Source organism: Diadema antillarum, unplaced genomic scaffold (genome assembly GCF_040938485.1).
Source record: "Diadema antillarum isolate AM-2024a unplaced genomic scaffold, OU_Dant_1.0 scf00000022, whole genome shotgun sequence".
NCBI classification, from domain to species: Eukaryota; Metazoa; Echinodermata; class Echinoidea; order Diadematoida; family Diadematidae; genus Diadema; species Diadema antillarum.
The window spans coordinates 5788887-5860000 of NW_027270911.1; the positions used below are offsets into that span (position 1 = coordinate 5788887).

A 71114-nucleotide genomic window follows, 5' to 3' on the forward strand; every position below is an offset into this window, starting at 1 on the left:
TGCAAAATACAGGGTATATGCAGAATACAAATGCGCTTTGATTATTATGCTTAATCTGTCAATAATTTCATACAAATTAGTATAAATTTTGTCTAAATACTCCCTATATACAACTTCATAATTTTATACACCATCACCTCGGATTCTGTGCATTGGAAAGAGCTCGCATTGTTCCCGTTGGTTGAGAATTACATTGTGGATTACTTAATTTTCTTTTTAAGAAGAAAACGGGTCTTTATTTGGGTCTTTATATTCCCGATTCCATAATACATGTGGTTACAAAAAGCCCTTTATCTCACTCTAATCTCACTCTATTCCTTATGATTATGGTGTATAGACCTATACTTCAGAAATGCAACGTTGGATGGGTTTGTAACCCTCTTCACAACAAAACTAAAGATGTAATTTCATTAGGATTTAATTTACGTTGCTGCTTGATAATGCAATTAATAGGTAAGTTATGATCATACCCAGGGGCGGATCCAGGAATTCCGTAAAGAGGGGGCGCCTTTACAAAATTAAAGGGGAGGGGGCACCCGGCACGCCCCCGCCTGGATCCGCCACTGATACCGACTGTTTTAAGTCCCCTCCGGAAGCTTCTTAAACATGATCAAATTTAATTATTCATCGACGTCGTAAACTTCATCGTCATATTTCTCTTTTGAGTATCCTCGCATCAATAATCGCATATCAATAATTATGACGATGATGATGATGATAACAATACTAATGATACTAATGCTAATAATAGCAATAATGATAATAGCAATAGCAATAATGATGATGATGATGATAATGATAATAATAATAATAGCAACAACTAAACGCATTTTTATACCTGGTCCAATGCGCGAGCTAGACACTATATATTAGCATTGTTAAGCTCCTTGCTTGTCAAACAGCCCACTTTATCGATGTCCATCTATAGCTTTAAAAACGTAAATCGCAACAAATCAATCACACAATTATATACAAGCAGAATTGAGAATTTCCAATCGGGCCGTTGCTCAGGCCCGCGTCATTAAACCCCTTCCATCCATGAAAAAAAAAAAAAAACTACTCCTATATAAAGCTTATTCTATATCCATGTGTACCATATCCCCCTTATAGGAACTAAAAAAGTTTAATGAAATAAATATGATAATCTTGTGCGCCATCCTCAACTCAATAGTGCTCGCTTGCCAACCGATATTCGTAATTTTGAATGCAATAATGATCTATGCGTGGTCGGTAAAACTGGACGCGAAAATAAGAGGCGAGCTCAAATTTTCATACACTTTGTGCCGATAACTTTTTAAGACCTCCCACGCTACATTGGAAATTAAATTTACAACTTGATTCTGGGTCGACGCCATGCATAAGGTTATTTTCAGCCACCGGTAACTATACGTACTGCAATGAGGCATCGTACCCGCTCGATCACAATTTGCGCGCATCGTGCTATACCTGTTCACAATAATTTTATGTGCACGTGTTCTGAAAGTCAATATGCTGTGTCAGTCATAGTCCCTTTCTCTCTATCTGTTTACTTTCACAGTCGTGTATCTTCGTCATCCCTTGATTATTTCTATACGCTTGGCATGTACGACCATTGTGATGCCATTTCATTAACTCTTTGGCAACAATTTCATACACATTACTTCATTGTTGAGGATGAGAGGATTAAACCTATCCTCCCACGCAGTCCTCCACGTTAGCCTTGCAATGTTCATCGTAATTCTCCTTCCCCAGCAGCACCTCCATGTCACGTGTATTCAAGTTTCCAATACTATAGTACATAAGAGTCTATTAAACAGGAAATCGACCCCAAAAATAAATAAAATCTAAAAGAAAGAGAGGAAAAAAATTCTTCACAGAACGCTCCAAAAATGACAAAAGTCGGATAAGAAAGGAAGATACTACTTTTTGAAATTTCACCTTTTTTTCGGAGAAGATTTCTTCACCAGTTCTTATGAGTATTCATTGAGCGAGTTGATGCCTTCACAATTTTTCATGTACGTTTGTTGTATGAAATTCGGGATGTTTCTTTCTTTTTTAGCTACATCATTTATATAGTTTATTACAGGTAAAAGCATATTCCCATACCAAAATGTATCGGAGTTAGCATTTGTTCTTTTTTTTTATTTTTGGGTGGTGTTATAGGCATAGTTTTGTATTCATACAGCTGAAATGTGAGATTTTTGTCATTTCTGTAAAATGAAATGAATAACAAATTGTGAGAGCATGACATCATCAATTTGCTGATTTGAATATTCATAACGACTGGTCAAGAAGTGTTTTCAGAAAAAAAAATGAAATTTCAGAATGTCATGACTTCCTTTTTTCTTATCCGATTTTATGATAATAATCATAACAATCAACACCATCATCACTGTCGTCAGCATCATCGTCATCATCATCATCATCATCATCATCATCGACGTCGTCGCCGTCACCATTTCAAGCACAGCAATATACGCGCAGGTTTATCCAACGATTATGAAAATCATTTTCATTATGAGAATAACAATCACAATATTAATCAATATCACTATTTAAAAAAAAAATTATATATGATTTTTTTTTTTTAGCAGAGAACATAAAAAGCCGCCGTCATATTACTGAAATAAAAAAAAAGATAATATTTTATAATACGGATTAGAGGTAAGGAAATTAGCGTTAATGAGGGGAACTTTAATTATTCATGCAGTTTATTAATTCGAATTAATTGATTTCACGGGTTGTGATTAATTCAACGTGTCATTATTTCCTTGAATCGTGCATGCAATGCAGATGTTTCTGCTGTAGTTGTTTTTCTATTCTTTATTTATATTTTGTTTTTGGGAGATAGGGTGCATGAGGTGTTGGTTGTTGGCTGTCGTTTATTGAGTGTTTTTACTTGTTCCCTTTGTCATTCTCTATTAATATCTTATATCTTATAAAATTTAAGCTTTTTCATATTCATCTGTCTATCTCATTATTTTGTTTGTGCCGAGCTCTCAGTCCTTCCTCTCCAATTCTTTTTTCTTTTTTTCTCTCACTCCCTATAGTCTCTCTATCTCTCTCCCTATCGTTATTGCTTGATATAACACTCAAAGTGCTGCCACGAGGCAAGGTCTAGCGTGGTAAATGCTCGCCCCAATAATGATCATTAGAGGGGTGTCTCATTAGGGCCGCCTCTGATGTAGCAAGATGAGAAAACAACGTGTTGAAATTACACCGTCTGCGCTAAGATATAGCGTCGCACGCAACCTCGGCGATACGAAACAACACAGTCATTTTGGTTAACATATCACAAGCATGATATTCGCATCGTTGTGAAAACCACGCATGTTTAGGCGGAGGGGCCAATATTTTTTTTTTCGATAATCTTTTATTGATTTCGTATTCAATTTAAATACATGAGAAATCAAAATACTTATACCAAAATAAACAGCATTACATAATCTTAATCGATGAAAGAACAAATCCAGCTGTACTTTCAGCGAACAATACATTCAATAAAAAAATACCTTTAACACATATAGATAAAAGACGTAGAATCTATTTGCCTTTTGTCTCTCCCATCCATTGTTAAAACCAATGCCCCCCCACCCATTCTCTCTACCCCTCCACTCTCATCCCCACCCTTCCCGCCATATCTTTCTCTTCCTCTCCCACCCCACCTCCCTGTGGACACGTGGCTCCTGGTTCTTCCAAACTAATTTTTATATGCTTCAAAATTTTCCCATATGTAATTACAGTTCCTAATGCGATGGCAATCTCTTTTATCCCGTCTTCGCCTTTTGCGGAAGAAGCATATCAAGAGATCATAGTATAACACACGGGAAAGAGGACTATACAATGCGTCATCATTTCTATTTTCATGCCATTTTTCGCGATGTTATCTTTTCTGTGTTTGTCTTCAGACTAAGTCAGATAAACCTAGGAGGTACTATAATAGGCTATTATACCTCTTTGGATCCTGGACCTATACAACTGGGTCCATGGTTGGATAAACTGACCAATAGCGTTTGGCATTCCAACTCCAATAAACGCCTCACTCAACTACTACAAGTCATGTGGCGGCAAAGCCGCCTCTCCGTCCATTACTAGTATGTTATTAGAAGTTGTCGTAACTGATTTATATTGCACATACAACTTTATTACGGTAGTATTATATCCGGGTCAAAAGAAATACATTATTTCTTAGGATGTGAATGTAGTTCAACATAATACTAGGGCCACACAAGAATAATTATAGAGTATACGAGTCATCCACAATGAAGTAATGATTGGTTCATTCATGCGATGTTATTATGTATGGGAGCAGATCAAAGAATCGTGTATGGTATACAGGATTAAATAATGCCCTTTATAAATCGTAACATCTATATTGACAGACGGATTAGAGAGGTACTGTAGTTGGCGTTCGTGGGTGCAACTTTATCATACGTCGATGCGATTAAGGGGGAGGATTAAAATCCAACACGAACATTAAGGGATTAAAGTTTCAGTCTGGAAGGTGTAAATATTTGAGCGGCAAATATCAAATTTGCTCAGGCCAATGTGTCGCTGTGTACACCGACGCTTGAATTTTTGTATCCTATGTGACGAGTGTAGATGCATGATTGTATCTTATTCAATAAAGAGCGAAAAAAGAAAGAAAACCATACAGATCAAGCTTCAGTGATAGATGTTAGCATGCAGGAATCTTGCCCGCAAATCGCTCAAAATCAAGCACACTCTTTTATATATAGTATTTTTTTAAAATAAAGTCTCATTCAATTCATATAATTTTACAACAATAGCACAATTCAATACTACTCTATAACACAGCGTCAAAAGCACACCATTTGATAGCAATTATTGGAAATAAATCACACACATACATTGTATACACGCTCAGATTTACAGATTAATCGACCAAATCTTTTTTCATCGTACAATCACAGTTCATGGTCAGATGAATTGGCGTCCGGTTGTTATGTCATGGCCTAATAATTGCGCCAATATGTGTATTTTTCTCTCTCTGTTAATCTGTCTCTACTATATAATGTGGTATACAATTCTGGGTATTTTGTCAAGATATTACTCTCATATCAATTCAGCTTTCTCTCTCATATCGTATACAGTATATTCAGCTTTTTTTCTGACTTATCTATCAATTTATTTTACAAATTATGCATCTGTCCGTCTGTGGAAAAATGTCTATAAACACAACTTTCTCTCTCGCTCTCTCCCTCTCATTACAGAGCAATAACTCTCTCTGTCTTTTTTTAACTTTATCGAGCAGTTATTTATCCACATAATTATCAATCAATCTATCTATCTATCTATCTATCTATACTACCTATCTTTCTATCTATCTATATCTTTATTTCTTCCTGTATTCCTTTTGTATTTGCCTCATGTGTAGTAAATATTGTCTGTCTATCTTATCAATCATAATATCTCCGTTTGTCGATATTTTGTCTGTCTGCACACATACAACCACAACCCTTTCTCTCTCCCCCTACTATACATCTATAGCATTATTTTGTCTAAGTCTCTTTTTCTGTCTCTTATCTTTCTTTCCATCTATCTCTTTATATATTTCTTTTTTATCACTCTATGTATCTATATATCTACAATAATGCATCTGTCATGCTGTCAAGAGTCTGTCTACGTACAACCACTTTCCTCCGCATTGCTTTATATCCACTTCCCCTCTGTTAACCTATCTAATTGCTTTTCCACAATTTTTTTCCTATTTCTTTTTTCTTCCTAGCTAAATCTAATCTTTAAAAGGCATCGAAAGCATTTTCAGTCAGCGTCTATGCACGCAATAGAAATATATACTTTATTCAGAGAAACTGAATATTCTTTATGATTTCTGTCTGTTTCTCTGTCCTATAAATTTACCTCTTGGTCTCTCTCTCTCTCTCTCTCTCTCTCTCTCTCTCTCTCATATCTATGTATCCATCTATATCAGCTATCTCTATCTGTATATTATTATGTATTTCAACACACACACACAAATATTTTGTAGTTGGAATATCATATATATATATATTTATATATATATTCATGTGTGTGTGTGTGTGTGTATGTGTGTGTGTATATATGTTTAAGACTGATTTACTGTTATTATCGATGTTGAAGGGAGATTTTTTTGCAGTACATTTTATGAAAATAATTTGTTTTTGTTTTTGAATTGCATTTGTAAAGTATATTTTTTATACGATTTGTAATATTAATAGATTAATTCACGTATGATTTGAATGAAATCGATAAAGATCAAGTAAAAAAAAAACACACACACACACACAAATGTATATCTAACAATATATCTGTTGCGTCTCAATCAGGAAAGATTGGCTTATTTCTTTTCGTTGGATATGTTATGTGATAATAAATCTACTATAATATGTCTTATCTAACAAATTCTGAAAATGGAGTACAGTCATAATAATGTTTGTTTTGATTCAAGCTTCCATGTTCCATGCAAAAGGCGGCACGAAATACTGTGCCAAACGTTAAATCAAAAGAGCAACGGATGCTTTCCAAGAAATCTTCCTCGTCAAGTCTACAATAGAATGCTTTTCAAGAAAAGTGTAGAAAATATTTGTTCAGCAATCCGACGAAATATTCTTTGATAGATTACCAATAACCGGATGATTCTGCATGGTTTTAAGGCCATACGAGTTTGAATCTACAGATGGGGTGACTTCGGATTTTGGTTGCTCTGTCTTATGTGGACTGATACCTAACCATGCATGTTCATCAATAATGCAATTTCAATTTACCCTAAACCCAGCAGAAAAGACGTTCTTCCGTTGGAGTATATGATAAGCGTTTACCTATCGAATTACGAGGTGTCAATAATGTCCAATTTGATATCCAGTTCATTTTGAGTTTTAGGGGCATCATCCGGAATGATTCAAGAATCAAATTGACTATATCGTGAAGCGAGAGAAGGGCATGATTGCGCCCCAGCCGTTTTCGTATTAGACACCCATCAATGCATTAGCTGAGCAGTTCGTACTCGGTGAACTTTAAAGGGATGGTATAGTTTTGGTTGAGATGGGGATTCGGGTTTCTTTTTTTTTTTTTTACTTTTTGCAAAATGATTAGAAACCGCTTGTATAAAATATCAAGGAGCATGCATATTAGAAGAGGAATTAAAAGTTTATTCGATGAAATCAATTTTGAAAAGGCTGAGATATCCAACAACAAAGTAAAGCAAAGTGGTCCTAAGAGGATGGGTCCCGCCATTTATTTGTTTTACTTTGGTTTTAGATATCTCAGCCATTTTAAAACTAATTTTCTTGAAATAAACTTTAATTCCTCTTAGAATTACATGCTTATTGATATTTCATATAAATGGTTTCTACTTTATCTCGCACAAAGTTAAAACCTGAAACCCTATCTAAACCAAAACTATCCGCGTTGTGCCATCTATTACGAACTTGGTTTTAGCGGCGTATACCTGCTGCCTTTTACAACCATGCATATTTAATCTTACCTTCATTTCGCAAGAGGATTCGATTTTCCTGTATGAAGTATACACCTTTGAATTTAAGATGAAAAGTACCCTAAGAGGATAGGAACGACAATAACATTCTTCCGAGCCCGCTGAATAATTTATTTTCTTTGTTCTTCTCATTTTCACGCCATCTCATTTTCTGCAAAGATGTAATTCGCATAAAGATCAAGTAAAATGCTCATTGTACAGTATGATACGAAATGATGACAACACCAGCGAGAAGTAACTCCAATGTATCTCCGGACATCCTTTGCGATGACCTTTGGTGTCAACGAAAAATTACTTCCGAAATGTGTTATATTTCTTCCATAATTTCTGCATTTTTTCGTCATAGCATGCAGCCAATTAACAAGAGCATGCGGTAGCTGCTGATGTTCAAGAGAGTGAAACGTGACACATGTAAATCCCACCTGTTTCTACGAAAACCTTCAAACATCCCAGTATCCCTTCACCCACCGGTCCTGTTATTCTTGGAATCGACCTATTACATTAATTTAATACGAATTATTTCATCACTATTTTCCATGATGGTTTATCGTGATGGCAGCATTCAATCTCATATAGCACGCCATCTCTAGTTGCATCTTGACAGCAGCGTGTCAAATCATGATATTATTTGTTACGTAAGACGACCAGTAGTAGTTGCCCTAGTCGTAAATGATGACAAAGTTCAGTTATGAAAAGGTACAGGCCATTGGACTGGCAAGTATAGAGTATTTATAGTATGCACTTTGTTTCCCCTCCTATATGGTATTTTCCCGCGGTTTGCTATAGCGCTGTAAAAGGGCTTAATTTCTAAACACAGTGTCTTGTTGCTTTATGATGAGAATGACGTTACTCTTACCTCCAAAAGACCATCTAATGTATAGCTATACGAGAATTGAGTTCTGTAAGAGACACTTTAACTCTGTCTGTGCCATGCAGTGAGTCGAATGTGCACAAAATCTATACACACCAAACCTATAACAGGTAATTCAATTTGGCATGCAGAGAGTTAAAAGGTATTTTGCGAATAAGCTCTTATACCAAGGAAGTGATCGAGTGTTCTCTCACCTCCGTGGACTATCTTTAAATGTGCTTCAAGTAGGAACAACTTGAGATAACCTGATATATGTCTTGTCTGATTAATACAGCCTTGACGAAGGTTCGTCGATAAAATACCTCTGTTACCCCACTCCCCCGCAATGCAACTCGTCAGCTTGTTTGGTTCTATACTTCAACGTCAAAAGCGCTGCCGTGGGCATTCCTCCATTCAATTATTCCGTTCAATTGTGTTGCTACGTTCTTTCGAACAACTATACACACGGACAGCTCGCGAGGATTACAAGCAGCTGGTATTGTTGTTAAAACATTGTCTTGGAGCCTATCTTCGATGATTGACCAGATCTCGATACCTGTTCGCCAATAAATGGATGGAATCATAAAGGATTAAAACAAACAAACAGACAAACAGAAACCATATTATGTTTATGGATTTTTAACACTCTATATTAGGTTCAGGCTTGCGTTTATAAAGATATATAGTTGCCTCGGTATTGCAATGGGTTTCATTGAAGAGCTGCTCGATTAAGTTCACCAAATCTCTTAAGCAGTCTGCGTGCGCTATTATACTTCATGGGTAACAACATCATGGCTATGATAAGGCAGCTCTTTCTTGATTAACGCTTACATTGCGCCACGAAATGTCGTGTAGCTATACCATTCTATAACCAGTTCTCAAATTATATACGTTGGTATCCTGGTGAGATTTTTACAGGAGTATACGTATCACGTAAACTATGGACGATGGATTTAACTTAGTCACAGCTTTTTGTGTCAAAAGTTTGATTTAACCTGTAACTATACCCACCAGCCTTTCTTCAAACATTTTTGTTTTCTTCTTTTTTTTTATTAGCCTTGCAGTCAAGATGCATTTTTTTTCCTGAACAGCAGCGAACCAGTAGTCTAATTTGGAACTCTCTTAGGCAGTCAGATGTTATGGTGATACTTAACAGAAATGTACAATATTGCTAGTTTATATTCAAAGCATTATTCTTGTTTTCGACGAGACCTAAAATAACGATATTACCCTGGCAATAATTATGAATGTGTGCATGAAATATGTGTACCTATTGATATAAGATTACAGAGCAAACTTAAAGATGACAGTCGATTGTGTTTTCGTTTCCCTTCACTGTTCACACGGATAGGCCCATTGGCATCACCTCATTTACTTTCAGACAACAAAACCACTAATTATCAATGAGGCCGGGCGCCACCTATCGGTTGGCTACCAGCTGCTCAGAAAACATGGTCTCCTTTGGCACTCACACCTGTTGCTCGTGGCTAATTACCTGACGAATAGGCTAACATTGCATCCATGTACTGTACCCCTGACATGTGGTACAGTTTACTTGTTGAGAAATCACGTACTTACTAAGATCCCACGAACTGTTAATATTTCTATTAACCACTGTGGTCGACATATCACAGTATGTTTCGTGTCTGACATAATATTTGTGTTATTCACGTTCACAGCGTGATTGTAAGACATTAATGAAGTTATTCTACAATACGTCTGTTATAGTTGAAAGTGAGAAGGGCGTTAAGTTGTCTTGAACACTGTGGGTTTAGTGGCTGCTTGACGCCCTTGTCATTCTCAACTGACGAATAGTAAATATACGCATTGCTCTCAAAATGCACTGATAATTTGAGGAATATTTGAAAAGCTGTCTCACTGAGAAAAAGAAATACTAGTAGCTCTTGAAGCGTCGATATTAAGGGTTTTACTAAACGATTGTATAAAACATGTCTGTGCAAAACACACACACTAAGAATGCCTTTTTTCCTCTATACGTGTATAGATCAATAATCGCTTTTAATCGAGAAATGATGTTTGAAATAGAATTTATTCCAAGAAAAAGAAATATTAAGAAAGTTAAAATACGTATAGGCCCTATATCGACAAGGCAGGACTGATAGCAGCTCAATCACGACGCACACAGCTTGTCGAGGACGGCGTATAACGATTATTTATTTCCCCCACCTTTTTCACCCGTATAGGTTAGTCTCGTAAATGTCACATAGCTAAATCACTGTAAATGGCGAGGAACCGATTCGCCGTCCATATGGTAACGATTCTCGCCCTCTTTGAAATCGCGCTGAAAAGGATGAATTTCCCCGCCTTCGAAACCAACGAAATTATTGTAATTTCATGCGTTTTTATCAAAACGCTAAGACGTGACGTAAAAGAATCTTAAGAATGTACTCACACGAACAATTTCAAGTGATTTTTGTTGTTTATTGTGTTTTTTTTTTCTTTTTTGCTGTTGAACGACCCTGGTGAATACTTGTTGAAAACGAGATAAGATTGACGTCATATCTCTGGTTACCATGGCAACGAGAGAATTCCGTCATCTCTCCATGGCTGGTCCCTTAAAAGGGACAATACGGTGCTTGGTGATTCGCCTCGAATGCAAACACACTCACGAACACACAGACCACAGAGACAGCGAGACTGAGAGTTTAGTTTGTGTTTTCCCCCCTGAAATGATGAAAATAATATGAGGATCATTTTGCCGCATGAAGATGTCTTTCTCTTGCATGTCAATAAGAATTGGACTGAATTGGCACTCAGCCAATTTAGTGCTTTTTGTGGTTTTTTTTCTCTCTCTCTTGTTTGACAGGTGATGACGGGTTTTAGTATCTCTGTCACGTGGACATGACATCTTCACCAACGAACAATCTTAAAACATTAGCAATTATCACAAAGAAATGTCATGATAGTAATGACAGGAAAAGAATAATGTTAATCAGCAATGCATTATTTTGCCTTTGGGTATAACAATTTAATATCTACTCACACTATACTATAAAGCATGGTATCAAGAATTACAAAGGTAAGCGTATAATAGGGCTAACACTAAGGCCTTTAAACATGGGACATGGGAATAAGTATAATGGTAGCATTCCATTGATTTTAGGAATAGGAATAGATAAGTGCCACATTGATAATGATTCCAAACAAACGCCCAATTAAGTTGGGCTTTATGCTTTAATTTTCGATTTCAGTGCACCCTATTTATGGAGGATTGATTGATGCTCTCTATACATCGGCAAATTAGAAGTGAATGAATTACTGAATATAGATAACGAATAAAGGCATGAGCAAAATAATTATTAAATATACATACCTGCTGATGTAGGGCCTACATAGTAGGGCCTACATACATACATACATACATACATACATGTTATTGTATACACACATGCATACATACACACATGATATTTTGAGATGATACGTGACATTCCTTCGATTGTTAGTGGTTCATCTCTTTTTATATCACTTCGATCGATTGCCCAGCTCTCTCTGTCTTCCATCAGTTTAGCTTTCGTAATGAACAGTACGCCAATAAAATAGGAGTAATGTTGATCTATAGAAACTTAATTGCCACCGTCGCTGACCGTATAGATATCTTTGCAAAGTATAGCCTAGCAATGATGTATAGGAGCTTTCATTTTCTGTTGCTTTTTAACAATTCATATTTCCCACACAGTTCTTCTTCCTCTTCTTCTGATTAAGTCTGCCTCCTTCAATAGACTGAAGATTCTTGCAGACTGGTGCTATTTACATTATAATACAATTTATTTACAGATATTTACAAGCACATAGAAGTACACAAAAATATAAGATTATAATGTCTATCCCACTACTTTATTTAAAACTCATTTTCCGCCATTGTACGATTTGCCTTTTATGATTACCAATACCCCCCCCCCCCCCCCCCGGAAAAGGTAGTAGGCCTATTCTACTGCAAAGAGTTGCATTCCAAAAGCGAGATATTCACCATTTTATGTTTTTGCCAAAGCCACTCGAAAATGTTTTCTTTTTACAAATTGCTTCATTATAGAATTATAGTCTATCTTTAATAATCTAGCTATCAATTTTCCTGGATATATATCATTTGTATTTGTTCTTGTTGTTTTAACATAATTATTACCTTTTTAAAAAGGTAAAGGCGTTTTGGTTATTGTTTTTATTAACACAGATCATTCTTGCGTTTGATTAAATTAGGTTGTGAATAATACGCCGGGCACCCACGACGTGTGTAGTTATGCTGTGCTCAATTTTGTATAGCACTCCCACGCACAAGCACATAGCATTACTAGTGATAGTACAACTACTGTGTGGTCGGAGTTCTGCGGAGTGGAACGATAAGGAAGTCAGATGAAAGGAGTTGAACTTTAAGATAAGTGCTTTCTAGGAAGGTCTTTCATCATGCGAATTCCGGCCATTTTAGATTCGTAAGTAGATAAACTGACGACTATTACACATTCATGTTGAAATAATTCAATGGAAAGAATGTTTGCGAACACCACTACCACTTCGTTGTGCTTTCGCGTTCGATACAGGCCTGGCGCTGGTGTCAGCGAAACTTTTTACGTAGCACCAACCTACGTGTACGGGGGACCGTGGGGCTAGCTACTACGGTTGGTAGAGGCAGGGAGGTGCACCTCCCTGGTAGAGGCGAGCTCCTGCGTTGGAGGTGGGGTTAGGCCGGCTCGGCAGAGGGCTTTCATAGCAGCTGCTGATATTATGATGTGTGCCGTGGCGATGGGTGGTATTGTAAACTGCATGCAACAATTGACGCAAACAACAATACAATAGAACTTGTCCTAGTCTATGTAGTTTTAAACTTATGATTTTTAAATTTAGACACTAGTACTGCGGTCTGTCCGGTGCAGTGTAGGCTAAGCCTAATTTAGGCTAGCCCCGGAGACCGCGCCGCCAGGCGCGGTCCTGGCGGCTTCCCCGCAGTTTCGCTTATGTGAGAATAACGAATAGCTCCCCTATTCTGTGTGCTTGTGCAAGTGATTGTGAATTCCGTGAACATCGGTGAGCTGCTTAGTAGACATCATTTTGTGCATCACAAGCAATGAAATGCCTCAAACAGTCGCCGATGATAGTCATTTAGGTTTCATCGACCCATGTAAGTATTCCTAGTAGTTTCTGTTGCAAAATTAAGGAAATATAGCGCCGCAAAGGCACCCGTTTGTTCAACATGAAGATCTGATATGGGAGCACGGCGCAGCCGCCACACTGCGTGTGGCGGCTGTCGCAGTTAAATTTAGGCCTGCCCTAAGCCACAAGTACAAGGCTAAATAGAAATAGATCTAACATTAGCTATCTATGCTTTGTAATGTAGATGTCTATGCTTTAATTTATTGCTTGTGGATTTTCATATTATTAATTTTCTTCATAGTTAGGCCCTATACAAGTTCCTATAGAGTAAAATATCCCGTTTGCGGCAGTTTAAGCATTGTTAAGGGTTTTTCCAACTTGTAAACAAATCAGGCAAATTATTTCAACCATTTCATATATCATAGACAAGATTATTCATTAACGCAATTGTTTTCATGAAAGAAATTTACCATTGACCAACGCAGTTTTCATGATTTACGAGGGCAAAACCCGGCACAATTTCCGCCGATAAGGGCGATATGCGACGTAGTATTTCTGCTTGCGGCACGATGTACAATCCCTATGCAATACGCGCGTGCTCCGCAATCTTTAGCTGAACGCCTTCACATGTCTCGCGAACATTGCGTAAGCGCCAATTCCCATTGCGAAAGCACGTGAAAATAGCGTGCGCACATGCATTGGCCGCAAACAAGATCGCAATTCTGGCGGTGTTGTTGATGTCTTTCTCGTGTTTTTCTCATTTTTTTTCGATGGTAACATCCACTTTCCGAAAAAAATGGCGGCCCACATCGGCTCACGAAAATTCTATTTTACGTGAGGATATGTTTTCAAAATCCATGAACATCGAGAAAATGACAAAAAATCCAGTTTCTTGGACCATTGTTTCTTAAGTGTTATGTTAAGAAGTACCGAAAATTTCATTTTGGATGCGATATGTTGTCATTTAGGTGAGAAAATTTCACTTTCGTCAGAAATCGTGCCCATTTTATCGGTTGGTTTTTGTTGATTGCTAGTGTGTTAGTATATGTGTAGTGTGCATGTAACAGTGCAATGCTGTGTTTAGCTGTATATTACCGTGTATGTTGTATCTGCCGCGAACGGCTGCACGGCCGCTTACTGACGCAGTTACTCTATTCCGCGTACCATACAAGTACTGGAACATGGATAGACCGTCTAACAGAGATGGGCTCTGCCTCTAGTACCACCCGACATCCGGAGCTTAAATTAATCAACATGCAACAATGCGCAACAACACTCTGAGTCTTATTTCAGATCAAGCAACTAACTTTTTCCGTACCCTTCCTCCTTGTTTGGTTCCACATGTAACATTGAGGAGTAATTAGAAGAAGAAGCAGAACTATTTGAAAGTAGAAACTTCAGCAATTTAGGTTTTTTTCTTCTTCTTTTTTTTTTTTTTTTTTTGGGGGGGGGGGGGCGTCTTGGAACAGCGTTTTGACCTTAAATTACTCCAACGTTTGATGTTCTTAGCTAAGTTTATCAAAGGGAGTCTAGTGCAAGCCGCCCGTATTAGTCAACCACAACGCCGTCCAAAATTTGACCACCTGCTACATACAGTGTACAACAGGGTGGTCCACAACTTAAAATTTGAGCATGTTGCAAGCTCAGAATCTGAGAATATTGCAGAAATTGAATATGCGCGGAGCGCACACAGTGAGTATGTAGTACGCAATATTTTATTGCTGCTTATCTCTCTTTGTGCTGCTTACATTCAATGTTCTCTCTCATGTTTTGCACACAAAAGTACCAGGTAGTTTGATGTTTCTTATGTTACTGTATGCACATGTTTTGCACATTTTTGAATACTTTTACTTTGAGCTTGTTGCAAATTCTTGAGGATGTTGCATAGCAATAGCATGTTGCTGGCTTTTGAGGATGTTGCACAAGAATTTTAGCATGTTGCAGCGACATGCTAAAACCCCTCGTGGACCACCCTGTTTAACAATGTACATTCCTAGAGCCTATTCTATGTGCTTTTGCGTACAGTCGAACCTTGGCATGGGAGCTTGAACCTTTCTGCAGGTGCTGATATATTGTCACATGTTTCAGCTTCACTATGATGTCATTACTATGCAACTTTGGCTATGAATCATGAAATTATTGCAATAGACATTGCCAAGTGCATGCAGAAATAACAAATGCTCATCGTACTGTATGCATACAGCTGTAACTAGAGCATTTGGAGGTGTGTACAGGCTCAGGAGGCTAGGCTCAGGAGCGCTCTTGACGCGCTCTGAAGTCTAAACACTGTATTATACGTGTCACCATTGTTTAGAGCACTCTGAATGTGGAATGCGGTGCGCACTGTGCAAACATGATACAGTTTGCAAAATGTTACTGAAGTTCCTGTGCACACGAAGGTCACCATGACAGTTCAGTTCAAATGGCCTTCTCAGCCACTTCGTTTGTGGTCTCAGTGAGGGGTGATTCTCTGTGTGAACAGACTCAGAAGGGCTTATGAGCCCTTTATTTATTTATGCAAGATTGCAGAATATTGGAATGATGCTAAGATGCACCAAGCATCCACCAGAATTGCAGAAGGAAGTGGGTATTACGAATATATTAAACACAATGGACAGATATTTCTTAAAATCTATCAAACACAATCCTTTCAAGTCATACACAATAGCAAAGATCTTGACCATTTTCCCTAATGTTACCAACGTGGGTATGTTTTACATTTGTCGCAGTTATCGACACTCAGCTCTGCACTTACTCTCTTACACTCAGACAGTACGGTAAGAGTCCAAATTTGTCTCTTGAAGAGACCACACAGTTCTATACAAGTAGGTAATCAATACAGAGACAGTGTGCTATAAAGGTCAGCAGTTAACCTCTCTTATTCATTCTCATCTGATTTCACACCAACGCCTCTTCACACATGCCAAAGACTTGAACCCCAAGCATCACAAAAAAGCGGAGATTCTCCTGCCTTGACCCCTTGCAAACTGGAGAATGATCGCACACACATGGCGCATATCAAGTGTGAATGCGATGTCCCTTGCGGCTGGGTGAAGAACCTGCCCAAGCACCCTGGAAGCTGAAGAGTTATGTTCTCTAGTGTTGTCTTAAGTTTTTTTTTTCTTTCTTTCTTCTTAATCACGTGATAAAACTAAAGTTACATTGTAGGTAGGAGAAAGCTAAATTTTAAGCAAGGGAATATACATGTTCATCTTAAAGCAGGAAACAGCCAGCTACTAGCAGGCCTTGAAATAGGATTTTGGAGGGGCAAGGCCATTTAGAAAAGGGCACTTTTACCATGAGGCCAGCCATGATAGGGCACTTAGGTCAGTCAGAGGGGCACCAAGGCCACATTGAAAAGGGCATGATGGGTGTTTTTTTAAAGGGTGATTTTTGCGTCGTTGCAAGAATTTTATGGTTTTTTTTTTCATATTCTAACAACCCCCCCCCCCCCCAAATACATAATAGTATACAGTAGACCTCGCCTAAGTCGACTTCGCATAAGTCGACAACTCGCTTAAGTCGACACAATAAAAAAGTCCCGATTTTTGCCTTTGTTATTCCTTGAAAATTTCCTCATCTTAGTCGACATTTATAAGTCGACAACTCGCGTAAGTCGACCTGATTTTTCAGTGCCAACTGAGCTGAAATACGTATTAATTCCCTCGTCTAAGTCGACATAATTTTTCGCTCAAAATCTTATCGCCATTCTCTGAAAAAGAATTGTTTTCCCGGTCCGATTCGCTGCGTTTCTACTCGGTAATTCGCTAGTGTACGGCACGGTGGCGTTCGCGCCATGCGTCCATTGTCTTGTATGCCAGAATATAGAAAGGACATACACTCATTTACACTGGAGCATTACATGTAGTACCCAAGACAGTTCACTTTACCCCTTTTCTCCCTCTCGTTTTTCTCAAAACGCACAAATTTTGCACACTTATATGTCCCAGTAGGTACATGTATTCACTATCCGAACATGAAATAGGTGTTTTTGTAAATCCGAATAGAAACGTTGATTATTCCGAAGCGGTATCAAAACCAGGGCCCTTTCTAAAAAGATTTATTACAATGCAACTAATGATGCAACTAAAAAAAAAATCAAATGCAGGTGATATCAAATCACACGCAACTTTTGCATTTAAACGCAATTGCGTTGCTGAAAAGACTTGCGTTTGATAATCATATGAAACTAGAAAATAATTGTTACGAACCTGAAACTCAATTGCGTTTAAACGCAACTCTAAAAATCAAATGCAAGTCCATCAAATCACACGCAACGATGTACTTAAACGCAAGAGCGTTTCAGAGAAGACTTGCGGTTTTTGTACGAAATTAGAAACTGCGTTTAAATAAATCTCTATACATCTACGGAAATGACGGAAGTGCGTTATTGTTGCATTACTTTTTTCATTTCGTAAGCAAAATTAAAAATTAAACGCAACTCTGAAAATCAAATGCAAGTCCATCAAAACACATGGCACGCTGAAAAGACTTGCGTTTGATAATTACACGAAACTAGAAAATTGTAGGAAACTTAAACTCAATTACGTTTAAACGCAACACTAAAAATCAAATGCAAGTCCATCAAATCGCACGGAACGCTGAAAGACTTGCGTTTGATAATCATACGAAAGTAGAAAATTGTAGTGAACTTTTTTTAACTCAATTGCGTTTAAACGCAACTCTAAAAATCAAATGCAAGTCCATCATATCACACGTAACGCTGTATTTAAACGCAAGTGTGTTGCAGAGAAGACTTGCGTTTTTTGTACGAAACTATAAGAAACTGTGTTTAAACGCATCTCTAACTCTACGGAAGTGTGTTATTGTTTAAAAGACTTGCATTATTTTTTATTTCGTAAACAAAATTACAAATTAAATGCAACTGTATGCAAATTGTAGGGAACTTTTTTTAAACTCGCGTTTAAACGTAACTCTGAAAATCAAATGCAAGTCCATCAAAACACATGGCACACTGAAAAGACTTGCGTTTAATAATCACACGAAACTAGAAAATTGTAGGAAACTTAAACTCAGTTGCGTTTAAACGCAACACTAAAAATCAAATGCAAGTCCATCAAATCACACGGAACGCTGAAAGACTTGCGTTTGATTATCACACAATACTAGAAAATTGTAGGGAACTTTTTTTAACTCAATTGCGTTTAAACGCAACTCTAAAAATCAAATGTAAGTCCATCAAATCACGTAACGCTGTATTCAAACGTAAGAGCGTTGCAGAGAAGAGTCTTGCGGTTTTTGTACGAAACTATATAGAAATTGCGTTTAAACGCATCTCTAAACATCTACGGAAGTGTGTTATTGTTTAAAAGACTTATCGTAAGCAAAATTAAAAATTAAACGCAATTCTGAAAATCAAATACAAGTCCATCAAATCACACGGAACGCTGAAAAGACTTGCGTTTGATAATAACACAAAACTAGAAAATTGTATGAAATTTAAACTCAATTGCATTTAAACGCAACTCTAAAAATCAAATGCAAATCTGTTTTTAAAACGCAAGAGCGTCGCAGAAAAGACTTGCGGTTCTTGTCCGAAACTAGAAACTGCGTTCAAATGCATAACAATGTACGGAAGTGCGTTATTGTTGAAAAGGCTCGCATTATTTTTTATTTCGTAACGGAACTTTCGCCGTGACCGAACTTAGTCCGCACTTGCAGGGGAAAGACATCGCAACATTTACACGTTTCAAACTACCGAAACGCATGCTGCTTCACAAAATGTCAATGAAAAAAAAAAAAAATGATTACGAATTATTGTTAAAGTTCGCTATGCCGAAGTTTTAAATCTCAGTCCAAAGTTAAATTAGTCCGACAATGGTATAAAAAGGGCCTGGAAGGAGCACAGGGGCAGCTCTCGGTGGGGGGGGGGGGGGGGGGGGGGGGGCAGGGGTACACAGTGCCCCTCCACCTTTTGGAGGATCAACTAAATGTGCCCTTTTTTCTTTGAAGGTGCCCCTCTTATCCTGTAAAGGGGGCACACTTTTTCCTAAGGGGCAGTTTTAAGAACGAAAAGGGCACTTTGAGGAACAAAAAAGGCACTTTGAGGAACAAAAAGGGCACTTTGAGGAACAAAAAGGGCACTTTGAGGAACAAAAAGGGCACTTTGAGGAACGAAAAGGACACTTTGAGGAACAAAAAGGGCACTTTGAGGAACAAAAAGGGCACTTTGAGGAACAAAAAGGGCACTTTGAGGAACAAAAAGGGCACTTTGAGGAACAAAAGGGCACTTTGAGGAACAAAAAGGGCACTTTGAGGAACGAAAAGGGCACTTTGAGGAACAAAAAGGGCACTTTGAGGAACAAAAGGGCACTTTGAGGAACAAAAAGGGCACTTTGAGGAACAAAAAGGGCACTTTGAGGAACAAAAGGGCACTTTTAACTTTCAACTAACCAGCCAACCCGTAATCACATACAGTGTTACGGGGGTGGGGGATCTGCACAATTTTTTTTAAACATTTTATTTCACTTTTTTTCGCATGCGTGCCCTCGATCAAAATTACTTTGAGCATGCGGGCATGAATGCAGAGCGAGAGAGATGGCAACGCTCGCAGCCGTCCGACATGCCTGGCACATGGCTTACGACCACTTGCTCCAGACGATTTTAATCTTCCGCATTCCCCACAGTAACACACGCATGCACATAGCACCCACCCAACGCGCTCAACCGCTGATTGCGACACTCGACGTACAGACACCATCAACGTACTTCCGTACGTACGCGCGGGCACACTACGAATACAGTCCGCGTCCGGGAAGTGGACTACATATACTACCTAGCTAGTAACTCTATGGCCGCTGCGCTGCGGAGGCAGTCGACGGAACGGTCAAAGCCGGTCGGCCGTACGAACATGAGTACAATTGTCCGTCGTCTCGTTGAGTTTGAATCAGATACGGGACACGAGTGAACTGAACAGAAGGTATGATATTTGAGATGAGGAAATTTGTTCAAGCTTATTGAAGTGTAGACTTTGAGAAAGGGCATACAATGTATTATACGTCATAAACAAGAACTTTCATTCTAAAAGGGCACCACGGCCACAAGAAAAAGGGCACTTTTTTTTTGGCCGTAACTTTGATCACGGAAGAAAGGGCATTGCGGCCAACGAGAGGGGCACCGATGGCCATGGCCGTCGGTGGCCGTCGGTTAATTCGAGGCCTGTAACTAGTAGAGTGAGAGGAATTCTAACTCAAGCGGGAGAACAGGAGATTTTGCAATAATAGCCTCAAAGCAGGAGATGGATCTCCAAGTAAAGTTGGAGATTTTGAGTCTTCTGACACGCCTGCTTGACTTTCTGAACTTAATTCTCAGATCTCTCCTATCCTGTGTTGTGTATCACAGTGCTGGGACCATGCTACAAGGCATTATTCATGTGTCATGCACTGTGCAACTCCAAGCACCGCTTTGCCTTTGGGGTCATGCACCGTGTGCACCCTGTTCGGCCTAGCAAAACTAATCTCTTGAAAGTTTTTGTACATCTTTAGCCAGCTGCCACTCTGGTACTAAGGCTACAAGTTGTATGTGAAGATGGCACATATTTAATAACAAAGAAGATGCCAGGCTTTTGCCAAATGCAAAGGGATATATATTTTGCAGAGACTTGTATGTTGTATTTACATAATGTACAGTGTATTTTTCAAAGTCACTTTACAATAGATTGCTTGAGAAAGAGTGTGTTAGCGCTGCAGTGTGAAAATGCTTTTGCCCTGCCAGATTCCTGTAAGCCAGAAATGACACAGAAAACTTTTGTTGCAAAAATTAGCATTCACATGCGTGAAAAGTGTTACTCAAAAATAGCTTTCTAAATGATGAGATAGTGTGTCCATCATTGAGGCTGTTTGACAGAAACACCATAGGAGGTGAAAATTAAAGATGGGTATCGGAAAGGCGTGTTTGTACATGTACTTGTAGTCTAGCAAAATACATTATGTTCACCTCAGTCAAAGCAAAATCTAGTTTGTACAGTATACACTTCTATAAAAGTACTGCAACTGTTCATAGAATTCTTCGTTATTGTCCACAAATCAAAGGAAAATGTATGATTGCTATGAATTGAAGAATGATGACCGGTAAAACTTCACCACTTGACCTTTCATGGAATATGTTTAAGACTTTTTTTAAATTTATTTGTCAATGAATAGTGTGTGCACTGTAACTGAAAGACAATCTTTAAAGGGACTGTACAGTACTGGTTGAGGTAGGGATTCATGTTTTGAACATTCCTAAGTGAGATAATGATAAGATTCTTATGAATTATGAAAGAGCATGTAATTTTAAGAAGGATTCAACGTTTATTTGATGAAAATTGGTTTTCAAATGGCTGAGATATCCCAAAAAGTGATAGTGATAAAAGGCGACAGGCCACGCCTTTTATTAGGATCTCTTTATTTCACCTTGTTTTTGGATATCTCGGCCATTTCGAAATCGATTTTCATCAAGTAAACTTTTGATACCCCTTAGAATTGCATGCTCTTTGACATCTCATAGAGTGGTTTCTGAATACACTGTATCTCGCAAAACGTTAAAAGCTAAATCCTCTCCTCGACCAGAACTGTACACATCCTTTAATAGCAACATTTTGCTTCTGACTGCATGATATCTGTGAAAAATATCTCATAAATACCAAGTTAATTGCATGCATTCATTTACGTTTATTTCTCAACTTCCTGCTACAGGTCAGTACAGATGAGGCTGTACACACTGAGTAAGCGGCAGTTTGTCCTGGTCTTCATCTGCTTCTTCATGGCGTTTGGTATCTCAGTGCTCATTGGAATTGCAGGTTGGTGTCTTTTCAAATGGTTTTTTGTTAAAGTACAGTTCAGAGCCAATAATCCAATAATCCCCACCAGCACCTTGCGCCTCAATTCATTACGTGAAGAGTGCTACAAGTGTAGGCCCTGTTGCTTTGTGAAATTTACATTGAAATTAATGAAACAGGGTTCTGCATTTCATTAGGTCCTACAGTTGTACAATGCACAAGAATGTGCAAAGTAAGACTTACATAAAAAGAATTACCAGTATCTTTGTACAAAGTTAGAACTATCTGCCTGGTTTGAGAATGTCTACATTTTAGATGTCAATATACCCCAACTCTGGATCCCCCTTTCCAAAAAAAGCCAATCAAGCAAACTAAAATGTGACTTGGGTAATGGCTGAAATAACTTTGCATTTATAATATAGAAAAGACAAGCATGATTTCTCATTTAAAAACTTCTAATTTTTCCATGAATATATTTGGAAAGAGATTAACTATAGATATCAGACCAACTATAGTTTAATATCTGACCTGTGAGCTTATTCCTTGATTTGTCATTGTTGTGGCAGCTTGTATAGGTTTCCTTTTCTTCCTCTTTAAAGCTAATCGAGAACATACAATGCACTTACCTACACTGATGATAGAAGTACCTGATATTCCTCTAGCAATTACACAATCACACAGTGCCACCAAGGCTCAAGCACGCTTTGCAGAGATTGTTTCGTACATCTCCACAAGAAATTAATCTGCTTTGATTTTTTGGCTGCCATATTAATTTTTTTCTTAAACAATAAAAAGGCAAAATTTCGATTTGTTCTTGCAGTTTCCAGCCGTTGAGACTCGCACATGCACAGCCTATAGACTACCCAAATAGCATTGTTCTGTGGATGGCCATTAAAAAACAAACAAACAAACAAACGAACAAAACCAAAACAAGTACCCTTAACCTCTTTTTTTTTTTTAAAGTTTGGATGAGAAACTGATACTGTTTTTCTTTAACCTGCAAGGCCTTAGACTGTGTGAGTAAGTGCTCAGAATACATTACAAATGTAAAAAAAAAAAATCTTATGGAAGTTCTTATCCGAGGCAAAATTGTGCCTTGGCTTTATTTTTACACTGTAAAGGGAAGGTACAATGTTGTACAATGTTGTGTTCAAAGTTTATTCGTGTGGTAATGATGGAGTTTGGTTGAAGCGGGGAGGTGGCTTCCGCCTCCCTGGTTGAAGTACCTTCTACACACAAACAGGCATTATTGATTCGATACTAATGTGTGATGCACTGACTTGGAAAAAAATATGCTTAAAGGGATGGTACAGTACTGGTAGAGATGAGAATTGGGCTTTTAACTTTTTGCGAGATACCAAGAAAACACTTATGAAATAGTACAGAGCATACCATTTTAAGAGGAATTCAAAGTTTTTTTTTGATGAAAATTGGGTTTGGACTGACTGAAACATCAAAGAACAAAGTAAAACAAATCGATCGTAATAAAATGTGGCTCTCACACTTTATTAGAATCGCTCTATTTTGGATATCTTGGCCATTTCAAAACCATTTTCATCAAATAAACATCAAATTCCTCATGGAATTACATGCTCTTTCATATATCATAAGAGGTTTCTCTTTATCTCTCCCCCCCCAAAAAAAAAAAAAAAAAAATGTTAGAAACCTGAAATTAGGTCTCAACCAAAACTATACGATCCCTTTAATGTGTAGCAGTGCAGCAGTACTAAAATGGTGCACATGTATGAATTGCCTGGAGTCATTGCCCTTGTAATGCTGGAATTTTATGACCTACATGTACACTGTACGTACCTCAGGAACTGCCCCTTTGTGATAGGTTGATGATATGGCCTCCATTGTGAATTCAACATAAAAGAGAAGATGTGTACAGTGTATCTCTCATTATGTAAGTGTTCTTTGTGTTTGGAAGGTCACATTGCTGCATGGGGAAGGTTTTAAACCCTACAGTACCACCAGCTCTAAATACAGTACCATTAATATTGCGCACAAATAGGTTGCCTATGGCAGTGATTGAGTTTAATGCAGACTATAGAAGTTTGCTGTGTGCAACATGGAATGCATGATGGTCACATTGCTATTAAAGGGAAGGTTTTAAACCCTTCAGTACCACCAGCTCAAAATGCCATTAATATTGCATACAAAGAGGTTGCATATATACAATTGTATGACAGTGATTGAGTTTATGCAGTTACGTACGTGTAGAAGTTTGTTGTGTGCAACATGGAATGCATGATGGTCGCGTTGCCAAGGGGAAGGCTTTAAACCTTTCAGTACCACAAACTCTACATGTCATTAATATTGCATACAGAGAGGTTGCCTATGGCAGGGATGGAATTAATGCAGTCAGAAGTTTACAGTGTGCAACATGAAAATGCATGTGCGTGCACTCCATACTTGCTCCCTACAAGTTCTGCTTTTGTGCCCTGTGATGATTTAAAGTGTAAATCATGGCCAGTGTAAACAGTGCTACAGCTGACGCACCAGCTCTGTTTACACTGGAGGCTGACTTCCGATCGAATCAGGTTGGCGACGTCCCTAGCTGTTTTCCTTGTCTTACCAGGGCTTCAAAGAGTGCACTCATTCCTTGCGTTTCGTTTGCAGGCATTTTTACACACACACTGCCCCCGATTGTACATGTACATGGTGACTTTTGAAGCATGCAAACACAACATGCGTGCCAAAAATTGATTTGTATGATTTAAATTCCCGCAACTGTACATGTACATGGGTCAAAAACATCATTGTGAGCATGTGTTCATGATCAAAATGGCGGTTGTGTTGTTAAAATAAGATGACAATTTCACAATTGCCCTGATAGTTCAAAATCTGTTAACTGACATGAGAGGTCTAGATTCTCAGTACATGATGCAGATGTACATGCATAACTCATAATCAGTATAATGTGTACTGGTACACATGAATGTAGCACAAATAAGAATGTGTACCAGTGATTTTTTTTTTCTTATCACTAGATAGTAATTTTACACTTATTGTAGTTTCAGATTTACACTGAGATCTTCAAAATTATCAATTTACAGTGTACATGTACAATCTAAGTGTATGGTGTATAATTTTGTCTCAATGAAAGTCTTTAAATGTCATTTTATCACATAATGATCTTTTTTTTTATGCTTCATAAATGTACACGTGTAACATGTGCTCTTGAGTCTATTTCTTGTAAATCTCAGGGATACTTTTATTCTAGCATGCTTTGTTATTATTTTGACTACATAACGTGTGAATTGTAGTTGCATCGATAAAAAGCCACAACATGTAACGTTAAATCTCTCGCATTCTGTTTCATTTCCAGGGCCAAATATACAGATTGAAGATACACGGACCAAGACAGAAAATCTGCCTGTGAGTAACTATACTTGTAAAGGAATTCTGTCAATGTGCATGTGATGTACACATATGCTTGTACCTGCAACTTTTAGAAATATACCATACGCTCAACTTTCTCTCTCTCTATTCCTTTTTTTTTTTTTTTTTTTTTTTTTGGAGGGGGGTGGGGGGGGGGGAGGTGGTGGGGGAACGGGAAGGAGTGAATGGAATTGGCATGAATTATGAATGAGTCATGTTCATCACATATGGTTTTGTAGTGGCAATCGACATGTATGTGTACAAATGTAACATTTGTGTGTAATGTGTTGCTTTTCATGTGCGTGTTCATTTTTATCAGGAAGTGCAAATGAAATGTCAATAAACATGTAGATCGTTAAAATGGGTTAAATACACGTACATGTACATGCAGACACTGTAAAATGAAGTGGTTCATCAAACATAGACTTTTGTGCAGTGTTTGAGTATTGAGTCTTGACAAAGTAAATCCCTACTGTACATGTTATCAGCTGCAACACAGCTAGTACCGGGATGGGTTGTTGCAGTGGCAGTATGTGATGGTGCATGTGTAATACCAAATTATACAAGTAGAACGTGATGTGCAAGTATTAAGATGCTCTTGATCAATCAATTATCTTTCTTAGATACATGTAGGTGTATAGAATGAAACTGGTAGGGTGGGACAGAGCTACATCCTGAACAGTTTAGTGAGTGATTGGTTGGATTGATGAATGAATGAATGGATGAATACAATAGATCAATTTTAAATCTACAACTTTAGACAAATAAAGAGACAGACATTGTAGCCACAAAAAGATACAGATAAAAAGATGAATAGATACAAGTATACGTGTACAAGATGTAGATACGCTGGAAAGATAGCTGATAGGGAAAAAGGGGCAGATACACCTTGTAGGATGAGACAAGTTGATAAAAGATGATGGATTGTCATCTTTATAGATAAATTGGCAATTACAGCAGGGGAGGCTCTCAACAATCATGCAAAACATTATTCTGCCTTTTTTATTTTATTGTTATTTTTTCCTATCAGGAAGGTTACTAGTTCATACAATGTACAAGTTTGTCGATTAAGAGTAGAAGGGCGCAAGTACAGTACATTCTTGATATTTAGTGATTTTAATTGTTGGTGTCTTTAATAGCACAAAGAAGGATGAGTGTTGATGGATTGCCCATAGCAGAGTATTCCAAAATAGAATTTGGAACTCGGGATCATGAAGTGTGACGGGTTAGGAGGGCTGTCGTAGACAGACCTCTGTGGGGTCGCACTTGTAGCTGTAGTCACGTAGGACGGTATTGAGTGTTTAACTAACAATAAGTTTGAAGGATGTCAATTTGTTGACATTGTCCTTGTTAGATAAATTCGGGGGGGAGGGGGCCTGCAAATCTCTTTCTCACTTCGAAGAATTCGAATGCTGAGCTATGATATGCTGCATGGATGGAGCAGTATTGTGTATGACCCCCAAATGTCTGTCCTTTAATAAACCCCGTCATATTTTTGTGCTATTGAAGGAAACCAAAACCCAAACAGAAATGTGGATTGAGTGAAAGCAGCAACATTTTAGTAGAGCACATCAGCGAAAGTTTGATGAAAATTGGACAGTCGTTGCAAAAGTTATGAATTTTTAAAGTTTTGATGTTGGAACCGCTGGATGAGGAGACTACTAGAGGTTATCATGTCATGTGTGGACAACAATATAATGAAAATATAAAGGGAATTCCACAAAATTCATTTTTCATGAAAATTACACATTCCATCAACTTGATACTGACCTATATGTTAATGGTAGTAATTATTCTCCCTGCTTTCTGAAAGCGGTTATAGTCAAGTGTTCTTTCATTATGCTAGAAGAGTGAAAGCATGTTGAATTTTCTTTATATTTTCTTTATAATTCTTGTCCACACATATTAACTCTTCATGTGCCACGTTCGCATGTCCGACTCAGTCGACGATGTGCCAACTTCGCATATTCTGCTCAACAAACAAAGCCGCTAAAACCAATCGATAAATCGCTCATCACTGCTAATCCTGCGGCACAAAGAAAGCGTTTCTCATGCTTTTGTTCCTCTCATATACTGCTTGCATTCTATGTGGTGATTGACTATCAAGCGGTATTCCCAACTAGATTTGCTCGTACATTCTAAGTATCTGTCACGGTTTTATGTGCAAAAGTCATGCCTTTACAGTTATGTAGCAACTTTTCATTCAAAAGAAAACTTGAAAATTGATTCATCATACAATTTATGGAAACAAAGCTTGGCATTCCTCTTTAACTTGCCTGCTATTATGCCCATCTTAACAGAAATTTGTAGAAGTTATACAAATTGGAAGAACAGAATTCTTTCTCAAAGCATGACTACCTTCCTGTCTCAGAATAACGTGGCACACAGGGGGTTTCCACCATGGCACATAAAGAGTTAAATGTCATTAACTCAAGTAGTCTCCTCATCCAGCAGTTCCAACACCAAAACTTCTTAATTGCATCGATTGTCTGATTTTCCTCAAACTTCTACTGATGTGTTCTATACTAATGTGCACAGCTTTCACTAAATCTACATTTCTCTTTTTGGGTAAAGGGACTGTACAGTACTGGTTGAGGTGGGGATTCATGTTTTGAACATTGCTAAGTGAGATAATGAGAAACCTCCAATGAAATATGAAAGAGCATGTAATTTAAAGAAGGATTCGACGTTTATTTGATGAAAATTGGTTTTCAAATGGCTGAGATATCAAAAAAAGTGATAATAATAAAAGGCAACAGGCCACGCCTTTTTTTTAGGATCTCTTTGTTTCACCTTGTTTTTGTATATCTCAGCCATGTCAAAACCAATTTCATCAAATAAACTTTTGATACCCCTTAGGATTGCATGTTCTTTGACATCTCATAGAGTGGTTTCTGAATATCTCGCAAAACGTTAAAAGCTAAATCCTTACCTCAACCAGAACTGTACACACCCTTTAAAAGTTGTGATGCACTATGAGTATGCGTTGATAATTCTTAGTTATAAAGCTTCTAAAGCTTCTCTGAGTACGAGTGTACCAGGTAACTTAGACATTATATTGATTTGCTGTTAGGAAGTCATAAACCTCGTTCTCTGCTTGTCTGCTGTAATCAATATACAATGAACTTGTGCAAATAAATGCCTAGCCGGGACTTTGAAAAAAAGAAGAAAAAAAAAAGAAGAAAATGTACAGCCAGAGTAGGCACACAAATTCATGTTTTCACATTCAATCAGAAAGACATAAATGATGTTGCTAGATATATTGAGTCAGTGTATTGCATTCTTCATTTGTTCCCCTATGACTAGTGAATCTGTAGCAGCAGAATTACATTACAAATAGTACATGTATGCCAATGTTTTCATCATCATTACATCTTTCTTTCTTTTTTAACAACTGGTGGCATATGTTTGTTTAAACAAACATATAATGCCATCAGTTGTTAAAAAAGAAAGAAAGATGTTGCACTGATTGTGCACAGTGAATCTCAGTTACACATACAATTTGTATTGTGTTCTAGTGTGTGCCAGATTACAACATCTTGCCCAAAAGTTAAAGATGAATGTTTAACAAACATGTCGGAGTTATTTGAGTATGAATTATAATCAAAACTCAAAATGTGGAGTGAAATATTTGTGTTCTACAAAAATTATACCTAACTATGTGCAGAAGATGAAATACTCAGCCAAATGTGAGGTATTCTATGCACAACAAAAAAACAACCAAAAATGCACTTTTGCAGTGCTCAGTTGAATTGTCATTGAGTAGAAATATGCATTGTAGTGTCATCAATGTCACTCTATTCAAGTGTGAATGGCTGTTATAAAGAGTCATTGAGCCATTTCAGGAGTCATGTGGGTTACACAAAGATGTTTAGTGTTTAATCGAAGCAGACATACTGTACAAGTATGTTAAAATATTCATTGTATCGTGTGATTTCTGTTCATAAATTGATGACAGTAGTGATGTCATATTCCGTGGATCTACAACTGTACAGTCAGAGCACAATGTATGTCATGCACACCCCATGTTGAAATAACTTTTGAAACTTTTTTTAAAATTTGGTAAATAAATACTGCGCATAATGTTCTGTAAATCAGCACATTGGAACTATACATTATTTGTCAATGCCTAGATATCAAACACACTTGATGGCTCACTAGAAAATTATACATGTGTGGGGGGAAAAACAAGTTCTACATTTTGTATGTGTATGTTGCTCTGAATGTTTATTCAGATAGCCACATTTTGGAATATGGCAAGAGGAAGGAATGACAAAAAGAAAAAAAAAGTGTTTTGTAGATAATGATGCTTGTTGTAAATACTGTACAGCAGAGGGCACAAATGTGAGAATGAAACAGAGAATTTCATGCGCACGAGGGTGATGATTGTGGTAGGGGAGGATGTGGTGAGAATGCGCGACACTCTGCCACCTGCCACAGGTCCGCGCTTCAGTGTCCACCTGCTGCCGGGCTACTACCAGCAGTGTAAACCAAATCACGCGGTAGTGAGTAATCAATAGGAGGATTTAATCCCCAGTCTGTCTGTGTACATGTATGAGGTTGCTCTGCTATTCAAAGTGTACTGTAGCTTGCTTTACAATTCAAAACTTGTGTACACCCTGTATGAAACACACGTCCATTAGGTAATTGCTGAATGCTACATGTACCTTACTTCACTGTTAGGATACCATACTTACAATTGTACATTGTATGCTAGCGTGCCACCTTGTACCATGCCTGTATTGTACAGCACATTGTATCAAAGCTATACTGTACTCAAACAATACCATACCTTCACCTCAGTATTAACCATGCCTTCATTGTACTACATAGTACTGTATAGTACACAAATGTACACAGCTCTGATCTTTACCATACATACAGTGTACCAGCACATCACATAGAAACGCAGAAACAAATATAAATACTACAAAGTCTGTCTTTAAAGGCATTATTTATCATTTGCAGATTAAACAAAAACCCAGCTTTAGTGCTGTAAAATAGTTCTAAAATGTGAGTTCGGCATAAAAATACCAATGTAAAAATTTTAATCAGTATTTAATGTTTAAGTATTGTAAAATGTTTATACAAAATGTGAACAATAGTTATAATAAAATTGTTTCTAGAATAAACCATCTACAGTTATGGTCTATAGAGAAAAATAGGGATATCTTCTAATATGTTAGGCTTTTATATTGCAAAGTTTTTATATACACATAGTATGGTAGGATGTTTTGTTATACTACTGACGTTTCACATGCACATTATGTGATAAATCAAACATTTTTTTAAGTCACTGCTCCCAATGGTAAACAGTGCCTTTAAATGAACTGAGTCCTTGTGTGTAGAAAGATGATGTCGATACATGCAAATCAATACATTTCTTCAACAACAACAAAAAAAAGAAATATAAAAGCCAATCTTGTAGAGCAGTCAGACCCGTTTGGTCTGACCACCCATCTATAGGAACCACCTGTTTTATGCTGTCATTACAATCTTAATTTGTCACCCGCAGGCAGTATTTCTGTGTTGATGGTACATATAGCAGCCACATACTCCATCTGAAATCCTATTTAGAATTTGAGGACATACAACGTATCACTTCTGCAGCTAATATTCTATCCGCCAGAGTTTACGTGTATGTACAACGTGTATATCTACTGTACTAGCATACCAGCCTTTTTGTATGAAAGACAAACTCATTAAGTAACAAATGTAACTTGTTTATTGAAAATGGGAAGAAAAAACAGATTCTTTGGACTAAACTATTTCTGAAATACATTGTCAGACACTAATATGGTGTGGAAACTCTTACATTTCATGTCATTAAATGTATTAGAAATATTTAAGTATTTGAGATATTCATGTCACACATACAATTGTACATCTATTGTTCATGTGTTTTACAACCTTGTACTTGTACATCTACATGTACAGTTGAACCTCTCTTATCCGGCCTCCCTTTATCTGGATCTCTCTATTGTATACGGACGCAATCTCGCCGTGATTTTTTTTAAAAATAATTATGGGAGGAAAGGGGGATTCCCAACTCCTTGAGATCTCCTACACAAACACAATGAATTACATATACTTGATACATTTCTCAATAATTATTTAGGTAAATCATCCCAAGAATTTATAAAAGAAAATGATTTCATTCTTGCAAACACGAACCTCTATTTTGGGGTCTGTTACTGAGTGTAACAATGAAAAGGTTGCAGTATACACATTACTACGTACTACAATGGGCTACATCAGTACATGTGTATGTATATGTACATGTATAAAGCATTGAGTCTCCCGTATCCGGCCAAATCCCTTATCCGGATGAGCCCCGGTCCCGACTTGTCCGGATACGAGAGGTTCAACTGTATTATCAAAAACAGCTTCCAACTTGTATACGACATTGTAGGGTGTACATACATTGTATGTCTTTAAAGGACAAGTTCACCTTCATAAACATAAGGATTGAGAAAATGCAACAATATTAGTAGAACACATCAGTGAAAGTTTGAGGAAAATTGGACAATCGATGCAAAAGTTATGAATTTTTTAAATTTTTGTGTTGGAACCGCTGGATGAGGAGACTACTACAGCTTGTGAGTCATATGCGTACAACAGTATAAAGAAAATATAAAAGAAAATTCAACATATTTTCACTTTTTTCGCATAATAAAAGAGCAATTGACTTGCCTCTTTCTAAAGGCAGGGGGAATAATATTACCCATAACATTTATCGGTAACGAGTCAGGGGAATGTGTACTTTTTTCAAAAGATGGAATTTTGTGAAATTCTCTTTATATTTTCCTTATATTGTTGTACGCATGTGACATCTAAGTTATTCATACACTGCAGTAGTCTTCTCATCCAGCGGGTACTGCAAAAAAACTTCAAAAATTCATAACTTTTGAACGGATTGTCTGATTTTCCTCAAACTTTCAATTATGTGTTCTACTAATATTGCTACATTCTCTCAATCCTTATGTTTATGAAGGTGAACTTGTCCTTTAACTTGGCAGTCTTGAATGGTTGCTACATTGTATGTGCAGATTCAACTGTATATTACCAACACCAGCTTTTGGAAATGAAATACTGCTTGATGCAGTGTGCCATTCACTGCCAATGATTATGGGTGTAAAAGGCTATAACATGTAGAATCTGCAGTGCATACAGTATATGCTGTACCAGGTACTGTATATGCCATATATTTTATAGCGCGTCTAAATTTTTGCGAATTAGTACTTCAGGAGGATTTCACTAGTGGTCAAATTCACAATCGTGGAGTGTTGTACTGGACGGAGAAATGTATACGTTCATTCATATTGGGATCATCTATGGAGTCATTATTTTAGCAAGTTTTTAATTTCGGGAAAAGCGCCTGACTCATGATATTCGCGAAAATAAAAACCTCGCGGGATATTCGGCGTATACAGTAAATGTACATATGTATTAAAATGCATTGTGATATCAATTCCAGTTTTTAATTCCACATACAAGTGTCTTTAACAGAGACTAGCAAGCTGGAATTGGGTAGCCCAGTCCAGAAACAGTAAAAGGTCAAGTGTGAGTGATGGTCGTCCCACTGCAAGTGCATGTAGGCTACATCTACAATTGTACAGAGAGTATTTTGATGGCTTAAAGGGATAGCTTTGGTCTGTCTTATTTCAGCAGCTGTAAAGTCTAATTGTACTCATGACAGAAAAATGATTGCGTGTTCTGGAACTACACTATTGTTTATATAGATTTGTCTTTCATATTCATGAAATTCTTCCGTCGAGAGGTTTTTATGCAGCTGATTGACAAATTCCCTACATCGACATCAGAACGCACTGAATTGATCAGTGTTTTAGTAGTAGCCATGATAAAATTTTCACTGCATGCTATAAGGATTAGAACCAACACTTGCTGTCGGGCGGAAGCTCGATGGTCTAGTGGAGATGACGCCTGTCCGGTGATCAGGAGGTCGTAGGTTGGAATCCTGCTGGAGTACGTACAATGTATGTACGCCCATGATTTTTTTATCATGGCTACTAGTAAAAAACTGATCAATTCAGTGCTTATTTACAGTACGTCAATGTAGGGCAATTTGTCAATCAGTTGCAATGAAAACATCTCGACGGTAGAATTTCATGAATTTGAATAAATTTGTTTGTTGTTACATATTATGTATGAGCTATTGATTGGTCACAGGATGCAAGATTGTTCAATTTTTGTTAACTTTCTTATTTCATACGTAGGGAATTCATTTTGCTTCGCGTGCTGAATATGAATAGGTCGTTTGTCATTTTCGTCCCCCTGTTTGCAGAATGGCCCATTTGAGCTGACGTCACCCATGCTAACGAAATTCAACAAGTCCTTATGGCTAACCACAATCATAGAGGCAGGAGACAAGTCAGGTTTGTATTTCGTTTGTGTGTGTGTGTGTGTGTGTGTGCTCTCTGTGTGTCTGAGCTATTACAAAGCAGGCTATTTCTTAGTCTGATCCCTTGAAGGTATCTTCAAAGAACCAAAAATTAGGGGTTTTGGGGGGTGGGGGGGGGGGCTATATAACTTTTTTATTTTGTTCATTCCAAACAAAGAAAAACTCTTTTGAAATGAAAAAAAAAATAATGATTTGTTAAAAATTGTATGAAATATGACTTATGCATTATTTTCCCTTATTTTTGCTTTCCTCAGAAGATGTATTTCTTTAGAGTCCATCTGTATGTTTGTTTGTTTGTTTGTTTTAAGTTAGCAGCCATGTTATCGAAACTAATTCCTTCTTTAGGTCATGTATGAAGATGATAAAATGAGGAACCAGTGTAGTCTCAACACTTAATAGGATTTTTAATTGAATGGAATGATCAAAATTGTTGTTGTTGTTGTTGTTGTTGTTGTTGTTGTTGTTGTTGTTGTTGTTGTTGTTGTTGTTGTTGTTGTTGTTGTTGTTGTTGTTGTTGTTGTTGTTGTTGTTGTTGTTGTTGTTGTTGTTGTTGTTGTTGTTGTTGTTGTTGTTGGTGGTGGTGTTGTTGTTGTTTTGTTTTTGTTTTTTGTTGGAAGAGGGAGCGGGTCATGTTGAGTGTGGGGGGGGGGGTGATTTTACTTATGAAAGCAATAATGAATATGGATGGTGGTTTCAACTCTCATGTACGGACCCATTGATTGTAGATAAGGAATGCCATGTACATCACATGTTTTACCAATACCCATCTTTACGGGTCTGCTCAAAAAACAAAAACAAAACAAAACACAAGAACATTTTTTTCCCATCCTAGCAAGACAAAGGATGCACTTTATTCATACAAATTAATAGAAAATCAATTAACATTTTTTTTTCTTCTGTGTGTGTTAAAAAAAGAGGATTTCTAGTCATGTGACAGCCCAGTCACATGATCAGAATATCTGTTTTGTCAGATGCCCGTGGATTTTGCTTGTTAAAGGATGTTATACTCAGACAATAGGTTCCCGAGTTCTATATGTTGTTGCTGTTTTACATGAATTCACATTGAGCTTTTGCTTGTTCCCCATTGATATCAGACGAGCAAACATCAGTCTAGTCTGGGCAGAAAATGGTAGAAAGAATTGTTTGTAGTGATCATTCTTAGATACATAGATACCTGACTTCATGTCATGTAGACGTGTCAAACTGTTTCATCTCAACAAAAGAGTGTATGGGAAAATGTTGGATGAGTTGTCATTGATTAGTTGTCGGATCTTTTTTTTTGTAATCTGATGATGACTTCCTTGGGTATACAATGTGGTCTCATGTGCATTTATGTTAATATGCTGCCCTCTTTTACAGGTATATGACCCTGGAAATATTTATCCATTTCTTCATGTTAATTCTTTTAGCGGAATAATCAAGTTTCATTGATCTTTTCTTGATATGTATATGTAGGCCTATTGGTGTCTCGATGCATCCATTATCAAACTGTAATGTACACCACTTTGCGATGTTGCCTCCTTGTGCAGCCGAAAACTTCCAAAAGCCGTTCAACGTCAGCATCATGCTGAGGGGCGTGGCCCAGGATTCCAGCCAAGTGATAGTCAATGCCGTCCCCTACAACAGGACCAGAAAGCTTGTTTGTGAGAAGGTGGGTTCAGGACCAGTGTTTGTTTTGTGGGCCAGAGCTGGCTAGAAATGAGAAGACAATTCTTTGGTTCTGTGAACGTGGCTAGCAGCTTGGAAGAAGAATAAAAATGAAATAAAACCCCTCAAAGTATTTAATATGGTATAGTTCACTTCTGTATAACGAAGTCCTCAAGACTAGCAGTCTTCTTTTGTTATATCAAAAAAACATTATAGCCAAACAGTACAAGTGTATAGTGTATAAAGATATATAGATGATAATTTTGGGACCAGAATTGCGTTATAACCATGTTCATTATAACGGGGGGGGGGGGGGGGGGGGGGGGGGGGGGGGGGGGGGGGTACAATGTGGTTTTATGTTAAACATTTGTTCATGCAATTTACCTTACACAATGCAAACAAGCAACAGATTAAAGAATTAAAGAATCAACCAATCAAATCATCAAGTCAATACAGGCTGACAGGTGTGTGGATTCAAAGTAAATAATCAAATTTCCATAAAAGAAAAATATACATTTAGTACGCTGTTACGCGAAAAAAGGGCCCGTAGCGCCGCTGCGCGCAAATGCCAGAAAACGGCGCGGAAGTTTGACAAAGCAAAATAGATCAACTAGATAACTGGGCGCACATGCATAGATGCATTAAAAAGTGACAGGATTTTGACTAAACATTCTGTTTTGAATGTCGTAATTGGCTCATTTAGGAGTTGAATTCCAGAAAAAGGTTTGCATATTTAAATATGTCAGAGTTCCTTCTACAATGTGGAGGTGAAAACTCATTTTCGGTATTTACATTGTAATGCCCTAAGGGCCCTTTTTTGTGTCACGGCCCATACACATGTACATGTATATACCGGTATTTTTGAATGCATACTACTGTATCCAGGATATTTGTCGCTTTTGTTCTTCGTTGTTGTCTTCTTGTTTTTCTTCTTATTATAACTTTCATCTATTGTGATGATTATTGTAGTAATGATTATGATAATGATAGTGATTACTTTATCATTGATGTTAATGTTGCTGTTATCATTGATTGTCATCATTACCATCACCACCATCATGATCATCATCATCATCATTGTTGGTAATGTAATAATGATGATAGTAATGATGATGATGTACTAGCAGTGAGGTAGTTGTAGCAGATACATGATTTATTAGCGTAAATAGACATATTCTTGAATAATTTGTCTCGCACTTCAAGGGGAAAGGGTAAGGGAAGATAGAGGGCAGAAAGGCCACAAAATGAAGGCTGGTGCAGCAGACATGCCCTTTGTTCATGGTCAGAAGCAATTTATTCAACACACTGTGGAAGAATCATGTGACTGTGCAGGGTAATATTTGCTTGACTACACTGCCAAGTTTTGCTGCTGAAACACACAACAACAACAACAACAACAACAACAACAATTCAACAACAACAACAACAACAACAACAACAACAACAACAACAACAACAACAACAACAGCAACAGCAAACACACAGTGAATGATATAATGTAAAAGTGGAAATTTTCGCGGTGTTGAAATTTTCGCGCATTTCGCGCAACCAGAAACTACCGCGAAAATGAAAGCACGCGAATATTTTTGTTAGCCATATGTTCCTGTGCGTGATGTCTTAATTCCGCGGAATTAAAAACATGCGAAATTCTTCTTACCCGGCCAAGCGCGAAATATTAGTCGCGCGAAAATATCCACTTTTACAGTACACTATCTGTAGTCTAGTGACAGATCTTGATGGGTAGGAGATGAGAATATGATGCATGCTTGTTTGAGACAATCCTACTAGTACCTGCATATCCATATGGATACAGCAGTTTTGCAATGTATCTTATCTGTCAAATTTTATATACATACATACCTACCTACCTACCTACATACATATCTTATACATGCATACATACACATACATACATGCATGTACATGAGAGAAATATATCCTCTGCAATCGTAGACATTCATACATAGATATATCCCCGACGCTGTCAAGTTGCATTTGTTGTGGCATTGCCCAGGAGTAATAAATGAAGAATGCTCAGATTTTGTTTCTGGCATTCCACTGTCTCACAATGACCCTATAAACAAAAGATTTATCTTTCTGTCAGCAAATCTACATACAGTGTATTGCATTCGCCAACTTACAGGATGACTTTTGATTTATTACTCATGTTATCTATGTATGTGGCTTCTAAAATCCTCAGCCATGTAGCTGAGAAACCGAGGGGGGTATGTATGCCTTTTGCATTGCAGAGATTTCCTTTTTATCCTCCTCCACTGGTAAACCACCTTCTCATTCGTTCCCTCCCTCTCTCTCCCTCGTCCCCAGGGGAAGGCATGCGACGAGCTCTTACTGCTTCATCTCACCACCTTGCACTACTCCACCTACATCATCACGGTGAAATTCGAGGGGCTGGAAACCCTCCACGCCCCCGTCTCGGCCGTCAATTTCTATGTGAGTGTCTGAGAGGGGGCGACAAAGAGAAGTGCAGTGGTAAAACGTAGCATGTATCTCTCTGCAAATTGAAAAATAGTCTTTGTTTGCAGTATATTTAAAAAAAAAAACAAGAAAGTTTTATTCAGTCATTGTTGGCATGACCAGAATTTATTCCAGCACAATTTGATTCAGAACATAAATGATTATTTTCATCATGCTGATAAAGGCAATGATATGTGTGGCTTTTTTTGTTGCTGTTGTTGTTGTTCACTTTTGATGTTCTTTATCTTCCTCTCCTTTTACTTTTCTTATCATCAGTGATTTGATATTTAACATTTTTTTCATAGCAGCAGCTGCTCAGAATAGACCCATGTATCACAAAAGCAGTGATGGTACTTGAAACAGAGCCCATCGTATTGAATGCAGTGTTACAGTCTTCATTACACAAACATTGTAGGGCTACGCTGCTCTGACATACTGTGAATCGGTCTTAAATTTGCAGCAGATACACATATTCAGATGCCAGGCGCTTTTCATGCTAGTGAAAATCAGTGCGACATTCACAGAAACTTGCTATACAGCTAGTTCTACAGGTATACAGAACGCAACCTGCCTAGATTTTATCTGTTTGACCTAAAGACTGCGGGCAGTGTATTGTCATACATTAATTGTGCTGCTGTTAGGGTTTGTTTAACTCAAGTTTATAAACATTTTTTTTGCTTCTCAGATATTGCAAACCTACTTTACAAGGAAAGGTTAAATGTTAGGTGGGGAGAAATATGTGTACATGTACCTCATGTGACGAAGACACTATTGCTGATGCTAGCTGTATTTTCTTTAATCTCAGCTCGTAAATTGTACAGGAAATATCAACTTTTGATTACTAGTGATGTTAATAAGGCTTGTGATAGACAGCTCAATATCTTGTTTAATAACCTTTTTGGTTTGTTTCTCTCACGTTCTATTTTTCTTTCAGTTCCGTACCTATAATCCAGCCTTTTCAAATATGGTCATCTGGTTCCGATTTGTGTTTCTGGTCACCACATTCATTGTCACGGTGAGTGCAGAAAACATGTTCAATTTCATTTCTCAGCCCTGTCTGATGGAAGTACTGTATACGCTGAATATTTCGCATGGTTTTTATTTTCGCGAATTTCGCGAGTCCGGTGCTATACGCTAAATTAGATTTAGACTCGCAAAATATATGACGTATACAGTATCCATTGTTAAAGGAGACCTCCGGATGATTTTCAGGCTTTTGCATTTCAACATCTATAACCTGGTCATACTGGGTACAGTTACAGAATGTAAAATGTTTGGGATAAGGAATGAGAATGTTTTCAAAATTTGTAACAAATCACAGTGAACGAGGATGATGACATGGTAGCTTCACTTAAAGAATGCATGATTGGGTGTTCAAGGAAGCAGAACAAAAGAAGAAAGCATGCATAAATTCTACACGGGTGAAGTTGTTCATTAGGCAAGTGGAATTACTGGAATATATGAGCTTCTGATGACATCATCCTTGTTCAGTGTATTATGTTTTGGGCTTTTCAGAGCATTTGTTTACCTGCTTTTTTGAAAGACCACAATAAATTCCTCAAATCTATACATTATACTATGGATTTATGTACATGTACTACATGATATGAAATTGTATTAATCATCTGGAATGCCCTTTAAAATACAGTCAAACTACAGTCAAATCAGCCTAATTCAATCTCGCCTCGGTCAAAATATTGGATGATTTGAAGACAAATTCCACTCCCGTTGGCTATTTAAACATGTGTTTGTAAACATGTTTTGTAAGTCAAAGTTCATGTAAGTTGAAGGATTTTCTCTGGTCACTTTGGATTAGACTAAACTCACAAACACTCACACATACATGTATAAATTGTTAAAGATCATGTACACCTCATCAATACTGTCTGTATGCTAAGAATCTTCGGCTGCCGAGGAGCGTCAATAGTGTATTTCTAAAATGATCACGAGGAACTATGAGTGCAACTCCACACTGAACCTAACTTGACTGTAATGAACAAACAGAAAAGCCGAAATGTCATTGAAATTGGAGAAAAATTATAAAGTCACTAATTCTGTGTGTCGTGATGAAGTAGTGAAAATAGCTTGCATTAGCATGCATACTGAAATTTGCAAATTAGATGGAGTTATGATTTTTACCATAAATTCACAAATTTCCCATTGACTAATGCACAAGTCATTAATGCATTTTTCTTTTTTATACCCCCGCCAAACGAAGTTTGAAGGGGGTATATAGGAATCAGCGGACGGTCGGGCGGTCGGGCGGTCGGTCGGTCGGGCGGTCGGTCGGGCGGTCGGGCGGTCGGGCGGTCGGTCCGTTGGTCCGTTGCAAATCTTGCGTCGCGAACTACTTCCTCAGTTTTCAACCGATTCCCATAAAACTTGGCACAGATGTGTGCCTTGGGTTGTAGATGTGCAAGACATATTTTTTGACAGTACCCAAAAGTACGTTGCCATGGTAACGGCATATTATGGGCAAAAATGGGTACAAATCTTGCGTCGCGAACTCCTCCCACAGTTTTTGATCAATTTTTATGAAATTAGGTACAGATGTTCGTCTGAATATGTTAATGTGCAAGACACATATTTCCGCAGTGGCAAAAAGTGCGTTGCCATGGTAACGGCATGTTATTGGTAAAATATAGGGCAAAATGCTTCATGGCAAAACTGCTTCATCAGTGTTCTTCCAATTCTCATGGAATTCATATTGAATGTTTGTCTTAGGATATAGGTCAGCATGACACATTTCTTGACAGTGACAAAAAGTATGTTGCCATGGTAACAGCTCACATATTATGAGCCAAAATGATGGAAAATTTTGTGTTGCAAACTACTTCCTCAGTTTTTGCCCAATTTCCATGAAACTTGGTACAGATGTGTGCCTTTGGTTGTAGATGTGCAAGACGCATTTTTTGACAGTACCCGAAAGTACGTTGCCATGGTAACGGCATATTAATGGCAGAAGATCAAGGAAAGATCTTGCGGATTTAACTACTTCCTCAGTTTTTTGACCAAAGCTTATGAAATGTGGCACACACCTTGATCTTGGTGGGAAGATGTGGAAGACATATTTTTCAGACATGTCGGAAGCTGCGTTGCCATGGTAACGGCATATAAATGGCATAAGATCAAGGAAAGCTCTTGCGGATTGAACTACTTCCTCTGTATTCAACTGAAGCTCATGAAATGTGGCACACACATTGGTCTTGGTGGGAAGATGTGCAAGACATATTTTTTGGACGTGTCGGAAGCTGCGTTGCCATGGTAATGGCATATTAATGGTGGAAGATCAAGGAAAGATCTTGTGGATTGAACTACTTCCTCAGTTTTTGACAAAAGCTTATGAAATGTGGCGCACACAATAGTCTTGGTGGGAAGATGTGCAAGACATATTTTTCGGACGTGTCGGAAGCTGCGTTGCCATGGTAACGGCATTTAAATGGCAGAAGATCAAGGAAAGATCATTCCTTGGGTAAGACTGTCGTCACGGGGCGGGGGTATTAATCACCTTAAGTGATATTTCTAGTTTAACCTTGTAATTGAAAAAGAGAGATTCAATATGCCCTTTCCACCAAATTAATGCACAGTTAAATTGATGCAGAGTTGTAATAACTGAGTAGAGATAATTTTTAAAGGGGAAGGAGTTATGGGTACTAAGTTTATTCTTGGGGAAGGAGTTGTGGATACTGAGTTTATTCTTGGCGGAAAAAAAAGAGAGAAATCACAATGTTTTTAATGCCAAGAGGGGAGTTATAATAGATGACCTTGTAGTCTAGTATATAAGGAATATTTGTGGCTTTCATGTATAAGGCAAACATTTGTTCACATCTCAAGGACAAAGTACAAACATGTGATATCAATCCGGTTTTCACTTTGCACAATTCAGTGCAAATAATTAATCACTCATTACTTAAGTGGTGCCTCAACAGCTTTTGCTGCGTCTTAACTGTAAGGGACCTGTCACCAATCTCAATTCCTCCGATACACACATGTCTCCAATTGTGGTTTAGTCTGATTTGTGGATTATAGACCTGCTCTTGCTCATCAAGACATTGTAAGTGAGCATACATAATTCAGTTGCATTTTATCGGGAGCCAGATGTCTGATTTATCTCAATGATGTCCTGCGTACCAGGGTCAGCAGATTCCGTTGTATGGAGTGACCGAAAGCAGTTAGAGCGGTCGTCAATCTTAATTTGATTCTGCTCATTATCTAATTTCATGGACCACCGAGCAAGCCGAGATAGAAATACCTACATTTGTACAAGGACAAACTCTTGATGCGGTGATTTTTTCGTAGGAGGGGAAACATGCAACAGTATTAGTGCTCAAGTAGAATCAGATGGAATTCGCAGATCAAAGCAAATTTTCCATCAGTTGTCAATAAACGGTAATGAGTACAACAGCATGTGTAGAAATGTTTGTAAAACAATATGCTTGTGGTGGGATGTTTTGAAGAAAAAGATTTCCTGCGTCCAGTATTCATACAAACCTGTAGCCCTTTGAAAATTTGGTGTATGTTTGTATAGCCTTTTTTGCAGCCTTATAGCAAATGTTTTATGGTATTTTTTTGGACAAATTTATCTGCTGTCGTGCTAACTTAACAGGAGAATTATTCATGGGCAAGCATTGATTTTAAACTTTGGTGAATGTTAGCACATGTGCATGCAAAACTTGACATTTTAAAGGAACTGTAAAGTACTGGTTGAGGTGGAGATTCAGGTTTATAACATTTCTAAGTGAGATAATGACAAACCTCTTATGAAATATGAAAGAGCATGTAATTTTAAGAAGGATTCAATGTTTATTTGATGATAATTGGTTTTCAAATGGCTGAGATATCCAAAAAAGTGATAATAATAAAAGGCGACATGCCACGCCTTTTATTAGGATCTCTTTGTTTCACCTTGTTTATGGATATCTCAGCCATTTCAAAACCAATTTTCATCAAATAAACTTTTGATACCCCTTAGAATTGCATGCTCTTAGACATCTTATAGAGTGGTTTCTGAATATCTCGCAAAACCTTAAAAGCTAAATCCTCACCTCAACCAGAATTGTACAGTCCCTTTAAAACTTCATTGCATAAAAACACTCTCTGATCAGCCACTGTTTTATACTTTCTTTGTTTCAGTGTTTATTTGCTCACTCGTTGCGGAAATTCTCGATGCGGGACTGGTCGATTGAGCAGAAGTGGCTCTCTGTCTTACTGCCCCTGCTTCTGCTCTATAACGGTGAGAGACTTAATGATAAAATGTGTTGTTTTGACTGGAAATTTGATATAGAACTCTCCTCGGATTTATAGTAGACTCTTTCTTATTATTCCATTTTGGGGGGATGTTCATTGCTGATCCACATTTCTACAACAAGCACTGCATTATAAACCCTCTCAGCAGTGACTTTAGCATGGTGCTGTTAAGGATGTTAGAATATTTCTCTTTCTCAATGAAAGCATGATCAGATGTGTTTGAGATTCATTAAAGGAGAAGTGTCATGTGTGCTTGGAGGCGACATTAAAGGGATATTGCCCTAGAAACAGAAACAAATGGGTTGAAAATATACTTCAGCCCTTGGAAAAGAAATCATGTTTGATAAATTGTGTTTGTCTTTTCAACCTCTTGATGTTTGTACCATGATTATAGATTTCCAGTTTAATTGAGGGTAAAAGTTTGAAGATAAAGATGACATTTGTCCTTTCAATGACACCATCTATCATTATAAACTTGATGTGATGACAACATTGAATGTCCCCCCCACAGATCCCATCTATCCGCTGACATTGCTGGTAAATAGCTCCATACCGATGCTCATCGACAACATCACCCAGGCCACCTTCCTCTGTGCGCTCCTTCTGTTCTGGCTGTGTGCATACCATGGCATCCGGCAGGTAACCATGACAACGAAATAGCCACCATACCTCCTCTTTTCCCATTAGTCATTTTTTTTTCCATGTCCTTGCCATCATTCTGAAAGATGAGGCATCCCAGATGCTTTTGTAGTTTTTGCTTTTCTTTATATTCCATTTTGTCAATGTGTTGCTGGTCATTGCTATTCTAAAGAAGTTATGTTGTGAGGGTACTTTTGTTTCGTGTAACTATTATTTACTATTATAATCCAGGGGCAGATCCAGGAATCCTGTAGGGGGGGGGGGGGTGCAACTAATATTTCTGGTGCCACTTCCGGGTTTCAGTTCATTTTTTTCTTTTTATTTCTTTTATTTTTAACGAAAATTAAAGGGGGGCGCACGCCCGGTGTACCCCCATCTGGATCCGCCACTGTAATCTATTCGAGGCATTTTTGCGACACCTAAAAATGCCTGTGTTTGTCCATTTGATTTCCACGTGCAGTATCAAAGCATTAAGTAAGGAAACATAGAGGCTAATGTATTAATTCCCCACAGGCTATTGTAGAAAAGGGTATTGTATTTTTGTCTTGTCTGTTGCACTACATGCATGAACTCTTGCGAAAAGCATGCAAACATGCTATTTTGTTTTTTTAGTGCAGAGTCTATTTCAAATTCTAGTAGAAGTACCGGTACTAACTACTTTTTGCAGTTTATGCCCTTTCTAGATCCATTATGATTATAGATAATAATGATTGTATTTGATGGAATAATGTATGAATGTAATTTCTTGCAGAGGAATATTCTTTCATGGAATACCACGGAATGTTGCACTCATTCAGGCCAATATTTCCTGGTACCCCATTGCCATCAAGTATAATGTGATTATTACCATGATGTATTCATTACATCTGTAGTCCTTTCTGCATTAGCTGATGCAAATATATACACAGTATGGATAAACTATTCTGGCACAAGGATTGATTTTAAAATGAATGTGTGTGTGTGTGTGTGTGTGTGTGCATTTTTTTTTTTTTTTTTTGGGGGGGGGGGGGGGAGCTGGTGCGAATGGAATAGGAAACAAAAATACTGAAACTATATTTTATTTCCAATAACATACCAAATAAAGAAACTTGTAAGAATACATGATGTTGACAACACTGTGTGAACAGTAGGGTCCTAAAGATTAACATTTATGGAAGTTTTCACTTTACTCTAACAAATGATATGCCCCTACAAATAGATGACAAAGCAATAGATAAACCAAAATTGAACGACCCACTAGACATGAAAACTATACGTATCCCAGAAAACATTTATTAAGAAAAAACTACTCAAATAGTTTTTGTGTGTTGATACATCTAGTGTGCTTTACATTTTTTTTTTTTTAAATCCATTGCCACCTCCAGTTGATGCTGTTGGATGGAAATTTGATTTGACTGCTGTTTAGTGATGTGTTTATAATTATTGTGCAGTGGTTAGACACTGAATCAATGGCGATAGGTGTCAACATCCATCAATCTGATACCTACCGTGTCTCATTGTTTCTCGGCTGTGTTTACAGAGTGACAGGAAGTGGGTGAAATTCTACCTTGCCAAGCTATTAATAGTCGGCGTCCTGTGGGTGTCGACGCTCGTCTTGTCGTCGTGGCAACTCTACTGCAGTCTCTACGACCCCACGTTCAACTACAAGGTCGATTCGGGAGACTTCATCGTAAGTACGGTACTCTCACTATGATCGGGTGGCTGACAGAAAGTTTGCGGCTCGCTTTTTGACCTCTAAACAATCACACGTTCTTTGCCAACATCCTCTTGCTGCTTTGTCACATGTCATTAGTACATCTTTCTGAGTGATTATGGCCAAATATGGCTAATCATTACTCCATCAAGAGGATGTTGAAAATTCTTTTGGAAATAGGCACAAGAAACTTGCATCATTTTCTGCATCAAGATTGATGCCAATCATTCTCTGCCAGCCATATGACAAAAGAGTAGTATCATGTGTCCATGAGATGTAACATCTTTGTGATGTCTGGACACTTTGTTTGTCATGCACCTAGTGTAAAAATGTTGCTTCGTGTACTACTTAAGAAAGCATACGAAAGAAAAATAGGAAACTAAAGAGCTATTTTGTCTTAAAACACATCTTCTTTAACAAAATTAATAAAGAGTTACAAATTAAATCTGTTAAAACTTGCAAAATTCCTACTTCAAATTTAGATATTGTCATATTTCACAACTGCTTGTACAGCTCAAAAAATTCAAGCCACAATGAGGATTTGATGATGATTCACAATTCAGTTAAAAACCGAGTATTTCGTTGTGTGCATGGCCAGTTGTCGTTACAGCGCTTCCCTGCGCATGACGGATTGTCATTAGGGTATGGGAGTGCACGTAGGGTTAACAGCATTCTGCCATGCGCAGGGAGGTGCACTAACAGCAATCTTCCAGGTACAGGGAAAAGCTGTATTGACAAATCTACCATGTGCACGACAATTTAATCTTACAGACATTTCAGAGGCTTGTATGAATGATGAAATCAAACAAAAGTCAGACTGACTATTTTTGAATGACTGAATTTCAAGAAAGCCAATGTGACCCTTGAACTTTGACCCCTGTGCAGGGCATGGTCATCTTCTTCCTGGTGGTTGGTGGGTTCTACATCCTCTATCTGCTCTTCCTCGTCATCCGGGCCTTCACAGAGCTCAGATCGCTTCCATACATGAGTGAGTACCATGGCAACGCATCATCGTTTTATCACAGATCTCCTGGTGATGGAGATCTTCCCTGTGACTTCAGCAGTAGTGATGATAAATGCCTGCACCAGTGGTTTGTTTGCTGTGCTTTGAATAGCAAGGTTTAGGGTTCTTAGTGCTGCTGTCACCCTTTTGATCCTAAAACTGGATAATTCATTGGCAACGCCTTTCACGACCCTTCTATTCCTTGTAATTGTGTTTTTATTAGACCCATGACAGTGAGACTTCTCTTTCGGACACTTTTATCGCCAGTTCTCAATGTTAAAAGCCTTCATGCAAAATCTCTCTTGCACTTGCACATATTGGTGTAATGTATAAACTTAGTTTTCTCCCAAAGTCTGTTTTAAAGTCAATCTATAATGCTATAATTTTACCTCATTTGTATTATGGAATAACTGTTTGGGGCAATGCTCACGAATGTTACATTCAAAGACTTTTAATGCTTCAAAAACGTGCAATACGAATCATTTCCCATGCCACTTTTCTTGCCCATACCCAGCCACTTTTTTTATCCCTGAAGATATTGCAGTTGAATGATATGTACAAATATCAAGCTGGCATTTTTATGTATTTGTGTAAAAATCGTTTATTACCAAAGACTCTCTTAGATTTGTTCACTTTTAATAATCAAATTCATAATTATAGCACGTGATCCGCGAATGATTTTCACCTACCTCTATCCCGTACTTCTTTTTATCAACGATCTATCATTTACATTGGTCCTACCCTGTGGAATTCTCTCCCCTGTGCAATTCGTAATGCTAACTCTTTGAATACATTTAAATCTGGTTATAAAAAAATTCTCTTTTATAATTATAGCCAAACTCATTGAGGTCAAGAGTATAATCTTTTATTCTTTATGATTCAAGACATCCCGTATTTTGTTGTCATTGTGTGCTTTGTTTTGTCTTGTCTTGTCTTGTCCTGTTCCTACATTTTACTTCAATTGAACACACTATAGATAAATGTAATTGAAATTGAATGAATGATTTTAGGTCAGCTAAAAATAAGGGACATTTCCTTTCTGGCTGCTACCTTCCATAGCATATCTGTTAAACCTATTCATATATGTGTTATTGTCAATCTATTTCTGTTGTTTTTTTTCCTTTTCACTGTATGATATGTTCGTAGTCGTATCCGAATATTGATGTATGCATTGTTTTTTAATATGTTCCATGCTTTGGTGAAATAAAGAAACTTGAAACTTGAAACTTGGCATCAATTTTGACTGGTTATTTTGAATTTCATTAGTGTAAATAGTTAATTTTGTTTTTTTTTTGTGTGTGTTTTTTAAAATTTGCTAGCAGACGTGGAATCAACATCATGCACTGCAAAGGTATATTCATAAATGATTTTTTGTTTTGTTTTCCCGAATCAAGAGATTGTTTTGAAAGTGCTCAGTAGAATCTGTATGGATTCCTGTGTCACTTAATAGCTTATAACAAACCTGTTCATGTGCTCAGAAGTACTGAAGTGCAGTTTGTTAGAATGTGTATAATAATGTTATAATATTGCTACTATCCCTTCTGTCTACCATACCTTTTATGTGATTTTCCTCTCTCTTTCAGATTTGAGACTCAAAGTCATGACGATTCTAATGCTGGCGGTCGTAGCAGCAACGTAAGTTTGTGCAGAAGGCTATGACAATGCTGTTCTGTGTGAAGTTAACCCTTTATGTGCAAAGCTTAACATGCTATGCTTTTTCATCAACATTTAGTAATACAGCCAGATTGGCTTTATTGTAAAGTTAGGAAGCCCATTCAAGTGTGCCTTGATGTTAGTCTCAGTCTCTGGGCAGGCCATGGTGACATAATATTGATTAGGGGGATTAGGTAATCTCTATTCAGGGACAATAAGTTTCCCAGACATCCCTGCCAGTTGGCAAGGAAAACATCCCAATGTATATGCTAATCGGCAAATACCAGGTATTGTGCGGTAAGGATTAGGTAGTCAAAAGTGGTATTTTGTGAAGCACTTATGAGTGGGGGATGTTTAGGGGAAATTCTCTATTAAACTGTAGGAGTGTTTGCCAAACAATGCTATGCTGAAGTATCAGACGTTTCAGATTTGGAGCTGTTGTACATTTAATGATTTCTTTTTTTCAAATATGTAAGCAAAGGGGGAAAAAAAATGAAGTAATCTGTTTTGTGTCTTCTGTGTGTTCTTGTACATGTATGAGGTACTCCTGGGCACCATTTCAGGAAGTTGTCAGCCCTGACAAGTTATGCGTATCCGACAATTTCAGTGAAATCTCTGGTTTAAATTGGTTGAGAAGCTCTGGTCACTGACTGTTACTATGGTAAATTGCCACAGACTTACAACTTGTCAGGGCTGACAACTTTCATGAAACTGTGCCCTGTACTCCTACATTTTTTTGGGAATATGCATTACTTGCTCACAGCAGTTACAGAAACGTTCTTGGAGTACATAGTAAACACAGTCTATTGCAGACAGTTTATGAAGTCTGTTCAGTTTGCGCTTCACTTTCTGTTGCTACTTCATACATTGTACAGGACCACAATCACAGTAATGAGGTACGGCGTCAACATTCTCAACGAGAACTTTGTAACGGAGCTCTCGACGTACTACAACAACTATATCCTTTTTCACTGCATTCAAATCTGATTATAGTCATCACAGTCTCATTGTATAGCTGTTGCCATAGTAACCTGTGACATTTTGGCTCTGAATGAGCTTGCATTTCTATGGAGGGGCATTCACCAACTCAGTTGGTTTGGATGGTAATGGATGTTTGTGCTGAATTCTGAACAATGAGAAAAGGCAGTAGATAGGTTGGTAATTAATAAATTCATGCATCCTTCCCAATTTTTCAATGCCAAGTCAAGCTTGATATTGAAGGTAATGATAAATTTCACATTTTAACCTTTAACCCTAACTAGGCCGGGGGGGGGCCTCCGAGGCCCCCTCGACGTTCCGCGTGATGTATCGCTAACGCAAAAAGCTATCGCCGCGACGTTTCATGACTTTTTTCTTTTGAGTCTCCCGCATCTTTTGACACCAAATTTGCCATGCCCGGGTGCGCGGTTTCAAAGTTGCGCATAAATATGTACGTGCATGTTAAACCAAAAATTGCTCAAAAACGTGAATTTGTGTACAATTTCAATGCAAACTGTGCTTACAGGCAAATTTCATAAAAGCATGATTATTTGGGGGTTTTATTGATTAAAATCAAGTAATAGCATATTTTCTTGTTCAGAACAATGTTGCGGAAAAGTTTCATCGAAAAAACAATGAAAAACAAAGTTGAAAAACAAAAAATATATAAGAAATTCAAAAAACAATAAAATACTTAGGACATTTTTTCTGATGCCGCAATTTTGTTCTCATATTTGCTCAGGACACTAAAAAGAATATTTACACAAAAATGTGCCCATTTTGAGCTTTATTTAGTGATTTATACCAAATTGTCTGATTTCATGCATCATTATGCATAAATTAGCATAATTTAGCATAAATGATAATTTTGTAAAAATTCAACTTCGTGGTACCATAGATTACGTCATAGTCAATGTGTGTGCCAATTTTCGTCACGATCGCACGGTCGATGGCCGAGATGTGGAGGGGGGACCTGGGAGGCCCCCCCCGGCTCTATGATCTACCTAAATAGCCCGGCCTAGTTAGGATTAAGGTGAAGAACCTTCTGTTGCCTAATATCTTGAATTAACCCCCCAAATTAGACTGCAAAGCACTTTTGCGTGTGTGTGTGAGGGCAATCAATATGAGTTATATAGTATATAATAAGACTGATGTGAGTGCTCTGGCTTTTTGATATTCTTTATTAACTTATTCTTCTCACAACTCTCTGAAAGCCTTCAATGCCCCCAAACGAAATCCTTTTTGCCTCTCGCCAAAGAACAGACAGGTTGGTAATCTGCCTGTGCAAAAACAGTCAAGCATGTGCCCCATTTCATGGCCAACATTGAACAATGAAAAATATCAGTTGGACTTGAGATATGAATTGCGCATGCGCTGGGCTCACAAAATCTTTTGTTATACACGTATAAAGCGCGCCCAAATAGGTTCAGCGAAAGTCAAAATCTAGTGACCGTATAAACCTTGATTGCGCTTTACCTCTTTATGCAAGTTTTATTGCAAAACAAGTTCGCTATAATGTTTGAAGAGGTAAATTAGACAAATCAAAAGCATGCAGTTTTGTTACAAAAAAGAAGAGATCATATTGATTGACAAAACTCTTATCTTTCCATCAAAGTCATTTTTCTGGTGAGCATAACACAAATAAACAAGAATGTAGGTCACAAAATAAATGCAGACACTCTGGTCTACATTTCTGAATCTGGTGTACCAGGTTCCAGTATATGAGTTGACTTGATGGAAACGTGGTATAACAGATTCTTGTAAAGAACAGGTTTAAAAAAAAGAAGGAAAGATTGGGCCCATGCAATCATTGATAGATTTTGTCATGTGGGAAAGTTGCTTCCCTATGATCTATGGACAAGTTTGGCCATTGTATGGTATCGTCCAGTTTTGTTGTTCTGGTCAACCCCTGACCTTTCCTTGACCTTCTGACCTCACGTGCTGAGTTTTTAGCCTTCTACAGTCTGCTAAACTGTTATCTCTACACCATGGCGTTTGTCTACTCTCCCTCCAAGAATGCACATAAAGGTGAGTCTCGGCAGTTTGCTTTGCATGTATGCATATACAGGTATACTCATAGAAATAATGCAAATTAGTCAAAAACACTTGAGAAATCTCTGCCCAGTTTATGCTTTACCACTAAACATTCATTGATCAAATTATTACAATATTCCATGTAAGTATTCCCTGTTTGTTGTTGTTGTTGTTGTTGTTGTTTTTTTGCAAATGCAATTTGTGTAATTGCTCTTTTTCAGCGATTGTTTCATCGTGAGGTGAAATCTTCAAGCTCAGCTTTCAATTAGTAATCATTTGGTCTGTCACTGTCATTTAAGCATTTTTAAATTATACATAACGTGTAATTAATCTATTACCCTCCATTCCACTTGCATATATTAAGTGCTTTTTTGTATCTTTTTGAATTCATTATTATCTGATGTCTTATTGAACTTTTCATTGAGACGGCATGAAAATGTGAAAAGGCAGGGAGACCCACTTCAGAACCTGTGTGACTCTACTTCTTTTTAACTGCGTCTTTCTTCCCCGTAACAGATACATATTTCAAAGACAACCCGACTTTCTCCATGCTGAATGAGTCAGAGGACGAACTGATTTACGGGTGAGTGAAAACGAATGGTTTACGACATGTATTTCGCCAGTATAATAGTTCATGAAAGCTGCCCTGTAAGACAATAGGGAGCTTTAGATTTTGACGCGTGGACGTTCAGAGGGAAAAGAACATGTTTTGAGCATGCGCAGAAGCACGCGTCAAGTTGATCTATTTTTAGCTTGCGTCGCCCGAGTTTTTCACTATGCGTACTGGGCTATTTTTACGCCCGCACAGTTTGCAACGTAGAGAACTACTTCATGCACCGATCATATGGGGGCGCCATTTTATTTTTTATATGTTGCGTCCCAGCGTAATCTAAAGCTACTTTTTGACACGACGCAGGGGAGAGGAGAACGTCCAGCTCAAGCGTCGTCTCAAACATCCGCGCGTCAAAATCTAAAGCTCCCTAATTTTGCGTGTGGTTGAACTCCTGATTGCCAACAACATTGACAGAACTCAAAAAAAGTATAAGCACTTTTCAAAGAGGCAAGTTGTGATTCCCCACCTTCGAGATGATATAAAATGTATTACATGTAATGTGAAGCAATGCTTTATTGAGTTATTAATTATGCAAGTATCAGACAACTTAGAATAATAAAGAGGCATCAATTTTAAGAATAAAGAGACTGCTGAATATACCATGGTATCGGCCAGGGAGCAGCTGATCAACAAGGCATGAAGTGGAAGTGTTGCTGCTCCCTTGAATCTTGCAGTAAATAGTGTCAAGAAATCTGCACAAATAATTGGATAAGGGAAGATCTTGCCATATTGTGACTTTTTGTTATTGTTATGATTACCCAAGATAGTTTTGCCCCATTTGTCTAATTTTGCCCATTTTTGCCCAACCCCCCCCCCCCCCCAAGCTTCTTCTCTCTGCTAGGTTTGGAGAATTGATTCCTGATGACAAACCTGCTTGAATGCAAAATTCAGTGTAATCATATTTGGTCGTTGATTTTTTTTTCCAGAGTCAAAAGCAGTCAGTGATCAAAATAACTGCTCAGAAAGAAAATATAATGATAAAGATTGCCAACTTATTCTATGATTTCATTGTTGTTTATTTATGAAGAATGGAAGAAATATGAAATATGGTGATTGATTGTGCTTGATTTACTTCATTGTCTTCAAGGGAAATGCTTTGTACATTGGATATTACAACAAATTATTCATAAAATATACTCCAAGTACATACAATGACATTTCACAAACTGGAACTGAAACTGAAATAGATTGACATACAATATCGCAGACACCATCACAATTTGATATATTGATCAAATGTGTCACTAATTTGTTATCCCCCTGTCTAAATTGTTTATTATTCTTCTAGAAGTGACAGCGATGACAATGTACACACCTCCCTGACCGGTAATAACAGACATCTGTCCAATGAGGAGGAGTAAGGGGGTGCAGAGTCGCATCCTTTTTCACCAAGCCACATCCTACACATAGGCTGCACCCCACTCAGACCACGCCCTGCCCGGACCATGCCATACCATGACCACACCCTATCCCAGCAACGCCCTTATCAGCCACGCCCTTCCACTCTCCATACTGGTCTATTTATCATCAGCGATGCCATCCTCTGAGATGATGAGACCATTTAGATAATATAGCTATACTTTTGGTTTCAAGTAGAGTGCGAGAGCCTGCTGTTGGCATTTTTTCCAATATTTTTGTCAAACTTAAAGTGTACATATAGCCAACATGATGTTGTCTTTTATACACAGTGGTTTGGCTGGCAGTACATTCAGTGACGAGTGGCATTTTGGCATTTTGTATTCTGAGAAGATTTTTGTGTCTTTTACTCTATGTCTCAGTCGAGTTGATGAAACCCAAATCTAGTAGGTAAGCTCCCATAATGCATCAAGGGCTCATGCAACATAAAGCAACAGAGGAAGGCACCTCTTACATGAATACATGAGATGGTATAGTTCTGATTGAGATGGGGATTCAGCTTTTAACATTTTGTGAGTTGATTAGAAACCATGATATGTATATGAAAGAGCATACATTTCTAAAAGGAATTCAAAGTTTATTTGGTGAAATTTGGTTTTGAAATGGCTGAGATATCCACAAACAAAGAGGTTCTAATTAAAGCTGGGTCCCACTTTTTATTGGGACTGACCCACATTTGATTAGAACCACTTTGTTTTACTTTGCTTTATGAGGAGACCAAGCAGGGTCGCATTTTCAATTTTGATGTGTGCACTTCCAGTAATGCAGGGGTACTGTGCAGTGTGTGTATGCTGTGCACTGGTACAGCATAAGTAGAGACTTTTTTTGCAGAAATTGAATAGTGTCGACGCTGTTGGAGCTTTTACATTTGTATACGATAGCGGGAATTCACTAGACATGACAAGATCCGACAATTTGTCTCAATTATCCAGTCATCTTTATCTGTTCCTATATGAATGAACATCTCTGTAGAGACAGTAATGTTTTGGAGTTGGTATTTATCCTAATTTCCTTTTTCCATTCTCTTCTCTTATTTATAACATATCAATGAGTTTTTGTTTGCATTTGTGTTTATGTGTTTATGTTTGCGTAGTTTTGGCAGCACACTAAAATTGAAAGAAATGTGATATAATAGAAGTTGTGTTTCTTTTTTTCCATCAAATGTACCAAGGTGTAGTACATTGTTGTCACATACATAGCAGACTCATCAGTTTTCTGTTCTTGCAGAATGTGGATGAAGTCATGTTATGTTTTGTGTGTACAACTTCTAAATATCTCGAAGAGCGTACAGCGGCACAGTGAGTAGTCTTCCACAACTTTTTTACAGAGCGGAAACAAAGATTTAACTGTAGAGGGCAGCATCACTTTTGCTGTTTAAAAAGCCAGCTCCTCATGTCTCAAATACCACAAAAAAAGGCCAAGTATTTCTTCACATAGATTTCTCTTTTCAATGAAAGTGCAGTCAGCTTGTCTAGTCCCATTTCAGAAATTCCAGGTGTTTCTATCCATTTTCATGCTTTTTATTTTAAGGTTTTCTATTATTGTCATTCCACCCAAGCACTTGTAAGAGAATCAAATCAAATGTTTACTTAACTTGTCCTTACCATTGCAGTGAGAAATGTATTTTGACTGTCCTTGTTTATATCTCTGCAACATATGGTGACCAAAGAATCTTTGCCTGCCCCATGTTGGGTTATAATCAGAAGCTTTAGGGAGGCTGAAAGGATGGCTTATAGAATTTTGCTTGCCAGTGGTATTTTTTGGTGCCACTGACAGTGGAACACGCTTTTGGTACCCATCTAGAATGAGTGTCTTTTTGTTTTGTCTTCTTGTATATCAACACAGTCTCAACCAGTGAAATGATATTACTGTGTGGGGAGTATCATGTGTTTGAAAAAGAATTTCAATATAGATTCCACACCTGTACACTCAATTCCATGTTGAAAGAGAAGAGTGACCCCTCAGAAAATCAGGAAGTATTACTGAGGTGCGTTCAGTCGGAAAATAGTATACTCTGTAAACCAGTATTGATATGCTATTCAAGACTGTAAAGCAACCAGAACATGAAAGGGGTGGGACTGCAGAGTCTTCTTTGTAGTGAAAAGCTTTTGTTGGACCAGAAATTACTTAATAATTACGTTTTGGCGGAAAAGATGGATTTTAGTGAGTGACAAAACTGTCAGTTGAAAAGAAATGACAAATATTTGCGCAAGATTTATGATGAAATTACTTCTATTATGAAGCTGAAAACATCAGATTGGAATTAAGTAGGTAAAATGAATCAGACTTGCAAATTATTTGCCTTGATGTCAAGGACCTTGATGTCAAAAACTATGTCTTTTACTGTACACTCTGGCCCTCCTTTTTTTCTTGTGCATAATTTTCGTCAAAATTGATGTTCAGTAATTTGGCGAGGTCTGGACCACAACACTGTGTTCAGTCTAAGTCAGGTTTTCTCACAAAATTCTTCATTGATTTGTCATATATGATTTGTCTTTGTCAAGTTATTTCTGTAACCTTCACTTTGAATACCATTTCATGTTTTGACTTTCACGCAAAGAGTTTCAACTCTGAATTTTTGTTATATTTGTAGTTGCTTTTTCCTTGCTTTCTTTTTTTAAAACACTTTTTTTCCTCCAGTTTGTATGATATCATTAGAGATTTTTATTTGACTGTCTTCAAGTGCTCATTGGAATAGTGTGGGAATTGTTTAGAAAGGATATATTAACTTGTGTTCAGTGCAATAGAAAAACTTTCTCTGTGAACCATTTTTTTTTTTGGGGGGGGGGGGAGATGAAAGGAGGTGGGAGATGTGTATTATTTTCTTTCCTTGTTTTTTTTTTTTGCAGGGTTGCTTCAAGGATATCTGTGTGTTTATGTTATGAAAGTATGTTATTGACTTGCCCTAGTATTCATGAATTCATATTTAACTTTTTGTAATGGTTGCAGTGTCTGCGTAACATTGCAGCAACTGACTTGTGGTTGTATCTCAACCATGACTCATATGCCTTTGATGCATGTTAAAAGCATCTATTAGAAGTATCTATTCCAGCACTTTACATCTGTAATGGTTTTGTATATGGTTCTTACAGTGTATCACGCAATGCCAAGTTGTTGTTTTTTTCTTGTGCAGTTTCTGCATCTAAGCCATATTTTTGCCCCAAAGCCATGCATCAAGTGCAAGTATGTTTCAGTTCAACGGCAGTAATAATCCCTCAGGGTGTCCCGGCCTTTACCCCTTACAATAAAGTGAAGCCTGACTCTTTCATTGATTTTAAACCGTAACCACCTTATCACAGAGGCAATAGAGGCAGCCGGTTTGAATTTTTTAGCAAATAACAGCAACAAAATATTAGTAATAATAGTAATAATAATGATGATGATGATGATGATGGTGATGATCATGATGATGATGATGATTATTATTATCATTATTATTATCATTATTATTATTATTATCATCATCACCATCATCATCATCATTATAATTGATGTTATTATTTTTGTAGGTATCACAGATGTTGTCTCTGCCAAAGCCATATGGTCTATTTGGTCAGCTCAACTTCATTTCTTTGTAGAATAAGTTTCAAACATCAGGAGGTTTCATTCAATGTTCCTGACAGACATGAGGTTTTGTTTCATGACTTTGGGGCTCTCAGTGTACAAAAAAAAGTATATTACTGTGTATACAATTTCACAATTTGGCTGTACTTTCCTTTGCATTGCCACCTGTCAAGAAAATTATTTCCATGTTTTGTTTGGATATCAGCCCCTCCTTTTTTTTTTTTTACGCTCTATGAACTTTGTTGGAGAGTTCTTACGCTGGTGCGCGGTTATTGAACATGGCATCTTGCTTCGTCCTCATTCCGTGAAATGTGTCATTCCCTGTACAGTGTATTTTATTGACCTGTCAAGTCCAAAGAAACTCAGTTCTGTGGTTTGGTGCTGTTATCTCTTTCAAATATTTGATTTTTAAAATTATTATTATTATTATTAGTATTTTTATTTTATTTATTTATTTATTTTTATTTTTATTTTTTTTTTTTTGGGGGGGGGGGTCATTCATATACCAATATATTTAGGAGGTAGAATTAAAAAGTCTACCTTCACTAGAACCTAATTTTTTATTTATGTATTTATTCATCTTTTTTTTGGGGGGTGGAAGGGGTCTGTTTGTTGTATAATATTTTGATGGTAGAATTATCAAAGGCTATTCAAATCTTATTAGATTTCATTACGATCCCCCAATTGGCAACACTTTTTTTTTTAAAAGAGAGTTTCTGATTGTCTCAAATTGGCAATTTTCATTAGAGTCTTATCTTGAAAAAAAAAATGTGCAGATTTCATGAATAAACAGTGGTAACCAGTTCCATCCATTCTTTTGCCATTTCAGGATGTGTAGTCAGCGGTAAAAAATCCAGAGTTGCCAATTTAATGAGTGGACAGAATGATAATTTCTGCAGTATATTTTCCTACCCCCCCCCCCCCCCCACTTGATGGGGAAAGGTATCTTCCATGGCCCTTGAAAGTGCTTGATGTTTTTTTTTTCTCCTTTGTTGCAATATAAGTTGGCGCCGAGTGTGCGCATGAAGGCTTATATCTGAAGGTAACCAAATTGAGGTATTCTAGCACAAGATTCATATTTGTATTATTGCAGCGTATAATGTATGTACATATTCATAGTCCATAGTTACGTTGACAGCTGCACTGATTGATTGTGAGAGGTAAATTATGTGTATATATTTTTGATTCCTGAAGGTGATTTTAGATTTTTCTAGAATATTATTTACGAGAGATAAAAACCCATACTGTGTGGTATATTTTGTCAGAGTTTATGTTTTATCAACCTGATATGTATTTCCTGAAAGTCTGTAAGTACAGACAGCATAATATAGAGTTTGATCGGGTCAGAAATGTTGGGTTATGTAACAAGGATATGCCTTTTTTTTTCATCCAGACAGCTTCAATTTTTTTTTTCTGTCAAGAAAACTGAAAAAAAAAGACAACATCGCGCATCGCTAGTCACAGTTCTGGGTTTTTTTTTTCTCCAACATCTCCCGTCAGTTGGTTTTGACGATCGAACGATAGAAGTTTAGTTTTTGCTAGAAAATGGAGAGTCTGAAAATACATCATGCCACCATAGGTGTTAATTTGCCGAAACTAGTTTTGTTTTGTTTTGTTTCTTCAGGTACGCACAATTTTGAAGCAAGGTAAACACACAGGAGTCACAAAAATTGAGTACTCTAACATCCAACGCTCGAAGGCTCTTTTTTTGTTTTGCCCTGATGTCATGCCGTGGAAATGTAAACCTTGTTGTTTGCGATCACACCAGCGAAGCTCGATGATACATTATTTTTGTCTATACCAATACCGTACCTTGTGATTGTCCATTGTATAACTGTATGACGTCCATCCACACTTGTCTGCTGTTTTATCTGTAAAACGGTAGATTTAATCACTTCATGTCAAAATTATTGATTTTGAGTACCCTTGGTACACACGCATCCAAGAAGCCACACACACACACACACACACACACAGTCGATATAGCCAGTGCCGACACTAATTCTACACAGTCGTTCCCACGCTGTCTCTTTTCGTATTTATTTTAATTATCATTATGTTTTATTGTCGATATTGATTGTCGGGATCTCATGATGCAGCAAGATTGTTCCTTTTTGTACAAAGAGGTTCCCAGGCCTACAAAATGTGGAAGGCCACACTTGGGTAAAGATGAAATGTTGTACATAAATAATGAGAGGAGGAAAATACTAGTATTCAACAGTACGATAATAAAAGTACAGAGATGGAGTACTAACAGTAGATATTTGTGTCCTGGCGTCCTTCTTCTTTCTGCTTGCCTTTCATGCTCCATTTACACCAGTCTCGTTTAATCATGATAAAATGTTACGAGTAGTATTATTTTTATTACATTATCAATATTATTTCTATTAGAATATTATATTATTATTATTATTATTAGTATTAGTATTATTATTATTATCATTATTATTATTATTATTATTAATATTATTATTATTAGTATTATCATTAATATTATTATTATTATTATCATTATTATTATTATTATTACTATTACACTGTATTATTATTAGCATCATCATCATCATCGTTACAATTTTTGTCAGTATTACACGTGTCATCTACAGCAATTAAATTATATTGTCATCAATAATATCATTCGACCATAAGACATTTAAGTATGTGTGGACAATTACAGATTGAGTATCCAGCTAATATACAAATACTAGTACTAGTAGTTCACATTACACAGACCGTTAGCAAGAATTATCCACCTGATGGTATTACTTTGGAACAGTCAGAAATACATCGAAACCGAGTGTGTGTTGGACTGTTCCAAAATTACGAAGGGTTATAAGTCTACAAACGTCCAACCAAGGTTAGTACAATTTGCGTCCTATGTTTTTGTAAAACGGTGACAATTCAAAGTTTGCGGCAGCCAATTTCGCAAGATTCTCGGACCATCACCAGCTCCAAGCTACTTGTACACTATGTAACCGAATCGCACTCACAAACAATAATATTGCAATACATTTGCAATACAAAGACAATGAGTGTGCAGACGGGCGGTCGTCAAATATTGGTTATGAGTGAATAGTAAAGTGTGGTCTTTTGAATGGGTGGCATGAAAAACTTGTCACGTGACAGCTCTCGGCCAATCATTCGGCAAGGATCCATATCACCATTACATAATACATGATAATCATGTAACATACGCGATGGTGGATGAGTGTAATCCCTTCGTTACAGGAAGTCGAACAGAGCTATTTTATGAATACATGTACATGTATTTTCTTATATGAAGCACCGATCGTAATGTTTGATGATATAAAGTGATAATTCAAATCATATCAGGCAGCTGAAGATATCTTTGCAGTACAGTAGTAGTAGTCTATGAATGACGAAAGCGTGTCTGTGAGTATATAGCACATTGATAGTTATGTTTATCACCTGTCATCTACATACATGTATCTTATGATTGTCCACACACAATTAAACATAAATAAAAATCACTGTTGAATCACATATTCAACATGACTATACAGCATATACACAAGATATCGGTTCCCGTTGTATTTGACATTTCATATGCAGCCTTAGAAATCATGTCCTTTGATAATCAATGATGATTAGTATATTACTACATACACAATGACGCATATGGAAATAACCATTAATCAACATTTCCATTAGTTATACTCCTTAATTAAAAAATGACAAAAGAGCAAAAATAAAGTATACATTTGGTCACATGAATTGAAAACATAATAATTAGACGCCCAGAAGGCATTATTGTGTGTAATATGCAATTACATGCAATTACGGTTTCATAATATTGTCGACCTTTCATGCATCGTATCGTTAGATTATGAGACAGCTTTCTTGTGACACAAAATACTTAGCAGTTTCCATAGCTTACTTAGTGATAGGATAAATTAAGTACCGTAATGATTGTCTCGTACAAAATAAACCCGTATGTCTCTTACAAACAATAGCTTAAACTATAGTAGTCAAAATTACATTATTCTCAGCGTGACATTGAATTCAAAATATGAGTTTTTCTATAGATTTTTACCCGTCATGTTGGCATAACGGCGCAGTCAGAAGATAATAAAGATATATGAATAGAAAAAATGTTATGTCACACAAAAATGATCCCGAAATGAAAATAGAGGGCTATTAGGAGTGCTGGTCAAAGTACAATGTACATGATGTAACTTCTTATAATCTACAGGTTAATATTTTTACAGCATAATCAGTGAATCGCACAAAACTCACTTTCCATTTACCCTGAATCATGTTAATGGCGACGTATAGTGTTTTGTAAGCTCTCTCTTATCTAATCATTCACATTTTATTTATTTCATGAATTTCGAAAGCACATTAGAGTGCAACATCATGTTTTCTGTTAATTTTAGTCTTTCAAAGATATTTTCACAGTGAACTGAATAGAAAATTTAGTCCCGACAGGTGTTAAGTCACTTCTAGTATGCTCTCGGGAAAAATACAAGAAATATTCCCTGGAATTATAATCGATAATTGCGCATGGAATGTACTGCGTCATTTTTTATTTGCGCTGCTAGTGTAACGCGAATCTTTACCTATATATAGTTGAGGATGATTTTTCTTTGTAACGTTTACCATGAAAGGTTTGTATATGGGGCCTACCCTGCCCGACGAATCGTGATAAAGTTCCGATTGACCGTAGTTCTTTTTTTTTCATTCCAAAGTTGGAAATGTATACCTTCGTGATTAGATTGATACAGCCCATACCACCAAAACAGTAAAAGGAAGTGTTCCTGACCACGCCTTTACCGTCGAGTTAATGTTTGATAGAGAATGGGTGCACAGAAAGAGAGAAGAAAAACGAGAAAAAAACAAACAACAGACAGCCAAAAAAAAAAAAAAAAATTGAACAGATAGAATTGATGAAATGAATCATTCTTGTCATCATGACGTCCATTCAACAAGTCTTAAAGGAGTACAACATCCTGGTTTTCTTTTTTTCCTCAGTTAGTACCATTTTCCATCAACGCACGCGCATTCTTACATTCAAGAGGCAAATGCGTGACGCCTCAAGCTCTACCGAGTTGCCCCGCGCCTTTGTCTCATCTTGCCTTCTCCTCCTTTGTCTTTCCTGGGGGTGTTTCATCAACGTTTGTCAGCGCTGACAACTTGAATCACCATAGTAACAGTCAGTGACCAGAGCATCTCAGCCAATCAAAAACCAAGGATTTTGCTGGAATTGTCAGCGCTGACAAACGTTGATGAAACACCCCCTGGTCTGTGTGGAAGCTTTTGCATCTAAGTTTTGCATCTAAATATCAATATTTTGATAAAAGAGCATTTCAAAATACATCAATAACCATAATCAAGAGTGAATGATGAATGAGTGGTACGAATTTATGGGAATGATGGCATGTCTTCACGCAAGGTTATCTAATGAACTTGGTATCTTTCCTCATGTTACGCGCTTTCGTCATCTTCTCCTTATTGCTTCGCCATCCTCTCATTCTACTCCTTTCTTTCTTTCTTTCTTTCTCTTTCTATTCTTATTTCATCATCATCGTCATCAAACATCCCCAGATCGACCAAAAAAAAAAAAAAAAAAAAATCAGATCTTGCGATAACCATGAAAGCCGTTAATATTCGGGAGTTCCTTTGGCTTGGACTTAAGGTGTCGTAACGAAGGAGCGGTTTGGTCCTGCCACGCCACGGCCTTGGTCGGCTTACTTCTCCCACTGACCTGGGCTCCATGCGCCAGAGATGATTTGGCGGGTGACGGAGGCAGAGCCGACTGAACGCGTCCCTGGAGCGAAGGAGCCGTGAGCGATCGTTGGTGGCGCCCTTGTCGGAAGCCAGTTTGACGGTTGCCATGGTAATGATACTGGTGGTAGGGGGAATGTCCCGCCAGCGCGGAGGAGGGCGTGGTGACAGACATGTAGCGGTTGACTGGGCGGGAACTCGACACAGGTGTGACAAAGTTCGTCCCCAGACGATGTCCAGGAAATGCATCTATATTAATGGAGGGAAAAAAACAAAACAAATGGAAGTTTATCAGTGAAATTCTGTAGTATAGGGGCAAAAAGCAGGTTAGGTGTTACAAGCACAATATAAAGAGGAATTTTCGGGCTACATTTAACGCCTGAGGTTTAAGAATCAGTTCCCATCAAAGTGATCATAAGTTCGGCAATATGCGTGTTGAATGCGTTGCTTTTTTTTTCAGTCATTTTAAGGCAAAAGAGAACATCTATTATTGTCTTTTCTAACCTCTAGTAAAAAACCCGACAGAATGACAATTGCTTTAACTGTACAAGATTCAACTATTCGAGATGACATACTGATTATCCCGCAAGATAAATATAAGATAAACTTATACCCCTTTCCCGCTGCCCGTCTCGGTGAACCACCGAGAGGTTCCCCGGTGAATTCACCGGGGAACCTCTCGGTGAAAGTTTCAATGCCGTCGTTTCACACTGCTCTCGGTGAAACTTTCCCCTAGACGGGTTTTCTGCTCGCAACGTGGGTGATCTTATGTACTTGAGTTTGTTGTGCATCTGCGATTTGGTTTTTTCGATCCCATGTTCAGCAAGTTTTCGGAGGAGGGACTCGTACGCAGCAGCGTCAGCCGACGTCCCGCTCAGTTCTTCGTTCACTGCTGCCTCGCTATACGTACTCTCTCTTCGTCTTTGGTCCACACTCCAGCCATTTGCAAAATTCCCTCAAATTTCAACAGCACAAAACGTCAACGGATTTCTCCTGCACACTGTAAACCCAGCACTTGACGAGAAAAGCACAAAATACGAAAAAATCAAGCAAGAGGCGGACTGTATCAGACTTTACTGGAAGAGTTAAGAGCTAGACACTAGAGGAATATATTTTTTAATATATTTTTTAATGCACCAACAAGCATGCACTGCAAATGAGCACCTAAGTTCAACTCCTTAGCACTACATCCTGACTTATGGATCCTGCTGAGTATCTTCGTAGAAGTAGAAGTAGAAGGAAGACGAAGAGGGAGGACGCATCAAATCGATCAAGTACACTGTAAACCTATATCAGCTTTGTGTATGTATACACGGCGTGCTAATTAACAATACAATGCACAGCACGATGCAAAACAATGCCGTCGCACTGTGAACGCCACATTGCACACGAAACGACATACAGTATGTAGTGTCGAGTGTATGTTTACAAACACGAATTACTAGTACCCTGTACGTGTGGATTTGGGAGGTCGAGTGCGCGCTAGCTAGCTGAAAACGTGTGCATGACCAGAAACAAAACATGACCTTTGACATAATCTGCATATTTTCCCCGGTGTTTCACCGAGACAACCTTTCACGCTGGGCGCTCTCGGTGAACCACCGGGTGATTTCCCGTTGAACTATCGGAGTTTACCCAGGACGCTTCTCGGGTAAAAATTGCCCAAAATTTCATCGGTGTTTCACCTAGGCTTCCCCTAGGTTTCAACCGAGTGACCTTTCACACTGCGGGGTTCCCCGGGTGCCCCCAGGTGCCCCCGGGGAAGATTTTCTTCAGCGGGAAAGGGGTATGAGACCTATACATACTGTGAGGCTGATAGGGTAAGGCGAGCGAGCCAACTACTCCATCCGTTGGTATCGACGATTCCATTCCCTGGGACTCGTCCGTGTCTCCGATCTTTACCGCCGTTGTGTTGTCGACATTCACAGGGGCTGGTACTGACCTGGCCTTCTCTAGCCCCCGTTTCGTGTAGATCAGCCTTTCCGCGTCTCCGGTTGACGCTCTGTGAAGACCCGACACCGCTCGATGCCGTCCCGCAGAACGCCCCACCAGCTGATCCGCTGCGGTGATCTTCCCGTTCACAATGAAAATGCACGCGTTGCTTTGGAACGTGGGCCGGAAACGCGCACTGCCTTGATCGAGCATCGATATACTCGGGGCAGTTCCGGGTTTGACAGGAAGGACGGTATTTGGGCGTTTGTTCAACTGGACAATGAAAGCATCCTCAGCTCCCGCCCGGGCAGGCTTCATCTTGTTAGCCAGGGAGTCGCTGGAGTCCATTTTGGTATCGTTCGAGAGTTTGTCATTGCCATCGTTGGACGGGTTCATCAAGATGTCACGATTGTCGTGTTCATCGGTGTTATTTTCAACATCTGGGACAGGAGTTTGCATCTTGTTCCAAGCTTTTCGTAAATCGTCTTGAATTTCTCGTTTCGTTGGCGATGTCGGTCGTTTTTGCGTGTGACTGATGCGTGGAATACCATCCAGTTCGACCCGATTGCTCTTAAATCTGCTTTCCATCTCGGAATCCTTCTCCTTGGCAGCCATGCTTCGCGTTCCCCGCCCACTGATTGGCCGACGAAGCGCAACAGGTGGACTGGGCGTGGCTTCTGTGTCCATACTCGTCTCATCGTCACCGCCCAGTCCTGTGACGAGGGAAGTCATATCGCTTCGCTCCGTATCAACCACTGATCCGTTGCCGTGGTTACTGTCCGGATAGCCCCATCCCATCGCGATGCGCTTGGCCAATAGGCAGTAGGCAGCGTTCTCGGGGGCGGGTCTATTCTCCTGCACCGATGCCAGGACAACATCTTCCCGATGTCCACATTGAACCAAGGCGCTGATGATTCGATGATCCACAGGGATTCGTTCCGGCGTATCCCCGAAGCGGGAAGGGTAGAGGCGCCTCGAGTAACCCCTGTTGATCCAGGTATGGCGCATTACGTCCGGCAGTCTGATGCGGACATTTTCTTTCGGTTCCAGTAGTTTCCGAAGTAGATCTTTGCAGTCTGCAATAAGAAGTTCATACATACAACAAACTTAATCATGTAGAATTTTAATGCGTGCAGTGACTGCCCAAGTCATTTTTCATAATTCATCAGTATCTAATAACGTCTACCAGTATAATATTTCTTTCATCAAAGAGTGATTTAGAAAAGGTCGATGTCAGTTTACTTAGGCTAACATTATACTCACAATATTCATGCTCTCACAGGTGAAACAATATTACATGATATCAATCTGTTCGCGTCGATGTGAAATGTATGCTACACTATCATAACATCTATAAGGAGAACTATAAAAGGAATGTCAATAAAGAAAAAAGAAAGAGAAAAAAAAAGTTTGCTGAGAACACACGCAATAATCTGATTATGATTGAAAGAATGATTATAGGATCCTGTAATCGTTAAAAGCAAAGAATGAGAAGGAAATAAAAAGGAATGACGGAAAGAAGGAGAAAAAAAGAGACAACAAAATTCACAAAGAAGCAATCGATATCAATTACCCGTGGTCATTCCTTCTGGTAGCTTTACTCCCTGCAGAATTCTGGTGTGCAATTTGCTCATGTTGTTTGGTGGATCCACTACGAAGGGAAGCTCGCCCGTCAGCATAGCATACATGTTCACCCCTCTAGAGAAGTGGAAGAGTCCAGAGGAAAACCCGCGTGTCATGATTGTCTTCAATCTTGATCATGATTTCGCTGGATCACTTGAGGTTTTGTCAATTTAGATTTAGCTCCAAAAAATGCCACTGTTGGTGGCCCTTTTGTAAGTTTTATGTACATTGTTGTATTCATTTTTTATTTGTTATATTTCTTCTGCTTCTCTTTTTTTTTTGGAGGGGGGGGGGAGGTCGCGAAGGCAACTTGAAAGTCATTGAAGGTAGTGAATTACGCAACACGATAAATGACAAACACGTTGCCATCCTTTTGTTACAGTCCATACAAAAGCTGAAAACATGTATTACCTTCAGCTACTCGTGACACTTACACAATAAATAACGTCAACATTTCGTTGTGTTTTCATGAATTATAAAGGGATATAAGACTCGGAATCCCTTCAAGTATCTACTTTAGTTGGTTGCAGTGTATCAAGATATTATCACTGAAATATCATCCAAGGTGGAAATATGTCAAAAGGTTGTAAGTCTTATCCTCAAGGTAGAAGAAACTATTCAATTGCCTGAGTTTTCAATCATGAAGAAAATTGGAAGGGATCGTTTGGTTATAATGAGCAGATCAAATACAAAGAGCCTGAATGTGAGATAGCTGGGGATGAGGGTGTGGGGGTGGGGGGGGGGGGAGAGAAGGGACACACTTCATTATTATGCTGAGTATAGATCGACTTACATGCTCCATATGTCAACAGCGGGTCCATAGCTCGAGTTGCAGAAGATCTCCGGAGCGGCGTAGGCTGGCGATCCGCACTGCGTCCGCAACAAGCCGTCGTGCCCTAGAATGTTACTCAGCCCGAAATCTGAAGCAATGAGAAATGGGGTTGTTGATACAATGTGCTACATCAAAGCCACGCAGGGCATGTAAAAACCTGCGGTAGCCTTTGCTTTTACGCGATGGACTGAAATGCCTTTTCTTGGTTTTGTGGGAGAAGATGCGTCAAAATATACCAGGGCTCAATGCAAAATTCAATATTTAATGATAGACCAAAAAGAACAACAATCTGTCGCAGATTGCTGATGGCAAAGTTTACTTCTGTAGATCAATACAGCTCTCTCCGTATGTTCCAGTTACATTTCTTTTCAACAAATAACTACTGATCAACATGATAACAGAAAATAGTACGGAACGTGTTCATCATTGTGGTGGTAACTGAAGAAAATAAAGCTAATCTTCTGTCTCAGGAAACGAGGTATATAAACGCGAAAAATTAATACGACGTTTCGAGCTTTCGTCTGGCAAAGTGGACCGAATGCTGCAGTGCGTGCATAGTGCTAATGGAATGACGATAGAACTTCACAGCAAATTAATGAGCAAAATTGTAGAACACTTTGTCTTCAATGTCATCTTTTTGGGGAAAAATAATAATTCCGAGAGTTTCAAGATTCAATTACGTTTTTGCAAAACAGATCAATATATCGTATATTGATGATGACTATACAATGTCACGAAGAAGAAGACAAGTTTTTATGAACTATTCGTAAATACGGAATTATGTTCCGGGGACGACATTTCACATCGACTCCCACTAACATAAAAGTGAGACAGCCTCAATAATATTTCATCATTCCAGAATTCTTGCAGAGCGCCACTCCAAATGTCCTTGTGTTGTGTATTAGCATATCTGATGTCTATCGTATCCTAACCGGTGACATGATTATTTGCTCCTGCTCCGGTGTTATTTTCTCAATGGACTCGGGGTATAAGGGTTAGAGTAGTGAAAGGGGTTTTAGGTTTAGTTTGATGTGAGGATAAGGATTAGGGTTAGGGTTGTATTTATGTGGGTAGATTTCTGCTTGGCTTAGAGCGCAGATATTTCATGGGAACAAATGTTATTATCGCTGGAGCAATGTCATGGAACCATTGAACCAGAGGTACTCACCAATGACTTTGAGGTTCTGGTCCGCATCGAGGAGAAAATTCTCGATCTTGATATCCCTAAAGTAAAAGGAAACAAGAAATAATCCTATAATGCCGGAATCATCTCGCTACAGAAGAAACATTTTATCACTTAGATTATTTCAGCAGGCCTACAAACAAGTGGGGCCAAAGGCGTCTCGTGTCGTCTGGTCAGACTTATAAGCCACCGTCAACGGATAAGCCACCGTCAACGGATTCGTTGAATAAAGTCATGATGGTCGCAATGGCAGTAATCGATTCGGAATTAAAGTTTCTCTCTTCTTCTAAGATTCTAGGGTAAAGAGTTCGAATACAATAATAAAATTAATAATTTCGTCATGAATTGCTGCCATATCCATATAGGCCTATATCGATCACTGATTTCATATCTTCGTAAGACGAGTGTCATTACACGAGTTTTCTTCTGTTTTGTAACATTGAGAACCGGGTACAATGTCCAATTTTCAGTGCGTTCTCTTTATATTTACTTAAAGTCAAATATATTAGTCCCAAATCAACATCAGGGTAGGTAAATATCTATATTCCAAATGAATTGCATGAATCAAAAGCATACACATTCGTGTAGGCCTACATGAATATACATGTATGTGTGCCTATATAATATATCAGATTCCTATTATGCACGAATCCATATACTTTTGATTAATATTAATGGACATTTTGATACAGATATTTATCCTTTTGAAATGATATGTGCATTTTGAAAGCAATCTAAAGTCTAAATTTCGTCTATAATGAATTATATAGTTATAATAATAAACCATGAATATGGTACCATGCTTTGCATTGATGGATTACTAGTATTTCTTCCTTATTACAAACCTATGAACAACATCATGATGGTGCATATGGTCAACTGCCGACACCAGCTGTCGCATGTACTTCCGGGTCTCGCGCTCGCTCAGCTTCCGGCGGCGGCATAGGAACTGCATGAACGTGCCCCCCTCAGCGAGCTCCATGACGATGTAGTAGTTGCTGGCCGTCTCCAGCACCTCGTAGAGGCGCGCGATATTCGGGTGTCGCATCTTCTGCAGCACGACCGCTTCGCGCCGGAGATTCTTGCGCACGTAGTCCCGATTGGCGATCAGCTTTTTATCGATTACCTTGACGGCAACCTTAGATAAATCACATGAGGAGAGAAAGAGAGAGAGAAAAAAAATGACACGAATGGTGTAAATTCATTGATTGTGTAAGGTATTATTTGTATATAGAGTACACGTATGCCTCTGAGTAAAGTTAGTAAAAGAAATAGGCGTGTAGGCCTATATTGTTCTGCAAATCATCAAGTTTCGTAAATGTTTTTGATATCACGTACAGTTGTAGATTTAACGTCTGCTCAAGAGACCGTTAGTACATATAGATAGATATCATTTCAGTAGCGGATCTACGGGGGTGGGGTGGGGTTAGGTTACCCCCCCCCCCCCGCCCCCGGGGCTCCTTTTGTTTTCCTTGTTTTGTAATAGGGTTTAGGGGGTGTAATTCCCCATGGGCTCTTTTATTTTTGGTTTTTTGCTTGTCTTGTGCCATCGGCATTTGGTCAACCCCAACCGTCAACATTCGTTGATATATTAATTAAAAGATGTTCATTAAAATCCGTCGGATGATAGTATTACTTTATAAGGGTTGATAAACGTTTAGACAAAACACGAAGACTTTTTCAGTATTATGACCAGTTTATTGCTAAAGTTTGATCAAAACTACAACAATATATTTGTGTTTGATTATGATACTACTACTAGCACATCCGTAATATGTAATTCGTCGGCCAAAATCCATGCAAGATTGCAACGTACGCTTTGATGGAGTCAGTAACTCATCCTATAGACCTATAACCGAATCGTTTTACTTTTGCAGGATACGAAATGTCACGTTTCCTGCTTTCTGAACGCATTACGCAAAATTACAACTTGACCTATAAAAAGAAAGAAGGCGACACCATGCGGCCGTAATATCAACAAAGAGTCTACCGAAGCGAGTTTGTTACAGACATCTTCAAAAGAAAAACTGTTGTGTACACAAAAAGTGAACATGAATTGATCTGGAGTAACTCGTGAAACCGGTACATTATATAATCTCCCCCTGAACGGCGTGTGTAGTCTGATGATGAATGATGGCTGCTGTAATCGAATGGGCTTTTGTGAAATTCAACAACGCAAACAGAGCCCGCTTCGGGAATCTCACTACAAGACAATCATTGATTTGCCGGTATCGATCCTGGAACTCGTGCAGATAAGAAAGAACGTCGACTAGTGGACCAGGCACAATCAGAGAGAATGCGGCCAGACGAGGTTGCGGTTAGTGCTGTAAAGGTCACGTACGTATTTGTTAGCTCTATAGGACCTGTTGATTCGAGAGGGGTCAGAAATTTTGATTACCGGGATACCACAAATCTCCCCCAAGAGTTTTCTTCATAGCCCGATGGAAAATCCATTTTGTCCAGATTATCTAATTGTTACAGTTACATGTATAATATTTGTAATATTCACACAATAAACATGATCATTCAAAAGAAGTTAGTCTGACCACTCTGACATGATTATTGCACCAGAATTATGCACGAATGCGGAACACGACATTGCATGGATATAGGAAGGTGCATAACTTGAGAATTTGTTTTGCTTTGTCTCACTTTCACAGCTTCGCTCCATGATTTCAGATAAGAATCAATCATACTTCAGAATAGATGATCAAAGACTGATTTGAGCTTCAGCCAAGACGAAAGATGTTTATTGGATACTCTGATCTCTGGATAACGAGTGAATATTGATAAACCTTGTACCTTGGCTTATATATACCCCC

The 71114-nt window shown here is 38.1% G+C and overlaps 2 protein-coding genes across 2 annotated transcripts in view; one reads left to right on the forward strand and one right to left on the reverse strand.

Moving 5' to 3' along the window:
* The first annotated feature begins 12645 nt into the window (after positions 1-12645).
* On the forward strand, positions 12646-55761 carry LOC139730767 (transmembrane protein 181-like). The gene is made up of 16 exons (XM_071641632.1): positions 12646-12772; positions 22127-22230; positions 25541-25590; positions 33899-33989; positions 35545-35666; positions 37988-38113; positions 39072-39152; positions 43271-43370; positions 43896-44023; positions 45543-45692; positions 46602-46704; positions 48303-48354; positions 49248-49330; positions 51289-51378; positions 51901-51967; positions 53286-55761. Exons 1-16 carry the CDS (start codon positions 12747-12749, stop codon positions 53356-53358), a joined length of 1446 nt encoding a protein of 481 aa, XP_071497733.1. The 5' UTR covers positions 12646-12746; the 3' UTR covers positions 53359-55761.
* A 6809-nt stretch (positions 55762-62570) lies between these two features.
* The window catches only part of LOC139731556 (uncharacterized), a 10566-nt gene continuing 2022 nt past the window's right edge, over positions 62571-71114 (reverse strand). Inside the window, exons 2-7 of the mRNA XM_071642448.1 lie at positions 69138-69430; positions 68278-68333; positions 67071-67197; positions 66228-66352; positions 64528-65730; positions 62571-62971 (exon numbers count right to left, since the gene is read on the reverse strand). Coding sequence (XP_071498549.1) covers positions 62571-62971; positions 64528-65730; positions 66228-66352; positions 67071-67197; positions 68278-68333; positions 69138-69430 — 2205 coding nt within the window. The remainder of the gene's footprint in view (positions 62972-64527; positions 65731-66227; positions 66353-67070; positions 67198-68277; positions 68334-69137; positions 69431-71114) is intronic.

Coding starts and splice junctions, on each gene's coding strand:
- LOC139730767 (XM_071641632.1), top strand. CDS start 12,747: ATGCGAATTCCGGCCATTTTAGATTC. Junction 12,773..22,126: donor ATTCCGGCCATTTTAGATTC/GTAAGTAGATAA, acceptor TTCCTGCTACAG/GTCAGTACAGATGAGGCTGT. Junction 51,379..51,900: donor CTCCAAGAATGCACATAAAG/GTGAGTCTCGGC, acceptor TCCCCGTAACAG/ATACATATTTCAAAGACAAC.